The sequence below is a fragment of the Colias philodice genome, chromosome 7 (genome assembly GCF_061535455.1).
Source record: "Colias philodice isolate Cphi_HAF_F1 chromosome 7, ilColPhil1 Martin Lab GWU primary, whole genome shotgun sequence".
Taxonomy (NCBI): domain Eukaryota; kingdom Metazoa; phylum Arthropoda; class Insecta; order Lepidoptera; family Pieridae; genus Colias; species Colias philodice.
This window is the reverse complement of record NC_143092.1, coordinates 10,839,614-10,911,702: the sequence shown is the minus strand read 5'-3', so window position 1 is coordinate 10,911,702 and position 72,089 is coordinate 10,839,614. Positions and strand designations below refer to the sequence as shown.

The 72,089-nt window shown below is 32.5% G+C and overlaps 5 protein-coding genes and 1 long non-coding RNA gene across 6 annotated transcripts; 3 read left to right on the top strand and 3 right to left on the bottom strand.

Moving 5' to 3' along the window:
- Positions 1 to 8,321: 8,321 nt before the first annotated feature.
- On the bottom strand, positions 8,322 to 10,636 carry LOC149487353 (uncharacterized). Its single transcript, XM_089697614.1, has 2 exons — positions 10,542 to 10,636; positions 8,322 to 10,342 (listed from the first exon to the last, which is right to left on the bottom strand). The coding sequence occupies exons 1-2, from the start codon at positions 10,550 to 10,552 to the stop codon at positions 8,587 to 8,589; spliced, it is 1,767 nt and encodes a 588-aa protein (XP_089553740.1). The 5' UTR covers positions 10,553 to 10,636; the 3' UTR covers positions 8,322 to 8,586.
- Positions 10,637 to 11,251: 615 nt separating this feature from the next.
- On the bottom strand, positions 11,252 to 12,749 carry LOC149487352 (uncharacterized). Its single transcript, XM_089697613.1, has 2 exons — positions 11,447 to 12,749; positions 11,252 to 11,370 (listed from the first exon to the last, which is right to left on the bottom strand). The coding sequence occupies exons 1-2, from the start codon at positions 12,747 to 12,749 to the stop codon at positions 11,363 to 11,365; spliced, it is 1,311 nt and encodes a 436-aa protein (XP_089553739.1). The 3' UTR covers positions 11,252 to 11,362.
- A 72-nt stretch (positions 12,750 to 12,821) lies between these two features.
- Positions 12,822 to 13,817, top strand: LOC149487351 (uncharacterized). Its single transcript, XR_016315909.1, has 2 exons — positions 12,822 to 12,959; positions 13,594 to 13,817. It is a non-coding gene; the product is annotated as an uncharacterized LOC149487351 (long non-coding RNA).
- A 5,986-nt stretch (positions 13,818 to 19,803) lies between these two features.
- On the top strand, positions 19,804 to 36,089 carry LOC149487350 (uncharacterized). Its single transcript, XM_089697631.1, has 17 exons — positions 19,804 to 19,952; positions 24,766 to 24,923; positions 25,141 to 25,301; positions 25,579 to 25,961; positions 27,356 to 27,576; positions 30,031 to 30,133; positions 30,302 to 30,429; positions 30,621 to 30,911; positions 31,096 to 31,257; positions 31,505 to 31,633; positions 31,868 to 32,352; positions 32,527 to 32,710; positions 32,812 to 33,007; positions 33,122 to 33,891; positions 34,145 to 34,337; positions 34,722 to 34,835; positions 35,906 to 36,089. The coding sequence occupies exons 1-17, from the start codon at positions 19,910 to 19,912 to the stop codon at positions 35,974 to 35,976; spliced, it is 3,792 nt and encodes a 1,263-aa protein (XP_089553757.1). The 5' UTR covers positions 19,804 to 19,909; the 3' UTR covers positions 35,977 to 36,089.
- Positions 36,090 to 41,452: 5,363 nt separating this feature from the next.
- LOC149487349 (uncharacterized) lies at positions 41,453 to 56,177 on the bottom strand. The gene is made up of 17 exons (XM_089697612.1): positions 56,068 to 56,177; positions 50,513 to 50,670; positions 49,464 to 49,624; positions 48,398 to 48,780; positions 47,728 to 47,948; positions 47,345 to 47,447; positions 46,686 to 46,813; positions 46,038 to 46,328; positions 45,607 to 45,768; positions 44,576 to 44,704; positions 43,796 to 44,280; positions 43,513 to 43,696; positions 43,131 to 43,326; positions 42,294 to 43,060; positions 42,004 to 42,193; positions 41,766 to 41,879; positions 41,453 to 41,566 (listed from the first exon to the last, which is right to left on the bottom strand). Exons 1-17 carry the CDS (start codon positions 56,108 to 56,110, stop codon positions 41,496 to 41,498), a joined length of 3,786 nt encoding a protein of 1,261 aa, XP_089553738.1. The 5' UTR covers positions 56,111 to 56,177; the 3' UTR covers positions 41,453 to 41,495.
- An 8,134-nt stretch (positions 56,178 to 64,311) lies between these two features.
- Positions 64,312 to 71,922, top strand: LOC149487348 (uncharacterized). Its single transcript, XM_089697152.1, has 16 exons — positions 64,312 to 64,452; positions 64,785 to 64,945; positions 65,616 to 65,980; positions 66,098 to 66,318; positions 66,452 to 66,554; positions 66,796 to 66,923; positions 67,136 to 67,423; positions 67,564 to 67,725; positions 67,810 to 67,938; positions 68,052 to 68,527; positions 68,641 to 68,824; positions 69,281 to 69,476; positions 69,565 to 70,331; positions 70,714 to 70,906; positions 71,072 to 71,185; positions 71,430 to 71,922. The coding sequence occupies exons 1-16, from the start codon at positions 64,375 to 64,377 to the stop codon at positions 71,498 to 71,500; spliced, it is 3,636 nt and encodes a 1,211-aa protein (XP_089553278.1). The 5' UTR covers positions 64,312 to 64,374; the 3' UTR covers positions 71,501 to 71,922.
- The last annotated feature ends 167 nt before the right edge of the window (positions 71,923 to 72,089 follow it).

Genomic DNA, 72,089 nt, shown 5'->3' with positions numbered 1-72,089 from the left:
CTATATAATTGCTGCGTTTTATTCGGGAGGTGCGTACATGTAAGAGTACTTTGGGGTTAGGGTTGCCATGTTATGCTATTGGAATTCCCTTTTATTGGGGAAATTGGTGTATTATTGTTTGTGTGGTTTACGTATAAAGTTATTTATAATGATATAATATACTAGCTGCTCCGCGCGGTTTCACCCCCGTGGCTCCACTCCTGTTGCCCGTAGCGTGATGAAATATAGCCTATAACCTTCCTCGATAAATGGGCTATCTAACACTGAAAGAATTTTTCAAATCGGATCAGTAGTTCCCGAGATTAGTGCGTTCAAACAAACAAACAAACAAACAAACAAACAAACTCTTCAGCTTTATAATATTAGTATAGATAACTTAGGAATTGCATCCGAATAGGTAGGTAAGTAGAAACTTTTGGACATCTCAATAAATAACGGGAAACAAATAGAAATAATAAGATGTCTATTCGATTAATTAAGAGTTTTCTTTCATATCCCAATGTAAAACTGAAGCTCTCTAAATATTAAGTAGGGTATTATTTTATCAGCCAATCATAAATAAATAAAAGTTTCTCACGGATTTTCATAGTTGAACGTTTGCCAAGATTTTGAGAAAATTGATTATTCAAAATATTACTTGGCTCCATAAAATCGCAGGGCCACTAAGTGTTACATATAAAACACAGGTATTTTTTGAAGTGAAATTTCTTTATGTTTATTAAAATTCACTCTCAATTTTTTTTTATTTAATGATAAATTATTATAAATGTGTAGTTTTCACTCGTCGAATAGAGTATTGTTTTATTAAGTATCCTACATTGCATTTGAATTAACTGTTGTATCTCCATTTAAGTCAGCAAAAGTTTACTACTAAATCGCACTGTGGTGAAATACGGTCTAGTAATGTTTTAAATAAAATTTAATAACTAATTATTATTTTTAACTCTACAAAAACTGATATTAAAAAAAATCTCATTTTACAAACATAAAGACATGTAATATCCATGCGGAAGGATGCTCTAAAATATAGTGTTGCCAACCCTAACCTATAACCCAGGGTAGACTTTATTGTTCATAAAATTATAACAGAGGCGTGTGACTCAGCGTTTATTATGTGACAGCGGCTTATTTGTCTCCGCTTTATGCCAATTTTCCCGAAGTGCCTACTTGTTATATCTAAATAAGGATATGGGAATGTCCATTACTGCTAAGCTGGTTGCTGAGGACACATTTTATACTATAAATTTGTACATATTAAAGTAAATATGCCTTGTTGGGTTCCGTATATCTTTGCACGAAAGAGAGGCTGTAGTTAAACGATGAATTTAAAATTAAAGAACTTTACACTGAATTGTCAGGGTCACTTATGGCTCCTTATAATATAGAATCTATTTATGTATTAACACTACCGCAGTAGTTGTAATTTTCTGAACAGAGTGTTCCTTCCACGTATTGCAATGATATTGTATACACATATAATGGAGAGTCCATTTATCGAAATAGGATATATGCTATAGTCTAATAGCCTATTGCTATACATATAGGTTATATACTCAAACTCACACTCAAACATTAATTATTTATTAAATAAGACTTGTTCTAGAAGCACTTTTGAATCGTCATTACATTTTTTTACAGTTACCACCGATTCGGAAAGCAGTATCTATGGAGAAGAACCGGGAAGAAACTCCATAGATGCTCTTTTAAAATCATGTCAATATTACAATTTAGTTTTACATAATATGTAACTACATAATATATCATAATATTATATAATATGACAAAGAACTATCCTGTAGTTCTTATGCCCCAGCCACACGACTCGACGAGTGGTATGGGAAGTGACGAGGGAAGTAGGCAGGGACGTAGTGTGGCCACGTTACTCGTCATGCCACTCGTCGTGCTCATCGTCCTGCTCACTGCTGTCGGCTTTTGCGCGCGAGTCAAAGGACCGGCAATACGAGTGCGAATTAGGGATGGGCGTCATGGAATCAACGGACTAGTTAAATTAACCGTCTATATGTACACTCAACGATTCGACTAGTCCATCGCTCACCAATGCACTAGTTGAATTCAACGGCTAAACAGTCTTATTGATAAAAATAAATTCTTTTCTTTGAAGTTTTTTAAAAAAAATATTTTTGGTTTACAAGACCAATGTTTTGAATTTAAACTATAAAAACAAACGATAATAAGTTTTTTAGTAATACTTTTTTTAGGGAGTATAATTTTTGTAAGAAAGCATAAATATTTATTAATTGTTTTATTGAGATTAGAATTTATTGTTTTAAGAATTTATTTAATAATAGTTATTTATTTTACACATGGACTAGTCGAAGATTTTAACTAGTTGAATGACTAGTTGATGAACGACATTTAACTATCTAGTCTCGTTGATGAAAAATACGTCGACGACCCATCCCTAGTGAAGAGCGTCGCGATTAATCGCGCGAGTAGAGCAGTGTGTGGCCAGACGGCAATATCGAGGCGAGCGGCAGCGCGATGAGCAGGACGAGGAGCAGCACGAGTAGCAGGACGAGTAGCATAGTGTGGCTGGGGTATTACGCGACAACCCTCTATGGATTTTCATCTTCCATATAATTTCACGAGAAAAAAGGCATGCATACTAATATCACTACATAGTATAAAACAAAGTCGCTTTCTCTGTCCCTATGTCCCTATGTCCCTTTGTATGCTTAAATCTTTAAAACTACGCAACGGATTTTGATGCGGTTTTTTTTAATAGATAGAGTAATTCAAGAGGAAGGTTTTAGTATATAATTTATTAGGTTTTAGACAAAGCGGGCGAAGCCGCGGGCGGTAAGCTAGTGTATTATAATTCAGAGACATTTTACAAAAATGAGAAAATATTCAGAACATATAAAGTTTTATAAAAATTATCGTAATATTAATAGTGGCTAGCATCAGGTGACGCGGTTTCTTTTCCCTCTTGATCCACTTAAATTTCAGATCGCGTAGGAAATTATTTTCACGAGCAATAGCCGAGTTTGGAAAACATGTTGTATTCATTAATATTTTATTATACGAAACGAAACATCGTTTCGACAAATTCCCCTGCGTGTCTTGCATAAATCATTGCACTTAGATGGAAGAAATGTTCAATGGATACTTGGAAAATATTGAATTGTTTGTGCATTGAGAATTTTAGAGAAATACAGTTCAATTAAGAGATGATTGGTCTTTTATATAATGGTAGAACGTTCTGGAGTTCTTTATTGGTATAATTGAAGATGAAAATGTTAATGTTATTAAGAGAAACAATTTATTTTGTTTGTGATTGAGAATCTTAAAGTCACTATGAATATGTATCGTTGATTTTTGAAAAGCTGCATCTTAATTAAATAATTAATATAAGCTGTATTTGTTTATGTAAGTGAAACCGCGGGATGCAAGTTGTAAAGAATACAAAATATTTTATTAAAACAAATATATTTCAAACCAACTAAATTAACGTGGTCGTGCGACTAATATTATTAACTATTCAACAATATTTTGAAACACTTAAAAGATGCAAAAATAAAAAAGAACATTCTTGCAAGTTCACGTCTTAATGTATGTTAATTTTGTAACTCAATTCAGATATTTCTTTCGTATGAGAGTTTTTTAAAGAGACAAGTTTCCTTCTGTTGGGATTATTTTACTTCAATTTAACTAGTTAAGTGAATAAGGCTTTGCTCTATGCATAAGCGGAGCGATTAGCGAAAACAAATAGAGATCGATTGAGATTGTTGTCAACCCATTTGTTATATTTTTTACATAACTGTGTTCTTATGAATAAAAAAATATTATCTGAAGTCGATGCAGGTACAGATTATCAAGTGAATAAATAAATTAGTAACAATTTCGTAGCCTAGTGGCACAATACAAAATTGAATTTACATAATATTATGGTACGAAGCTACATTAAACATGTTTTTTTATCAATAAATACAGCGTACAAAAAATGCATTTTAACACATCACTTTTGTAGAAGTAAGGATCAAATCCACACACTGAAGGCTAATTTACTTATGAAAAATATTAATCACTCGATAAAGTGATACTGTATAAAAGTATTGCTGTGAAATTAAAAAAAATATACAAGTATTTTATGTAACAGTCAATACACATTTTGATATCGGAGGTTATAACAAATTAAACACGTAGAGAGATCTCGCTTCGCTCATGCATAAATACATCCTTATCAGAGATGTTGAGAGTAAGTTATCTTTGAAATATTGCGGAATCATTTTAATTAACTTAAGCTTGTTTGTAACTAAAATAAATATTTAAACTTTTGAGCTGGTGTAGAAGTTTAATATCTCCTTCGTGATTTAAAGTTTTAGAGTTAATCTGATTCCCTTTGTAAAATAAAGTAAACTTGGATATTATAAACTTGTATTGCTGCATATTCAAGGACTTGAAATGCAACTTTATAATGAGCTTTTCACGAAGTTTAATACATACATATATTTATTAAATTTTAATAAGATACATTGTGCGTGTTATCAATATAATACTTACTTTTTGGAAACGTCATTTCACGGTCGACGGCACGCACTTGGCATGCACGCATCTCATCATGAAAAACTTTTTCTAAATTCCCGAACGGATGGGTTGAACGTAATTTAGATTTAAATATTATTATAGAAAAAGGTCTTAACCAATAAATTTATTTCTGAAACGGCTCTACCTATTTACGTGTGACTTTGAATAGATCTTTTGGTAGTCTGTAGGTACTTATTCAATGATTATTTTATTTTTACTAGTTATGTACTTTAACAAAAAATATTCAGAGTAAATCAAGAAGTGCGCTAAAGCTAGTAAAAAAATAGAGCACTTAAACTATCACTAATAGAGCACTTAAATAGATTAATTACAGATCCTGCAAAAATTAGCATAGCAATTACGCCTCAATGAAATTCTAATAAAGTCGAAGTGGACGGGGCGATAATCAACATTTAACATATATTAAGCTTGAATTCGTAGCCGGTAGAATTAAATTTTCCTTCTGAAATTCGTGAATTTTTCTTTAAAACTTCAACAAATTCCGACAAATTGCACCGGATTTTAAGCAAGAAAAATCTAGCGCCTGTCAAAATTAACCGAGCAATGCGGTTTCAACAACACGGTATTCGGAGTTTCATTTATGTTAAGCAAGCAAGTTTTCGGTATGCCATAATAATATTTAGCATGATGTTATATTGAATTATTACACAAACTCAAACATATTGCAATAATATAAACTAACACGTTATTAAAAAAAAATTTCTTCTAAAAATAAGAAATTTAATGTCCCTTTCTAATAATAGAAACAGTTAAATATTATAATATCGATTTAATTTTTCCGTTTTCCATTTATTTTCATGTGATTTAAAAACTTTATCATCCTTTTATAAAATACGCTAATCTTCTCCTTAATCGTCTTAATAAATCACAAATTTAAAAAATTACTAACTTCCGCGTCATAAAATTCCTTTTTAAAAGAGAGAAACGTTTGATAGCTGCATTCAGACAAACAGACAGGACAATCACGTAGAGAACATCTTGATAAATTGTAAAGGCAAGAGGCGAATATTTTCGGCGTCGGTGCGGACAAGGCGCTAATTTTGCGGTCGGATGCATCCTATGTTATTTATAACTTGGATTCTAGCTATTGTTTGGTCCAAGTTTTAAGAAAAATCTAGACATAATAAATAGGTAATAATATCGCAGGAAAGTCAAAACTGTACATTAAACATTTTTTTAAAGAATACTTGAGGCGTGGTCTGCAGTCGATATCGAAGCCAAAAATATAGTTTTTAGAATTTTGGTCTTTTTGTAACTGTTTGTCATACTGATATTAATATACTGATATGGTATAATATGTATGACCGGGCTCAACCGGTGATTCCCTTTAAAAGGATAATAGATGATGTAATTAATCGGTTATAACAAAATAAGAATATTTATTCACTGTCTCTGGCTATTTTTATATAGCATCAAAATCTTTAAATAGATTACTATCTTTTAATACAACAATACAATGCGACAAACAGGAGAGCCTATAATATCTGTAGGATCTCGTAATATTAATTGAAATAAATAGGTCCTCAGAGATCAGCGCTAAAAGCTCATTTGAAATTTAATGTAAGAATAAGTGTCTTTCTATCTCCCTACCGATTCGGAACATTTTAGATTACAACTTTGTATTCAGTACACATTGTGTTTAATTCCCATGTATATTCAGTAGTTAACAATTTCTTTGGTTCATGGGTTAGCAGTTTAGCACATTATTATAGCAGATAAATTTGAATTTGTTTAATCTTGCTGGACATGAGCAAGCCGATCGATAGGCGCCCCGTCGGCCGACCTCGTCACCGTTGGAGAGACGAAGTCCAAAAAGATCTGGACATCCTTCAAGTAGGAGACCTCAACACCAGGGCGCTAAGGCGCGAAACCTGGAAACTTTTGGTGTCGGAGGCCAAAATCCTCTTTGGGTCGTTGCGCCGTTGAAGTAAGTATTAAGTAAGTAGGTAAGTTAATCTTGCTGAATTTTATAGAATGTATACTATGCATTTGAGTCAGGTATTTGGTAGAACATAATTATAGAGCCACCATCGCTTAGCTTAAAGAAAATCTATGGTTTAAAATATTATGAGAAATCCGTCTACAACCCGCTCCATAGAATGAAAACAAATTAAGGAATTTTCGTTATAAACATTTTAAAATGAAAATCAGTAATTATTTTTCAACAGAAAATACAAAAGTCAGCAAGTACGCATTGTTCGAAGCTAAATTATCTAAACCAATTTTCCTCAGTACGACTAAGGCTTGTAATTTTTGTCTTGACTTCTTTTAATATCCTCTCGGGATTCTTGAAGTGTTATAAAACACTGATATTTATGTATGAATTTCGTAATAAATCTGTTGGAATTTACTGCGGCCAATAAAATAATGTATCAATAATAAGCACTAAGCACTTAGTATTAAGCCCGTGCACCGACATCAAACCTTTTTAATAAAGAGCACATCTAAATAATATATAGTAATTAATAATATCAAATCTTTTTTATTTTTTACTTTTCCGTTTTGAAGTCGGTTGTTTTTAACGTAGTTATTTTTATTAGATAAAGTGAATGAAGAGGAAGATTTGACGGCGGGCGGAAACCACGGGCGGAAAGCTAGTATGTAATAATAAGAAGAAATACTAGATCATTTAGTTATTAGGGTTGTACTTTGTAAAATAAATATGTATAAATATTTTACTTTTGGGGCCGATTTTTCAATCCATGGTTAAAACTTATTCGTCGAATAATGTATAAAACTACCATTTTAAAAACGTATTCTAATTGCCCGTATTTGACAGTTTACGTGACATTTTAATATTATCGAGTAATTAAGTTTTAACCAAGAAGCTTATATCTAATACACGTTTTAACCATGCATTGAAAAATCGGCCCTTAAAATAAATAATTTGTCACATAAGCCGTCATTTAATAACGGACAGAATAACTTTCTCATCTATAGTATTATAAAATTCAACCAATTTACCAGAAATATTTTCTTTTAACATATTCTCCAAAACAGGAGCAATTAAATGACTCTTATCCCTTACACCGCGGACGGTCAGCAAAACAAAATTTACATACTTTGATAGCGCCACTTCATAACCGAGGCTGCTTTTCACAAATTAGTACTCTCATGAATGCTTAAAATATATCTGAAGAGATGAGAGAGCAAGATGTTTCTGTGAAGAATTTTGCAAAATGTATATAAAAATAAAATAAATTGTAGATTTCTTTCAAAAAATTCGAAAAAATACTATAACTCGGTAAAACTTAATTCTTTAACTAAAAATTTAAAAAGAGCAAAATAATAATTTATAATTTTATCAGAATCTTATACGGCATAATCTAAAAAGTCCTTAAGTACTACTGGGACTGAATTAAACGGGAGATTTGGTAATTTTGTATTAATTATCTTTTTGTGTATCCTATAAAAACAATCATTGATTTGCCTTTAAAATCGATAAAAATATGTATAGAATAAAATCGAGTTGTTTCTCTGTGTAACGTGTAAGCTTAAAACATTGCATTGATATATTTCAAACGCTTTTGTATGCAAATTTAAAGGTACAAAGTGGACAAAAATTCAATCGTGATAGATGTAACAAATATGGGCTTTGCCTTTTGCTTTTATTATGTTTGTTTGTTTATTAAAATGTGCCACAACCCACACCCACACATAGTCTTATTTATGATGGTAGAGCGCTTATGTTTTTGATATATTATTAGTTAATTGTTAATATTAAATCAATTATTGAGGGTTGTTGATAAACTTGTGCGTATATAGTTTAATATTTAAAATTACAGAGTGCGTTTGGTAGATTAATTTTATTGAGGGAGTGTCCTGCTCAGCGGTTGCGTGGCGAGTCGAAGTAGTAGAGGACAGTGGGGTCAACCCGCGGCCAATCGCACGGCGCCGCGACGTGACGACGCGATGACGCAGTCGCAACGCTCCGTTCCGCACGATTTTGTTGCGGCAACATGCTCCCGGCCTTGGAACGTGCTGGTTCCAACGAACTGTCGACCACGAAGCGAAGAATCAGCTATCTGGTGAAGGAAGCGGACAAATTTTAGTGAACGCCCGACGCACGATGCCGTCTGCAGTACGAATGTCGGCCACTCGTGCTACTCCATCCTTCCCCGGATATGTCGCGTGGATGCGCCCCAAGCTCCACTTCAACGGCGGCAATCGGTCGTCCTTAATGAGAACGAGCGTGTTCTCCTTGAGCTCCCCCTTGTGCTGGTGCCATCTGGTTCGCGTTTGCATCTCGGAGACATACTCTTTGGACCAACGATTCCAAAAGTGCTGGCGTATTTGTTCCACCCTCTGGAACCTCGGGAGACGAAGCTCAGGCACGTCGTATAGCAGCTCAGCCGTTACAGGTGCAGTCAGCGGACGACCAACCAGGAAATGTGCAGGGCTAAGTGGAAGGAAATCATTGGGATCTGTGGAAAGATGGGTCAAAGGACGGGAGTTCAGGACAGCTTCAACCTGGGTCAATACTGTGCTAAACTCCTCGAACGTTAAATGTGCGTTACCTACTACACGTTTGAGATGGTGCTTGCAGCTTTTTACTCCAGCTTCCCACAATCCCCCGAAATGACTAGCGTAAAAGGGTATCATTTTAAAATTAATATTTTGCGAAGTTGCATATGCTTTAATTTCATCAGAACAGGTAGCTAAAAATTTTTTGAACTCATTCATGAGACCGACAAAATTCTTCCCATTGTCAGAAAAGATAGTCACGGGTTTACCTCGCCGCGATATAAAACGTTTCAAAGCTAATAGATATGATTCCGACGATAGATCGCTAACAAGTTCCAAGTGAACCGCGCGTGTAACAAAACATATAAATAAGCATATGTACGATTTTTGCAACTTAGCACCTCTGCCTTTGCGATTCAACGTGAACACTGGGCCAGCGTAGTCGACACCACAACGTATAAACGGATAACCTGGGTCCAGACGCTCCTGCGGTAGATCCCCCATAATAGGCGCGACGGTAGTCGGTTGCAGTCGTGCGCAGCGCATGCACGAATGTACCACCTTCCTACCGAGGTTTCTGCCGCCGACCGGCCACCACATCTCTCTGAGCGTAAACAGTAGAAGCTGTGGCCCGGCGTGGAGTAAACGTTCATGCTCGAACCGAAAAAGCAAAAGTGAAAAATGATGATTAGCTGCGATTAAAATAGGAAATTTTTTATTAAAACTAAAATTTGGCGAATTTTGAATACGCCCACCTACACGAATTAAATTATTATTTGCGTCAAAGAATGCATTTAATTTAGAAATTTGATTGTAGCCTGATATATTCGTTATATTTTTATTATTTTTAAGCGCATAGTAAATATCGGGAAACGATTCCTGTTGACTCAACTTTGCTAACGTTAATTCAGCACGATTTAATTCCTCGACTGATAATAAACCTGTCCACTTATTAGTTTTATTTCGCGCGTTATTAATAAAACGTAATACATAAGCAGCTGCGCGTTTAAGTCTATTATATTGTGAAAATCGAGAAAAAATAATTAAATTATCGTTTAAATTATTACTTATGTGACAACAAATATTTGTAGATTTAATTTCCGGTAAATCTGTATTAATTAATTTGGAATGTTTTAAATCGGACAATTCAAAATGTACATTATGTAAACATAACGGACCCTCCCACCATAAAGATGAGGAGCTAAGCGCTTCTAGACTTTGCCCGCGTGAGACTAAATCGGCTGGATTATCCTTGCCTGCGACGTGACGCCATGGATGTTCCTTGGTCAGCTCGTGAATCTCTGCCGTCCTATTTTGAACATAAGGTTTTAATAAATTAATAGGCATACCTAACCAACCTAAAACGATAGTTGAATCTGTCCAAAATACAATTTTATTAAAGTTTGAACGTAGTGATCCAATAAGCTTATAATATAATCGTGCACCTAACAGCGCACCACACAACTCTAATCTAGGTATAGTTGTAGGTTTAGTCGGCGCGATCTTACCCTTCGAACATATCAAGCGCACTGTGACATCAGCTGTTGCATTGATCGTACGAGCGTATGCGCAAGCTCCGTACGCGACCTGTGAAGCATCGGTAAATATATATATAGTTCGGTTCGCACTGGATCAATGCACATAACGTGACGCGGTATTCGTAAACTACTAAGAAAAGATAATCCATTTATAAACTTATCCCATATTTGCGAAATTTCGTTAGGAACCGATTCATCCCACGTCAATTTTAATAACCAACATCTTTGTAATAAATGCTTTGCGATAGTAATAAACGGACTTAATAATCCTAGCGGATCGTATATTTGTGAAGCGCACGATAAAATAATACGTTTTGTCACTACTTCACTCTTTTGTATAATTTGTGTGAAATAATAAATATAATCATCGAGACTATTCCATCCGATACCTAAAGTTTTATTGTTACAAGTTTTATTCAGTAAACATAGATCGTGTGTTTGCGATTCATTAACGCTAGGCGTAATTAAATTTAAATTATGACTAAAAATCCACTTTCGTAATTTAATACATGCTGAATCTAAAAGACTACTAGTTTCTTTACAAATATTTTCTAATTCGAATATAGAATTCGATGAAACTATGAGATCGTCAACGTAAAAACAATTATTAATAGTATCGGCTACATACGGAATATTCGAGTGTTTGGCTAATTCCTTTAAACATCTACAACTTAGATACGGTGCGGATGCCGTTCCGTACGTCACGGTGTTGAGTCGGTACACCCTCAGCGGCTCTGAGGGATCATCCCGCCACAAGATCAGCTGCAGGTCACGCTGATCTTCAGCAATATTCAATTGCCTGTAAAATTTTTCAATGTCAGCGCATGCAACATACCTATTCTCGCGAAAACGTAATAAAATAGAAATTAAGTCACCTTGAATAGCAGGTCCAATCATTTGTATGTCGTTTAATGATACGCCGGAACTAGACTTCATACTCGCATCAAAAACTACGCGTAATTTAGTTGTGGTGGCGTGCTCCCTAAACACACCATGATGCGGTAGGAAATAGTGCGGATTCCCATACGTATTGACGAGACTCATATGACCTAAATTAATATACTCCTGTATAAAATCAGAATACATCTTTTTATAATTAGTATTTTGCTGAAGACGTTTCTCTAATGCGTAAAAACGACGTTCAGCTTGTGCGCGTGTATTACCTAATAACTCAGGTGATTGTTTCAACGGAATTGAAACACAGAAACGACCATCGGAAAGTCGACGTGTTGTGCGAATAAAATGTTCCTCACAAGCAATATTATCTTCGCTCGATAATTGCTGTAATTTATTGCTAGGCGCGGATAATTCTTCTAATTCCCAGAAATTCCTAACTAACTTATCGAGTGAATCATCTTCCGTGGATAATGTCGAATAATTACAATTAATATGTGATAATTTTTTATTACTAGTATACGGAAAAGATTTAATTGCACCTGACACTATCCAACCTAATTTGGTGTTTTGAAGGAAAGGACCACTTTTCAGGCGCATTTTTCCTTCGGTTATTAATTCCCAAAATAAATCAGCACCGATCAGTAAATCAATAGGTTGACTTTCGTAAAAATTGGGATCAGCTAACAATAAATTGTGAGGAATATTAAATTGATTTAAATTAACCGTGGTTGTAGGCAATTTTGATGTTATTTGGGGCAAAATCAAACATTGAAAACGGGCAGTGAAGCTCCCGTCGCGCGATTTAATTTCAATGTTACAAGATTGCGAACATTGCGTAATAGAATTACCTACACCGTGAATATGTTGAGTGGACTGTAATATTCGTATATTTAATTTATTTGCAAACGATTGCGTTATAAAGGATCGCTCGCTTCCGCTATCTAGAACTGCGCGTGCGCAATAATACTCACCCGATTCATTATATACTTCAACTATCGCCGTAGACAATATGACAATCTGTTGCGAAGAATTGTCATCCTTTGTATGCATAACGGTTTGTGCGTGATTAATACATTGAAGTTGCATGTGTGCGTTATCTACTGAAACCACTGAAACGGGATGCGTATTAGTAAGCGAGGGGTGCTCGTACGTAGTTAACGTCACTGTATTTTGTTTAATTGGTGATAATTTAATTGCATCACAAAGTAAACTATTGTGCTTTTGTTCACACTTTCTACACGGACCAAAAAGACAAGTACCAACTAAATGACCTGGGCGCATACAATTAATGCATAAGTTTTTATCATTTATGAAATTAACCCTATGTTGCGGAGATAAGTCGAGAAACTTCTGGCATGAATACAGCTGATGCCTTTCGTTACATAGCAAACATGACTTGTAATGGCTGCGCGACTTATTGGATTGCGATTTAGATTGTTTGTTATCCGAAACTATGTTGCAATGAATTTTGGATGATGAATTTTTATTTTGGTAAGTAGAAAATTTATTTGAGTTATTTGAAATACTAGGTTTACTGTGATTTACGGATAGTGTAGTTAATAAATCGGCTTTTTCTTTAATGAATTCTAATAAATCGTTTAGTTTAATAATTTTGTCCTTATGTAATTTATAAAATGTGTTTTTAAATTGTTCCCACTCGCGTTCAGTGGTAGGATCTAACTTTGAAACTACGATATAAATAATCAAAGTGTCCCAGTATTCCGTGGGTTCTCCTAAGATTTTAAGAATACGTAAATTTTTTAAAACTGTATCAATTAAATTGTGTAATTGAATAGCCGATTCTCTTGAGACGTTTTGAAGTGAAAATATTGCCTTAATGTGACTTTGCACTATCAATCGCGTGTTATTAAAACGGTGTAATAAAAGCTCCCATGCAACCAGATAATTTTCGGATGAAAATTCAACGTTTTCTATAACGATTTTGGCATCGCCTTTTAAACTCGCCTTTAAATAATGGAATTTTTGAACCGGTGGTATTGTTTTCGAATTATGAATTAAGGATGAAAACGTATCGCGAAATTCTACCCAGTCTTCATGTGAACCGTCAAAGCTAGGTACAGAAATAGTCGGTAATTTTACTGAATCGTTATTAAAATTGTTACAGGTCGTATGGTCGTGCGCTAAGGAACAGTCAATGGATTTATTAACAGATCTATCCTCGGAATTATCTGGGTTTACCATGCAGTCCAGCATCGCCAGGACAACATAATATTCCCTCTCAAACTCTACGCGTGATTCTATGAGTTTATCCGTTTCTGACTCCGGGACAAGATCTTCGATTTTACTTTGTACTTGGTTGAAATCGTTCATTAAACTTTGTGCACCTGGTATACGTAATTTTAGTTCTGCCCTTTGATGTGTATCAAGATCCACGTTTTCAAAAGACGAAACATATTTCTTAAAATTCGTTAACCTACATTTGATTAATCCCCTTTTTTTCCTCAAATCCTTAAGCTCCTTTTGCTCAGAAAGAGACATAATGACTGAAGTAAAAAGCTACAAGTACTTACGTGCCACGTGAAGCAGATTCTTCGGTTGCGTAAAGGCACGTGAGGAGGCAAGCAACACCGAAAGCTCTGGAATATACAAAGCACAGTATCACTCAGATGAAGCTTTACAGGGTTGGATAAATTAGCTGGCCGTCTTACCAAACTGCACTGTAATTTTGCGACTTCTTCGCCGATTGCGTCTCCAAAATCCAGGATGTGATCCGGTGTCGAAGGTCCAGAAAATGTTGACGACGAAAGAAGAAGACAATAAACTTGTGCGTATATAGTTTAATATTTAAAATTACAGAGTGCGTTTGGTAGATTAATTTTATTGAGGGAGTGTCCTGCTCAGCGGTTGCGTGGCGAGTCGAAGTAGTAGAGGACAGTGGGGTCAACCCGCGGCCAATCGCACGGCGCCGCGACGTGACGACGCGATGACGCAGTCGCAACGCTCCGTTCCGCACGATTTTGTTGCGGCAACAGGGTAGATTCTGTTGTAATTAAGTTAGTCATTTCAGATCTTAGCTCAGGAGCTGTAAAGCAACTATTCGTATATTTCTTTTTAATGAAAACATTTTCATCTGACAATTTAAGTTTATTATTTCGATTCAATTTTAGTTGCGCCGGCAGCGTCATTGTTGATAGACTTCCACGATAATTTTTTACGGTAGAACATTTTTAATACGCGCTGATAATATGTCAAGCTTAGTTATCTATCATGGTAAGATCATGGTCAATGTGAAGGCATATGAAGGGAAAAGCCGCTGAATTAAGTGATATTTAACACACAATCAGAAGTAATTCAAGCCAGCATTAACAATGGAAACTTGAAAACAAATCACCTGTCTCTAAATCGATTCTGTGTTCATAGTGAATAGAAAATCAAGGTGCACGATCTGAGCTCGTCCTGTCATCTCCTGGGAGATTCGAGCTGAAGCTTTCTAGGTCATAGGTATTCAGGTATATTCTGCACCTGTGATTTCTGAACGTTTGTGCCTTTTTAATGTACTAGTGGTTCTTTGGTTCTATTGGATTATGGCAGTTTTTATGGCAATGGATTCGTGAGTTATGGAAATGAGTGCTTATGATAGATTAAGAGAAATATTGAAATGTACGTTTAAATTAAATTACCATATCTGTAGATATCGCTAGTAAATAAACACAAGAAAAATCGTAAGGAATATACATGGTCACTTAAGTTTTTAATATCGTTGAAAACAGCTTATTTTGTTCAAACTCAAACTCAAACTCAAACTCAAACTCATTTATTTGGCACCACATTATACAGAAATAAGGTAATTATATAAAAACAAACAAAAAGAAGAAATACAAAATAAAATTAAAATTAAAAAAATAGATAAAATTAGTGTGATGCCAAAACGGTCCCCACGACCCACGTCAGCAAAAGTTACAGAGTGTTTCTGTAACACTGGTTTTCAGTGAGTACCGGTGATAATGATAACTTGCGGCTCAAATAACAGAGTACGACTGCCAGTCAATATAACCTTAACGAATATAATATTTATATAATATATTGTACAACAAATTATCGCTTATAAGTACATAATACATATACACATACACATATATAATATACATACATGTGTTCTTTAGATTCTATCTTCAACAATATAGTATATCATCATTTAATATCTGTTCTAGAGATAGAGAAAGAATAATCTCTTACCTGCGTTCCACTGCACGTAATACACAACACATTTATCATCGCGATCCTTAATTGAAGGAACAGGATAATATATCTACAAGAAGATAATACACTATGTATTAAAATAGGTAGGTACTTATAAATATATACTTTACACGTTTCTTTTGCTACTTTAGGGAATTGCGAGTTATTTACCCATATTTACCCTTTAGTTGACGCGAAAAAGGCGACAAGAAAAATATTCCAAACTGGAGAATATTTAAAATTCTCAACAAAAACTTATTCGAACTTTAACAAAAGCAAAGGGAGCGCGTTAAAGCGAAAAATAATTTAATTTTACCAACAGAAAAGACACAAATACATATATTATTATATGTAGATATAAAATTTTTGCGCATGATAGGCAAATCTCGAACCATCTCGAAAGATCCATTTAACCATCAATCCTGAAACTCGAAACTAAGCCTATAATTGTGTTAACCTAATAATAAACCAATGAAGAATATTGATGCATGTCAGAAACAGCGGATGCGTGTTCAATCACGCAAAATATTTAATTAATTTTGTAAAGGAAAAACACTTGTTGCAACTTTGTAGGGGGTGTAATCAACACTTGATAGATGTAAATAATTCAGCTAAAGACGTGATAATAAGCCTTTTTTTGCATCACATAGAAACGTAATTGTCATAATGAATACTACTCAAATACCGTTAAATTGTTCTACCTGTATGCGACAAGGTCATTTTGGTAAATGAAAAACAATATTTAGTACTAGCGCACCCCGGATTCGCATGTGGTATCTACATGTTTACGTTTTCTCTCCATAAGAACCATCCTCGTACTTCAAGGAATATTACAAAAAAAAAATAAATAACGAAATCGGTTCAGCCGTTCTCGAGTTATGCGCTTACCAACACATTTTGCGATTCATTATTATATTATTGACTAGCGGTCCGCCCCGGCTTCGCCCGTGGTACATATTTACGTTTTTTCTACATAAAAACCATCCTCTTACTTCAAGGAATATAATAAAAAAAGAATTATCGAAATCGGTTCAGCCGTTCTCGAGTTATGCGCTTACCAACACATTTTGCGATTCATTTTTATATATATACTAGCGGTCCGCCCCGGCTTCGCCCGTGGTACATGTTTACGTTTTCTCTATATAAGAACCATCCTCGTAATTCAAGGAATATAATAAAAAAAGAATTATCGAAATCGGTTCAGCCGTTCTCGAGTTATGTATTGGAACTAATAGGGTATAAATCCATCAGTCCCCGGAATCACAGACACAATAGATAATATAATCTATTGTGTCGCGCCCCGATCGGGGCGCTCGGTGGTCAATGGGTATGCTTCTTCTTCCATTAAACATAACAAGCTAGCCGTCCCTACTAATTTATCCCGGGTTGACTGAAAATAATAAATACCTTATCCACTTAGTAACAATGTATTTTTAAATGTATTTTTAAACTAGTGAATAAAAAAAATCACATTCAAGTACATATTTGTGTTTAAATATCGACAAAAAAATAGTTAAATTGTGTCCTTTTATCCTCGTAAAAATGTACTTTTTATACCTTTTATAATATCATCTAGTTATATTATTTCCTACTATATTTTTACCTTTTTACCGATATATTATAATATTTTAAAATCATCCAAAACTACCACATAAACTGATTGAAAAGAACAACCAGAGCTATCGAGTCAATCTTACCGCATTGAAGCTGTGGTCAATTTGCCGGCGAGTCGGAGATGATATCCAATCTATAGAGATCAGCTTTAGACACTAATGGGAATGGAGTGTATGCTATAGTCTGTAGTAGCGAATATACGATCCCTTAGCAGATTCTTCGTAAGATATTGATATAATTTTGTGTAGTCAGTGATGTTATAAGTGAAAAGGTGTAGTCAGGTTACCAGCACAACATTTGATCTTCAAAAACGGGACACTAACGCACTTATTATTAGACGTCAAAGAAGGATGGCATTATTCAACTATTGTGAGCGAAAATGAGACAAATATATTGTGGCTAATTAGCCATATTTCGACCTTATAACCTATCTACCCCTTTTTGCTTATAGTATCATTGGTAGCGGTGTATGTTTTATATAAATTATTTTTATCGTTACTGACATCAGATATATAGTGTATATAAAATTAATTTCCTTAAGGAATATTTAACTCTACATAATATAATGTTAGTTATTGTGCGTAAATACGTAAAATAAAAATTGAATACGTTCTAATGATAATGAAAATAATAAATGAAAATTTGATTTATAATTAAGTGAAAGAGTTCATAAAGAGAAAATACGTTCGATACGTTATTTTAGCAACGGTAACTTTTAATTAAATACTTATATAGATAGGGATAGAGTAGGGTTGTTTTTTTTTAATTTATGTAAGTTTGTTTGGAATCTAACATATATGTATTTTACGCTTAACAATATAAATAAGTTATGTACCAGCTGTTATTAATAAATAGACAAAGAAACAGTTCCGTTTTGATTTTGTTAGATATAAATATTGTTATATGTCAAACTCGTTCTGTAGCAAGTTCAATACTTGTAATGGGCCGTCTACACAATGGGCAGCGCTGGCCCAACAAATGATCGTCAATGTTTGCCATTACGTCGACTACGAACAATTAACATTCTACAATGACGGCCAATCTACAGTAGACTGTAGAGTAGTGTAGACGCTATCGTGATTGTCTCTATTCGCCCAACGCTGCCGATTGTGAGGATGGCTCATTATGTATTTAACAAAATAACCTGTCATATCAAGCTGTTTATATGACAAGTGGTTTTCGTAGGTCATTGGTACGGCCATTCTAATTTTGTCATTGAACCAATACCAAATACCAAGCAAATACCACTATCATAATAATCATAATAATTATTCTTGAACTAAAATAATTCTTTTTAAGTAACAAAAAACTTAAACGCCTGCAAATCGTCAGAACTGGATAAAGCTTTGATAGGACCAATCGGAAGGCGCTAGATTTCAAATAAAAAAAAATATCATCGAAATCGGTTCACCCAGTCGAAAGCACCAAGGTAACAAACACAAAATACAAAAATACAGTAAAATTGAAAACCTCCTTTTCCAAGTCGGTTGATAAAGATCGAGCAGGAGGAGGTGTCTACAATACTAGTAGTAATATTATATTCTACTAGCTGCGCTTCGCGGTTTCTCCCGCGTGGCTCCGCTCCTGTTGGTCTTAGCGTAATAATATAGCCTATAACCTTCCTCGATAAATGGGCTATCTAACACTGAAAGAATTTTTCAAATCGGACCAGTAGTTCCTGAGATTAGCGCGTTCAAACAAACAAACAAACAAACAAACTCTTCAGCTTTATAATACAGTGAAACCTGGTTAAGTGAGACATCAAGGGACCTGCAATGTCGTTTCACTTATAGAGGTATTCCACTTACCCAGTGTCTCAGATATACAGGTATAAATAAATATCTGTCTCATTTACAGAGGGGTGATAACGATTGTAGCTTTCGTTTTGACATTTTTCAAATAAACATCTGTATGATAGTAAAGCGAAACTAAAACTGAAGGTAATTGAAGCTCAAAATTTGTACTTACGTACTTGGAATTACGTGTGGAATTTGTGGGTTGAATAAGAATGAGTAAACAAACAATGTTATCTCAGTTACAGAGGTTTATGCATATAAAATTTACTCGCTGTCTCAGTTATAGAGGTAACTATGATGATAAATCGAAAGAACAAATCCCAGATATAGAGGTTTACCTCGTCCCACTAACAGAGGTAATTCAGTGCCAAAGTGTTGGGACCTCAGCATGAGTTCCAGTTATGGAGGTTTCTCACTTATCCAGGTCCCACTTAACCAAGTTTCACTGTATTAGTATAGATTATTGCATTTCGGGGCGTTTTGAACCTTGTACCAAACTAGACATTGTGGCAAGTTTAATTCAACCCCATGCCAGTAGGAGACTAAAAAAATCTCAGGAACTACTGGTCCGTTTTGAAAAATTATGTCGGTGTTAGATAGCCCATTTATAGGCTGTAGGCTATAATATAATATCATTACGCTAAGACCAACATGAGCGGAACCACGCGGGTGAAACCGCAAAGCGCAGCTAGTGTAAAATACAGATAAGTGTTAATAGTGTACTATTAAGAACATGATAAATTTAAGCACCAAACGTTTATATAATACATAAGTGGGGATCATTTACTGGTTTAACAGTCACTAAGATTGTTTTATTTCTTATGTGAGGACATGGATCGTGTGTGCTTTAAAGTGAATGGTGTTGAACATACCGGTATGTATATTTAAATGCTTATTTATATTATTAGTATTATATATTAGTATAATATTACATGGTACCTATGTGGTAGCACATGCAAAGTTGGAAAGCAAACTTGTATGTTATGTAACTGTTATTCATATTTAGCTTAAGATCTTATTGAGCAAAGTTTAGTAAGAAATTTTATATTATTTAATAATCTATAACATTTCTCTGTGGGTTTAAAATAATATCGAATTAATATTTTAGTTCTCTATATTTTTATGAGACACCTTTCAAAAGCTATTCAATGAAAGAGAGAAGCATTGCACTTGAATAACATTTGATATTGCACGCCTCATAAGCGAAGCGTTGAGGTGGGTACTACTGTCACTTCGCACAAAACATCTGATTTTTCAAACTTAAAATGTCTTTATGTATCATACATTGCACTTGTAAGATAATACATACACACACATATTAAGAAAAAACACTATTTTTAACGTTCATGATATTTTTGATGTCATTTTTGTTATTTAAACTAGTTAAAAAACAGTTTAAAAAAGTTCTGTCTTGGACGTCCGTGTGTCTGTATGTGCGGATCCTTTTAGCGACCGAAATACTTTACTAATCGAGTCTTTTTTTTTTCTCTTACGCTTGAGTATGCTCAGGAATAGAACCCTTTCATTTTTCAGGGTCTGATTCGATGTGGTTTAATTGTTATTAAATAAACAAAAATAATAATTAATAAATATTTATTAAAAAAAAATTATGAGGCGTGCACTTTTGGAATTTCCAAATTTTTTTAAGTTTATAAATAGGAAAAGGCCCTTTTGGAAAAGTACTAATTATAATTTAATTATATTATAATTATAATTTTGACTGAGTTTTTAAAAAATACGAATAGCCTATTTGAAGGTTTCCTTAGTGGATAAATAATCTTACATTGACATGAGATTATCCGGGGTAGCGAAATTCCGCAAAGTTGTTTCTTTACATTCAATTTAAGAGCATAATATAGAGTTATTTAATAATATAATAATATTTAATAATATACGATGACTTAATATAATAAGTATATGAGGTTTGAACGGTATTGCTAACTACCTAATTTTTAATGTACTCACAATTCTGGAGAGGTGTTTCTTGAATCGTATTACTTAGCATAGACATAGAATATATTTGCATAAGCTTGATTAGGATGATAATTAGGAAAATAATAGGTTTATTATTTCACTCTTTAATTACAAATATATAAGATACAATATACAGAAAAAAATTACAAAGTTTTTTGCAATAAAGCGTCAGGTAATAAATTAGATACGGGTTTTATTCAATGCAACAAAACAATTGAATACTAAGAAGCTTCCAAAAAAATAACCGAACCTTTGTGCGAGGTATTGACCTTATGTAAATGTCGTAGTTATCTGGTGGAATCTGCTATTTGATTGAATGACCTGCGCGTTCATTTAATTATGTCATTCAATTGAATGACTAGGCCGAACGTTTATTTAACAAATGTCACTCAACGTCCAGCTAGTTAGCATTGTAAGTTGTAACACAGCCTTTCAAAAGACAACGCTCGGCATATTGTTGAATGACTTAATTTACTTTCACCAAACGTTCACAAGAAGACGGTTGCGAGCTGACAGAGGGCTGCTTCGCGGGGCTCCTACACTGGGTAGTAAAAAAAAAAACAACGAACCTAACCTAACCCAGTCGGTTATCCACATCAACCACTATGATAAACGTTCAGTCAAGACGTTGTAGTCATTCAATCAAATAGCAGATTCAACCAGATGACTACGACATATACAATTTGGGGTCACTGTGACATTTGCAATTGCAAAGGATTATAATATAAATGTCTGACGAATTACGTGCTGTGGATACGGCGTAATCACTTTTTTGTGCCAAGGCGTATTATTCTCCTAATTACAAAAAATATTCGATAACTTTTTAATAGATAGATCCAATGCCAAAGCCTTATTAAAGAGATTATCATATTACTATTTCAATACCGCTTTTGATCCATTATTCCGCAACGCCGTACAAAAATCCTGGAGACAAGGGGAAAAAATCTCTACCTGTACTTTCGAATTCTCATCTGCACTCAGTTGGACAGCTTACAAGACGTGACGGCATAGTGCTGAATCTTATTATTTTATGCTCTTATATCGTTCTATATAGGTCACCTGGTGGTTCAAATAACCAATAACTTTTTCAACATGGGCCTGTAGTCTATGTGAAAGAGCTTTTATCAACTATGCCTACTAAGTTGTAGGAGCATAGTTAACAGTTTAAAATAATACTTTAATGATAGGTATATTTTTGTGTTCCAATACTGTAAAGTATTTCTTAATCAGAACAATTATTAACAATTAATATCGACTAATTTTGATACCAGCTTCAATTTAATGACATAATTCAATAAATTGCATAGATACATAATAAATTTTTAGGTAATAAACACGCACTACGCACTTTATATTAATATATTTAACAAAAACTTTGCATATTATTTACATATTGCAGCCATTTAATTTATTAGAGAGATAAGACTACATTATTTTTTGAGGAATAGTTCAGGAAAATAATTTAATTTTTGTGTTAAGTACCTACTCTAATTAAATTACTTGAAAAATCAATACTGATAGATTTTTAATGATTAGTCAAAGATTTATCTTCTTATACATATATATAAAAATGAATCGCAAAATGTGTTGGTAAGCGCATAACTCGAGAACGGCTGAACCGATTTCGATAATTCTTTTTTTATAATATTCCTTGAAGTACGAGGATGGTTCTTATGTAGAGAAAACGTAAACATGTACCACGGGCGAAGCCGGGACTGCTAGTTTATTATACATATTACACTTTATTTTCCTATGCTTCCGTATTTTTCTATTTATTTAATTATTTATATGTAGTCCGTCCTAATGAATGAATTTTATTGATCACTTTTTATCCTCCTGCACTTGTTAATACTATCTCAACTATGGATTACAATAAATGTTATATAAAAATCTTATAGATAATCTAATGAACATAATATGTGATTTAAGTATATTATTCCTTTATCCTTTATACTATTTCAAAAGTGTATCGGAGTGTTAAGAGTTGGGCAATATTAGTGTTTAAAGAATCATGTTTTTATATAGGCAATATTGAGAGAAAAAAAAAATAGCACTTCGTGTATGAAATAAGATTACCTACATATTGAGTTAGATACGAATGTTTTTTTAAATAATTTAGTACGGTCTTATAAAAAAGAACTTCGCTGTATTAACACTGATTAATTTTTTCTTTAATTTCCAAGTTTGTCTTTTAAAGAATTGGTATGAAATTATAACAGTCGATTAGAAGCAATTCCATACTTTTGTAGGAAGTCGTGAAAAAAAAAAACGAAAAATTATATTTAAAAAGCCATACTTAAACTTACTTTTGGTTGAAGAAATGGACGGTCAAAAAACATCTTATGCAAAATCATGTTTTTGGGTTGTTCGTGAAAGGAGTACCTACCTATTACGTTTGCATTTTTCTACGTGAGTTATTTAGCAATGCATGGTATTAATAAATCGTATGAGATTGAGGTTATGGGTAAAAACGTTCATTTAAAAATATTACAAAACGAATCACTTACAGATGAATTCATTTAATATTATGTTTGCCTAACCGTTGCAATAGAGATTACTAAATTATACAATGTAATAAATAAATAACAATGCACTTACAGGCACAAAAAGGAGAGAAATTATAGGTATCTGAATATGTTATTGGTAATTATCAATTATTACATATGGATATTTTATACGTTATAAAAGGATTTTAACGAAGCATATTAATTAAGAAACGGAAAAGAATTAGAATAAAATAATTTTATTACGGTGCATTTACATCAAACGAGCGAACGCTCATTCTAACCCAACTTTGTCAAATTATTTTGTGTAAACAGGCGTAGTTGTTCTTCGTGCGTTCGATAAGATTGTATGCAATGTTCTAAATTCTGAACAACGCTGTTTTTTTACACTAAAAGATCACGAAAGAATGGTCTTGCTCCAGTTCTAGCTCTATGTTCGTTTGATGCTAATGCACCGTTAGATTCACCACATTATATAAAAACACTAATAAATACAAAACATAATATAAAAAATACAATGTTAACATTTTGCTAATTTATATGAGAGCCGTAATCATGATATTAAAAACTGGTCAACTAACAAAAACTGTTACTTACGTGTTTTGTATAATGATAAGCAATTTAACTTCGCAAACTTAATATGAATTAAAAATGGCTTAAAAAAAATCGAATCACGTAAATGGCATTCGATAATTACATTTTTATTTAAAAACTAGCGGTCCGCCCGGCTTCGCCCGTGGTACATATTTACGTTTTCTCTACATAAAAACCATCCTCGTACATCAAGGAATATAATAAAAAAATAATTATCGAAATCGGTTCAGCCGTTCTCGAGTTATGCGCTTACCAACACATTTTGCGATTCATTTTTATATATAAGAAAGAAGAAGATAAGCAGGGGTTGTTAACAAATAATACACATAAAAAAAAATCACTAACAAAGAACAATAAAAATACGTGCCTAAAATGTAGCCTTGTCGGACATCCTATCCTTATTTGCATAATTACGCCTGGTGAAATTTGACCTTCCCACGGAAACTATTTAATTCAGCTGTTAGATTAGTAAGGGGCTATCCGATCTTGTGCTTGAGCATTGCTTTTGATTACATAAAAATGAAGATTTCTTATAAATGTTTTGTGTTCGACATGGTCAGACGCTGTTTGTAAGGTTATGTATGCGTTTGCTAATATTATACCAGTAATTTCCAGTTGGATGCGAGATCAGCTCGGACACGTCGCTGCTGCAGTACCTCCGCAGATGGCTGGAGCTGCGCGGCACCAAGTACATGTGCCAGGAGGGCGGCTGCGGCGCTTGCGTCGTCAGCGTGGTCAAGCACCCAGGCGCTCCCACTGAAGCTGTTAATGCTGTAAGTCGGACATTTACGGGTGCATCCTCGCACATTATTGGTTGAAAAACACCCTAATATAATAATTTCGAATAAGGTGCAAAATTATTTCCATAAACATTTGGCAATCATTAATACTCGTGAGTATAGCGTATTTTGGGCTTCGATAAGATGATGTATGATGCACATATAACCTATGTATTATGATATATATTTAATTTAATTTTAATGAATTCAGTGTTTAGTATCAGTGACGTCATGCCATGGCTGGGAGATCACTACCATCGAGAAGGTCGGCAACAGGCTAAAAGGATACCATTCAATACAGAAGTGTCTCTATGAGAACCATGGGTCACAATGCGGATATTGTAGCCCAGGATGGGTGATGGCGATGTACAGGTAATTCTGATGTAACCACAATCCAATTTTTTATCATTACCTTTGATTTGGAAGAAGAAATCTTATTACCTATATGATGTTAAAATTCATTCTGTTTTAATAACACTTAAGCGAAGGCTTCATTTTTTGGAAATTTGTTAAAAAATTGATTGAGCTTTCTAATTTGTGTATATAAATTGTGACATAAATTATAATCCCTGTGTATTTAAAAAAGCCATCTGCATTGATCAAAACATTACTTCGAAGTATTTTTTTAATCCCTTATTAATTATTCTAGCCTTTTAAAGAAGAAGCCAATGACAATGCTCGAAATAGAACAATCGTTGGCCAGTAATACATGCAGATGTACTGGATACCGACCCATATTAGAGGCATTTAAGAAGTTTGCCAAAGATTCCCCTGATCCTTACCCCATACTTGATATAGAAGACTTGAGCATTTGCAAGAAGACTGGTGAAATCTGCTCCAAAACCTGTGATGAGTCAGAATGGTGTGTTGTATCTAAGGATGATGTTAATGTTCAACAATCCAATGTTATTCATATCAAACTGAGTGACAACAGAGACTGGTATAGAGTTGAAGATATTACTGATGTGTTTAGGATTCTACTTGCTCATGGAACAGACTCGTATATGCTGGTAGCTGGGAATACTGCAAAAGGTGGGCAAGATATCAATATTAAATACATATCACTAAATTAAAATTTGCACAAAATTTAATTTATTTCATCTGCCAATATTCCTGTTCAAAATAGATACATTTGAGTATCTGTTCGAATATATTGCACGCCTCATAAGCGAAGCGTTGAGGTGGGTACTACTGTCACTTCGCGCAAAACATCTGATTTTTCAAACTTAAAATGTCTTTATGTATCATACATTGCACTTGTAAGATAATACATACACACACATATTAAGAAAAAACACTATTTTTAACGTTCATGATATTTTTGATGTCATTTTTGTTATTTAAACTAGTTAAAAAACAGTTTAAAAAAGTTCTGTCTTGGACGTCCGTGTGTCTGTATGTGCGGATCCTTTTTCTTGTTAACACGATAGCGACCGAAATACTTTACTAATCGAGTCTTTTTTTTTCTCTTACGCTTGAGTATGCTCAGGAATAGAACCCTTTCATTTTTCAGGGTCTGATTCGATGTGGTTTAATTGTTATTAAATAAACAAAAATAATAATTAATAAATATTTATTAAAAAAAAATTATGAGGCGTGCACTTTTGGATTTTCCAAATTATTATTAAAATATTATTTGTTGATTTTATATGAATTTAATAATGTGATTGAAGAAGTCAGCTGTCGGAATAAAAATATAATCTACTTATTTATATTAATTTCTACCAATTTTACAAACAGTTTAAATATTTGATATGCCAGAGTATAATACGCTCTCTGTAATTTAAATGTTCCGTAGAATTGCAGTTTAAACAACAAATGAAACAAATAGGAATTGAAATTGAATTTAATAAACTCTGTGTTTCAGTACTCTGTGGTTGTCTTATTTGTGATTTCCGTCATAAACTTTTGTGCTTTTATTTTATCAGTTACCTGACGAAAAGTTTCGAAACAAGCCGCAGTACCGAAAATATGAATTATATTATTAAGAATTAGAATTAAATTTGTAAACAAAGACTTAATAACCGAAAACTATCAAAGCGCAGTTATAACAGGAAAAAATTAGGTACATAAAGTGCTTTTAGTCTATTTTCAACAAACACCAAGTGCTAATTTCTTGGCTATTGCATTTTTGCAGCAGAATTAAACCGCAGCCCATAACAGAACACGTAGTGGTAAATGCCAACGAATCTTTGCATGTAATTTTGTATTTCATGATTCTAGTTACAAACTTAATATAGAAGTGTAGGTGTGGCTTAATCCTCTATTTTACAAGAATCCTCTTTTTTAAAAGAACGAGGCGAGTCGGCAGATGATATTCATATAAATTTTTGATTCCAAAATGTTTCATAATGCCATTTATTGTACAGATTAGATTAATTACATCGTGCCAGTATTTTTTTAAAAGATTGTATATTTTGTTCAAGGTGCTTATCCAATCCTAGAATATCCTCGTCTCCTAATAGATATATCAGCAGTGGCGTCTCTAAAAGGTTACTTCTTAGACCAGAACCTAGTTGTGGGAGCTGGTAATACGCTAACTGAAGTCATGGAGATATTCGATAGAATGTGCCAAACGGATTACTTCAAGTATTTGAAGATATTCAATGACCATTTGCATTTGGTCGCGCATATACCGGTTAAGAATGTAAGTGAATTCAGTTTGTATGTTACTATTTTTGAAAGGGATGAGTGAAAAGATTAATGTTTTTGATTGAGATTAATGATTAATAAAATAAGTACAAAAATGTTAAACAACATTTAAAGTAGGTATTTACAACATTTAAAGATACGATTGTGTGTACTTGCACCATTGCGAGCAAGTACACACATCCTATATCAATAAAAATAAAATGACATATAAATGGTAAATTGTAAAATGATAATATTTAACCTTTTGACCGCCAGAGCAAAAACGCATCGCCGTGCCCTCCACGCCAAGCCACAAATTCAATGAGATAACCTAGAAAATAGTAGGGAGTCCAAAATGTTATCGATAAACATAATAATTCACGTCTGAATATTTGAATAAACAGCTTATAACACGAAAATAATATTTATTTAACCTCATCTCCTACTGTAAAAACTTAAGACCACATTTATAGCAATTATCAACAAAAAAAATTCAACCTTTTGAGATACAAAAATACATATAAAATTGCAGCAAGTTACAGCACTATTCTCTATCAGTTACGCCCATAGAAATCTAAATAACAAGACACATAGAAGTGCTTTATTGTCATAATTCGTATGAAAACCGCTGTCGCCAAAATCAACACATTCAAACCGAAAGCTAAACAGTACACACAAGTAAACTATGCCTTTTATTGGATAGCTTGATTTTAGTGCAAACTAACTTAACTATTAAATTAAGCTTTTGAATATGTATCCTAACGCACGAATTTACGGTTTATTTTAGAATAACATCCCTAAGTATATGAGACTTTTTGCTCCAATACGAACAAACGTTATAATAAGAATGGTCGACTATGTCATTCATTGTTATTTCGATTACTATGGTGACACTCGTAATACTTGTAAATATTCTATAATTTTAAGGAAAAACGGCATTATTTCTAAAAAAAAATATTTTCCGATGAAATATTATTCCTTTATAAGTATAATTACAACTTGTGGAAGAATTTCCGCAATGGGAATTGCTGAAACACACCATGTATACACTCATGCGTCTCCAGAGCAACTGAACAGTGACGAATGCACTGGTGATGTGCAAATCACCTGAGTGGCGACAAGGTCACGCACGCTTACGACTTCTAGTGTCTTGTTATTTAGATTTCTATGGTTACGCCCCATTGGCATGTATGCATGCCAATGGCGCGGGCAACCATCCTTTTTTTTATAATCTCTCGCTTCTGATTAGGGATGTGTAGCTGTATATTATTATAACTTATCGAGTTTATTTATTAAGTTTATATGAACTATAGGTATTATTGTGGAGTGTTTATTTGTAAATATCAAAACAACTATTACCTTTAAATAAAGGGAATTGCATTAAAACTACAAATTTATTTTCCAATCATTTAGTTTAATACTTGAGTTATTACAAATACTAATTATATGTAGGTACCTATTTAGGTCAATTACCATATTTTGATATGACATAGCGACAATTTGTATCATAAGAATATTCTAATAAAGGCACTGATTAGACTTATTAGGTAATAAATTTTGAAAACTTCTAAAATGCGCAATAGTTCTTCTGTACTATAAAACTCTTCACTTGCCATTTTTGCGATTATAATATTGGTAGATACCTACTCGATAAAATATTTTTACAACTTTCCGCACTTAACAACACGGCACGCGCTTACGACGTCACCAGTCCGACATCTATTCATGTCAATGGCGCAGAAGGGATTGCATATCGATACTGTGCTAGGGATGCGCATGATTGGCGAAAAGGAAAATATTCAAATCAACAATATCCACAATATAGATAATATGGTATTATACCAAAGAATGTAGTATTTACCTTTTTTCTCAGTGACTAAGCTTATATATTTTTTTTGTAGTTATTACAAAAATTAAGCAAATTAGAGTAATTTCGCTGAAATTTTAATGAAGTTACTTGAATATTACACTACATCACTAGTAGGCACGTATACATGTCATTGGCGCGAGAGAACATGCTTTTTTAGCCATTAATTAAGTTATTTTTTGTCATCAAATATTTGAATAACTACTTGGCAATTTTGTTTACTGTGTACAATAATTATGTAATAACTGGGGATTCAGTTCATAAACTGTATAAATAAAACACGTAAAAGTAAAGGTTTAATATGTTTATTTTGTATTTATCTATGATCTGTTTCTTGGCATGTATAGGTGTCGTTGGCGCACAGGGCACGATTGCGCATGACATCTATAGATGTCATTGGCGTTCAAAAGGTTAAATAATTAATGTAATGTACTAACATAGTAATTAAGAAATTACTAACAAGTGGACCTATGATGTTTTATTAATAAATAAATAATTATAATTATTATTACTTTAACACAAATTTTTACCTGCAAGATGACCGTTTACATTTTTTAAAGTTTATAAACAAAAAACCAATAAATTATGTTTATGTTTTTATAGATTGGTACAATAGCTGGGAACTTAATGATAAAAAACAGACACAACGAGTTTAATTCTGATGTTTTCTTACTTTTTAATGCTGTTGGAGCTGAGTTAAGTATATGTGAGTATTTGTAAAATATAAAAAAAAATTACCAAAAATAAGACAAAGCTATCGATGTGATGTATGTTAGTTTATTATAATATTGGCTTATAAATAACATTATGGTTAAGTTTATAATATCAATATTTTATATTTTTAATGAAAACACATGAAATGTACATTTTTCAGTAAATGATCACGGCATTGTAAATAGAATTAGTATGCAGAATTTTCTAAAAGAAAACATGCATGGAAAAGTTATTTTGAATGTCTTGTTACCACCTTTGAACGATGAATATAAAATAGTTACTTATAAGGTAAGTTCTTTCTACACAATGTATATTTCTCGTATATGCTAATAAAATAAATCTATTGTAATTTCTATTCAATCAGAGTAAATACTTACTGGCCCCTAGAGTAAAAAAAATATACCAAAATCCAAATGGATACAGAGCTCAAGATTAATTAATAAATTAATTGAAAAATAACTACTTATATTTTATTTCAGATAATGCCTCGATCCCAAAACGCTCATGCCATCGTTCATTCAGGATTCGTATACAAAATTGATCCCTATGACAAAAAAGTATTAGATTGTCGCATAGTCTATGGTGGTCTTTCACCTGCCTTCATCAGAGCGAATCGAACTGAAAGATATCTTATTGGTAGAAGATTATTTACAAATGAAACCCTTCAAGGAGCAATTAATGTGTTGGACAATGAAATGGTAGTGACTGAAGAACCTGCTGAACCGTCCGTAGAATATCGCAGAAAATTGGCTTTGAGTTTATTTTATAAGGTAAGATTTTCAAATTCAATTGTATCAATTTTACCACTGAAACAATAAGATCTCTAGAGACTTAAGCAGTGTCATAATTACCTGAAACACATTTCTTCATATTTCTTCCTTTGACAATTAATTATGTCTAGTGTAATTGTATTTATTTGCAACTAGATTTTAAACAAAATTAACAATGTTTCAGGGCTTAATGTCGCTGTGTCCACCAGAAATTTTAGGAGCCCATTACAAATCTGGACCCGTTCGACTTCGAGAATCACGGTCTCTATCAGATGGCAAGCAGATATTTGAGACTAACCCATCGCTGTGGCCTCTCAACCAGCCTTTGCCGAAAGTGGATGGACTAGTAAGTATTGCACTTTACCTGTGTTACGTAGTCAATGTGTACGTGTCAAGACATGTCGTCAAACATAAATACATTTAGTAGTTAGTTGATTATGTAAATAAGATTAATTTTTTATAAAATTTCTGTAATAAGTGTGCAGAAGTGGTATTTCAAACGCATCATCTTAATATTTTAATATCTTCATCGTCGTACCTTTTAGACTTTGTTTGCACGTTTGAATGATCTATATTATTGTTTTAATTTTTAGTTGCAATGCGCTGGAGAAGCAAAGTATTCAGATGACATTCCTTCTTTTCCCAAAGAAGTGTTTGCTGCTTTCGTTCTATCAACTGTTGCACTGGGAACTATTCAAAAGATTGACGCCAGTAAGGCTCTTGTGAGTGAAATTCTTTATTATAATACTTAGTTTTTCGCTAGTATTATAAGATATTAAAGTGTATTTAGTTTCAAACTATGTTTATGTTACATTTATACAACGTATGGGAAATATATCGACTTGCATTATTGAGATTATAATATTTTAGATATTATCTTTATGATTATAATTATGAAAAATATTCAATAAGTTTTAATATTTTAAGTATTTTAATTTATATATAAACGTTTTCAGCTGGAACCAGGAGTAATAGCATTCTATTCAGCTTCAGATATACCAGGTCGAAACAGTTTTACGCCTGGACCAAATATTGTATTCATGAGCGACGAAGAGCTCTTATGTGAAAAGGAGGTTAAATATTATAACCAACCTCTCGGAATTATTGTCGCCGAAACACAAGATATAGCCAATAAAGCTGTTCATTTCGTCAAAGTTACATACACTAATGTGAGAAAACCCGTTCTAGATATCAAAGTTGCGAAAAAAGATCCAAAGAGAAATAAAATATTTTTTTCTGCTACCGCTACGAAACCTGGCGCTGATATATCCAAAGTGTTCAAAGGAGAGAATACTATATATGGACAGTACCACTTTTGTATGGAGACTCTGGTTTGTGTTACACATCCAATAGAAGAAGGGCTAAAAGTGTATGCTACCACACAGTGGATAGACTCAGTGCATAAAATAGTCTCAAGAGTACTTAAAATTCAACAGAATAAGTAAGTTTGTTAAAAACTATAATGCTAACAATGTCTATGTTCACGTAAAAATTGTTTTTAAACAAAAAATGTAATGCTAAAATTATGGAATGGATTTCAATAAGACTCTTAAAGCAATAACAAATATATTTAGATGAAGTATAATAGCGATGATATTATGTGTATCCATTACAGGATTGATGTAACAGTTCGTCGGCTTGGCGGTGCTTATGGGTTGAAGATATCTCGACCAAATCAAGTGGCAGGAGCTTGCAGTTTAGTCTCATATAAATTAAACAGACCTTGTCGATTCATACAATCTCTTAGAACAAACATGCGTGCAGTTGGCAAAAGGCTGCCTTGTTCGAATGATTACGAGGTAAGTAATTTTTGTTGAAAATAATAATTAGTACAATAGATACTCAAGTTATAAAGATGGCGGTCTTGAAATATATTAAAAGACCAACTGAACAATTTTAGGTTGCTGTTAATTCACAAGGAGTTATACAATACAATAATATTGAACTCTATGAAGATAATGGATATGTAGTTAATGAACCTCTTACTCTATTTGGAGTTGATATTTATTTCAATTGCTACGATAAATCTCCTTGGAATTTTAAAGTATATGATACAGTCACGGACACAACCTCTAACACATGGTGTAGATCACCTGGTAAGTAAACATATTTATTTTTAATATCCAACAAAGATGACGAAAAGACAATGCTTAATTTGCATCACATATTTTTATTCAACGATATTTAATTTATTTATTAAATGGTAACAGGTACATTAGAAAATGTAGCCAATGCTGAATGGTTGATGGAAAGAATAGCATACGAAATGAACTTAGATCCAATCAATGTTCGTATGGCAAATCTAGATACAGTAAACTATGCTAAAGATATCACGGAACTATTAAATACACTTAAAACGAACTCTCAATATGACGAAAGAAGAGTTGCTGTTGACAAATTTAATTCAGAAAACAGGTGGAAGAAAAGAGGATTACGACATTCGTTTTTAAGATGGTCACCATTCCTATCTCCATTTTTGGAAGTTAATTTATCCGTGTATGTTGACGATGGTACAATTGTTATAACACATAGTGGCATTGAGATGGGTCAAGGTATAGATACCAAGGCTGTTCAAATGTGTGCATATTATTTGAAAGTGCCAATAGAAAAAGTACAAATTAAAGCAAACGATAGCATTATTTCCCCGAACGCTTTTGTATCGGGTGCTAGTGTCACAACACAAAATGTGGGAATTGGTATTAAAAAGTGTTGTGAGGAATTACAAACAAGATTAGAACCTATCAAAGCTAAAATGGACAATCCAACGTGGAATGAATTAATAAAAAAAGCTTCTGAAAGCGAAGTGGATTTACAAGTGCATGCTACAACAGGCATAGCTGATACTCAAAGGTATGATATATATGGAATATCGTTAGCTGAAGTAGAGATCGACGTTTTAACAGGAGAATGGAATATAATAAGAGTAGATTTGATTGAAGACGTGGGGCGGAGTGTGAATCCTGAGATTGATGTTGGACAGGTATGTTTCTCAACATTTTTGATTTCACAAAATCTTCGACTGAACAGTTTCTCTTTCTATGCAATTTAAATTAATGAATGGATGTATTGACTGACGAGAAAGTTAATTTTAATTTCATAAAACAATACTATTAAAACACTAAATATACTCTAATATACTCTAATATTTTGTAACTGAATTTTTGATAAGTACTTTATGATGTATTTACTTGTAATACATAAACACAATTTGACAAAAAAAAATTCATTAACAGGTTGAAGGATCATTTATTATGGGTCTGGGATATTGGACAACAGAAGAGTTAAAATACGATCAAGACACTGGAGAACTGTTGACCGATAGAACTTGGAATTACAAAGTTCCGCTAGCGAGGGACATACCTCAGGACTTCAGGATCTACTTTAGAAAGAAATCCTATAGTAATGAAGTTATACTTGGTGCAAAAGGTATGTCTTTTTGAATTAAAATATAGTAACGTCTGATTTATTTATCTCATAATTACTTGTGTTAAGAGATTTGATGCGATTTTAAATTTAATTTAACTCAGCATTGCATTTAAAAGCTGCTTACAAAAAGTTTTTTGCCATAAAAATCTGACTTACCTTTTCATTAAGATCCTTGTACACTAACAATTACTTGTCCTAAATGGATAATCGATAGGACTTGTTAGATTGATACATTCCAAGCATTCCAATATAATAAATTGTTATAGTCAGGTAAATGTTGTTTTCTCCGGTCTCCCAGTTCAACTTCTACTAATAATAATCTTCTGACCTTTTAGAATTAATACAATCATTTTGTATGCTTTAAATTTATCCTATTTTTTATAGCTACTGGTGAACCAGCGACCTGCATGTCTGTAGTAGTGCCTATAGCAATGAGGGAGGCCATTGTTGCCGCCAGGCAAGAAATCGGGTTGCCTAGCAACCAGTGGTTTAATATAGGTAATCTTTGCTTTTTTTATTTCGTCTATAAATGTGTATGATCTGTGGGAATTGAATAATATTAATCAATAGTATCTACTTTTGCTGCATGGATTAAAATTTTCAGAAAATCGAATGACATTAAAATATGTTACGCAGTTTTGTCCTTGTTTTGTATAATAACAACGTACATATTAAGTTTAGAACAGACTATGTTGATGTTATATTTACATATTATACGTTATTTTGAATCCAAAACTAAGCTTACTCAGAATTAATGTAATAATAAAACCCTTTGCTGTAATTACATGCGAATATAATGTGTCATACGTGCAATTGAGTTATTTGTATCAAATTAAATATCGCATCGTCGTACCAATTTAATTAATGCATGCAAATCCTAGTTTGTATGATAATCACATGATATATCACGGCTTTACTTTGATAATAAAATAGTAATTTAGTGTAAATATTAATTTACATTTCATTAACATTCAGTTAAAGATTATATGAACTTATTTAGTAAGGACGTAATTGAAAATGTGTATCTATTTTTTCCAGCGTTGTTTTAGTTTTAATTATTCGGTAGACTTTTTTTTAATGCAAAAGCTTTGGGATCAGTTTTTTAATGAAATGAAGAATTTTTATTGAATAATAATCTCATTCAAAAATAACGTAATGTAAATTTTATATTGAAACTAGATTTCCGCCTGCGGCTTCGCCCGCGCTTTCAAAGGAAAACCCGCATAGTTCCCATTCCCGTGGGTTTTCCGGGATAAAACCTATCCTATGTGTTAATCCAAGTTACCCTCTATATGTGTGCTAAATTTCATTGTAATCGGTTCAGTAGTTTATGCGTGAAAACCATACGTATACATACATACATAATTACAAACCTTTCCTCTTTATAATATTAGTATAGAAGTATAGATAGTATAGATGTATTGAATACAATCAGCTGTCCCGCGATTTAGTTTTTCTCTAACTACAAATACTTTCATCAAAATGCCAGTTTTGTCGCAATTTAGTAACAAACATACAAACTTTCGCATTAATTATGTTTTTAGTATTGATAATGAATTTGTTTTCAGATGGACCATACACTTTAGAGAAGATTTGCCTGTCATGTGCCACCAGAAAAGAAGATTTTAAGTTCTATTAATTTTAGTTAAGGTTAAGTTTGTTAATTAAATGTTGTTAAGATATGATATCATGTGTCTAAAATTATACGACACTGTAAAGTTTATGAAAATAAAATAAATTTGTTTTTCAAGTTGTTTGTATTTTATTGAATTTATTCCCACATTTATCCAGAACCTATTTGTTATTATTAACCTATTGGTAAAAAAAAAAACATCAATAATGTGAATATCTCTTTGTTGGAACGCGCTAGTCTCGGGAACTTTGGTTCGAATTTATTTATTTATTTTATTTATTTATATATGGATTACCTACATAATATCTACTATATATCAAAAGTTTAAGAGTCTTGACTTAAAAAAATGTTAAGTGCAAAAAAATATAAAAGGTTTAAAGTCACTCTTTATAAAACAGGTATGTGCAAGTGAAAGTATCACCTTTAAAAGCGACCAACTCGCAATGATAATAATTATAATTGGTTACCTATATATACTTTCATATGCCTTTTAAAAGAACAATATCAACAGTACCACTTGTAATAACTTAGGTATATAAAGAAATACGTTTTAATTTATTAACAGGGACTGAAAAATTTATTTATTTGTATGGATTTAAACAATCCCTAAAAATCCTAGCAATATAAATAACTAGCTTCGCTCCGCGGTTTTACCCGCACTGCTCAAACTTACAACTTTACTTATAACTTACATTGGAGTTAGTCTATTACTAGTTTATAATTTGAATTTCCACATGGGATGTTATTTATCCCATTTAACAAAGGTAAAACCGGGGTTAGTAATATAATTAATATTATAGACTGGATTAATTTCAACATAACGAGCTTCTATTTCCGGTTTTGGCGATTTGCATTATTTCCGGTCTCTCCTTTGAGGGATGAAATAAAATATGATTTACGACTGATCCTTGGTTTATGTATAGAAGGATGATAATAGAATCGAGGGTCGTATTAGTAATATCAAATATACCTACATATCTGGTTATATAGAACGGCTGAGCAGAGATTCATGAGTTTGATTTGTCACCGCTCGCTCGGATAAAATAAAGTATGTTAAAATAACATATAGCGCCAGTAGTACAGTATATTTTATGTGCCAGTGACTAGTATAGTTGATTATCTTACAAAAAACAGTTTATATATAATCTGAAACTTATTCTCATTAGGTATTACTTAGATAAAAATTGCGTTATATTATGTCTTTGTAAAACACATTTATTTTCTCCTTAACGTAGATACTAATTTTATTATCCGCCTATAAAAGTTCAGTTATGTATTACGCCGATGATTTTATAGTCGAATGGGCTTTACTATTTGTCCTGTTTTTGAAAGACCTAACAACAATACAGGTGGAGTGCATTCCTTTACAAATTTTCACGTTTTTAATATTAGTTGGCAGGGAAAAGATAGGGTTAAGTACACTTTAACTGCAAGATATTACAGAGTTAAAATTAGCAAAGAATATTTAATCTTAACGCTCGTTACGGAATATTAAAGTGCCGTTTATTCTGTAGGTGAAGGCAAAATGAAACTGATTTTTCGCTTTAACGCGCTCGCTTCGCTTCGTCTTTGTTGCGTTTTATTTAAAGTTCGAATAAGTTTTTGTTGAGAATTTTTAAATATTCCCCAGTTTGAAATATTGTTCCTGTCGCCTTCATGGCGTCGATTGAGAGTGTAAGCCTTGTGGAAAATAATAAGGAACTTAAGAACATATTTAAAAGTCAGTCTTTTATGGGCTTGCTACAAAGCTTCTCTCTCTCTCTCTTGTCGGTCCCTCATGTCTGAGGATCGTGGTCAGCATCAGGGTTGCATCTGGAGCGGATGATTTGCCTCCACCGGTCTCTGTCCATGGCGTCTCTTACGACCGTGTAAAAAGTAGTGGCAGATGAGCTTTTGACTTGGTCTGTCCATCGTGTTGGTGAACGGTGCTACAAAGCTTAAGATTTGCTAAATAAAAGAAAATAGTATGTTATCAGTTTGAAGACTACCGTGACCTTTATTTTTTTAAGATTAATATTCTGTTAAGCTATAGTTAAAACGAATATTATAACGAGTGGGAATCGATTCTGCTTCTTTCGATTATAGCGTTGCTTTAGAGCTAGAAAATTATTACTATCATTGATACTAAGGCAGATAAATTATCTGATAGCTAAACATTAATACCAATTTATACTATACATAGAAAATAATAACACCTACAATAAAACACACATACTTTTTCAGCACAAGTTGAGCAAAAATATGAAAGCGTGGAAACAATAAGCAACCGGATTTCTTGTGATTGAATCTTGTTACAAGGGTTGTTTCTATTTCCTTTATAAAAGATTGTTCTGCTCCCACTGAGCCCGGTTGATACAATAAGGATTTATCCATTTCAATCATTAGTTTTGATTAACGCCGTCTTATGTACCTACATAGTAACTCAATGGTCTTATAATAATAAATAATAAATAAATATTATAGGACATTATTACACAAATCGACCTAGTCCCACAGTAAGCTCAATTAAGGCTTGTGTTGTGGGTACTAGGCGACGATAAATATAATAATATTCAACCGGGGCAAATGCAACTATGGGGCTATGGCAACTAGTTATCATAACTAATTTATTAGAGTTGTTGTAATATATCGCCACCTATGATTCAATAACTCAACGACTAATAAATCTTACAAGTAATAGATGGTGCCACTACGATGAAAACTATTTGATTTATAGGCCATTTTGTCAAACCGCTATTTTGAAGTTGGTGTGCGTAAAAACAGGTGTCGAGTTTTACAGACAAAAAAATTGTTTAGGAGTGATTTTTTGCAGGTGTTTTTGATTGGACACGATTATCACAAGCCGTTAAGCATATTTCATTTATATTTTTAATGCGTTAGTTGACTCTATTTTGTGTTATTGATGCAGTTACAATTGCCTCATGAAAATTTTACTGTGGGGTTATTGCAACTGTGAGGTTAGTTACAATAGCCCCTTATATTTTTGTATGAAACTGAAAACACTAGTGATGTGACAGTGTCGATATTTTTATTATGTATCCTTCTTGGTAGTCAAAATATACTTTCTTTATGATTAATTAAAGAAGAACCATCGATTATTTCTTCGATATTATACCCAGAGACGGGTAATTAAAATTAGATAAAGCGTGGTTAAAGACTATAAGTAACTAAAAACGATAGGTAGGATAGTTCTGTGATTGTTCAAGTAATTTTTAGTTAACGGTTGATTAACTAATAAACGTATTTTGTTTGGTTTACGTTTTTAACAATATTTAACACAAAGAATATTATTTGTTCTGACCAAAAACTAAAATTGATTTAGTAGGTAGTACACTGTAATTTTTTTTTGTTGCGATTTAAAGTGGTAAATCAAAGTAGGTACATGAGATTTTCCTCTAAATAATGCGGCGCCATCTACGATCGCAACGTTATTGTATAGATAACGTTATTGTATATATATATAGAATAATAAAAATATATCGATGAATAAGTTTTTTGCATTCCCCACACTAATTCTCTAACAAATAGTTGCATTTGCCCCACATTTAGAAAAATAAGATTTTTCCTGAAAACTCGTCCTTGCTACACGGTAATCCAGTTCAAAATCCTATGAATAACATGAAATCTCATAAATATATTCTATATTCGTTGTTTTATATGAAATAGAAGAAGAGCTATGGCAGTTAGTTGCATTTACCCCCGACTAGGGGTAAATGTAACTTTTTCTACCAATTTTAGGAAATATTCTCACTACCAGTTATTTATAAGACTACTGTATTGCTTGATTGGTTTAAAATAATCTTGAATAAATACAAAAAACAATAAATGGGTCAAATAAATGACCAAATATAAAAGGAGATAACTGCAACCGATCAAACTTGAGACTTGTTATTTTTTAGTTGCAATTGCCCCGGTTGACTATATAGATAATAACACCCAGACCCAAGAACAAATAATTGAGTTCATCACAAATATTTGCCCTGACCGGGGATCGAACCCGGGACCGTCGGCTCAGTAGGCAGTTACTTTACCACAGCGCCAACCGCGTCGTCAAAGGAAATAGTTTGCCCGTTTCGTTCGCGAGAAGTAGGTATAAGTTTTTGTTAGTCAAAAATAATGGTACCTACTATACATACTAATGGTTCTAGACTAGTATACTAAACTTACCTACCAGTTACATCCTCTTCTTTTTGTCGTCTTAATTAGCGAATTTCCAAAATAATTTATTTATTGCTCACCTAGTTACTGTCTCAGTTTTACTAACATTGGAATAAGTACTAGGTACTAACAATAAATGGGCAATACTGCCCGGCAATAAATAAATACAAATAAATAAAAATAAAATTAATAATCATGGTAAATGACAAGTTGCATCCAATTAAAATATGTATAGCATATTAATTTTTGACTGTAATAACACAGTACATAATATGTATTTGTGCTCTTCTATGAATGCGTCTTGTTGTTAACGTTGTCGACACAATTGCCAGGAACACGAAGAATAATATTATATTGAACTTTAAATTTTTTGTAAGATTTAATCAAGATACTTGGCAGTTGGCAGCAACACAACTTTGGAAGCCAAGTACCTATGTGTTTGTTGTATTTTTACTTGATTCGAAAGTGTATTGAACTATGCATATTATTGTTATTTGATTGTTTAATGTTTATCTTTCCAAATAAAGAAAAATCGATCAGCGTCGTATTTTTACAAAATTATTATTCTTTAGACTTACGGCTGGGTTTGCTTTCTCATAGCTTACATTGTTATTTGTATTGAAATAAAGAGTAGAGTATATTATACAGATAAAAGTTTTAAAATGAAAACTAAAATGACGAATGAATTCTGAAATGTTTAAAAATATATCAAAGGCTCTATATCTTAAGAATGTAATTTTTATAGAATTGATCCTTGTACACAATTAAGTATTGTCAACTAAATAACATAGACAACAAGATAATATTGTTTTGATTATGATAGAGTACATGAAATTATTATAACCCCAAAACGAAATCCATTGCGCCCTTTACTAGCTTATATTCCAAACATTACCGTTTCAAAGCTTCAATGTATTACGAACAAAGTTTTCTATCGAATATAATATTTTGTTCAAACATCAAAGGAAGAGGGGACCGGATATGAACGTAAATTGCTACCGAAAACCGGAAATAGTACCGGCTTTGTTGAAATAGAGCCATTCCGTTGGATTTTATTGTTTTCTAACTCATATTTTAATGAAAAAACGTATGTGTAGTTGTGTAGATTCTACGTACGAAAGTAAAATTGAAAAGTTTATCTTTTGGAAAATTGTGAACATTTTTAATGAATAAAGATATTTTGTATAAATATAAATTCGTTAGAAGATAACGTTATCTTGGCATAACGTGTGTCGTATCCAGTTGATCTGACAAACGAAGATCTTAGAATAATCAAGACGTATTTGTAACAAATAAAAAATAGAGATCAATAAAAATGTACCAACAACAACAAAAAATTTATTATATTTTACCATAAAACCAATCCATTAATAAAATTTAAAATCTTCTTTTCTGGTAGCACACGATAGACATATTTTCTCCACAGTATATGGGCCATCTGAAAGTTAATATCTCAATTATTGCATCGTAATTATTATTATTGGTCGATAAAGACTTAGGTAAAATTCAATTTGAAAAGAAAATTTAAATCATCAGTTCATCAATGAACTTTCAAAATAATATTTTCTATATTAAATTAAAAAAAACATCACAATAACATCGATGTTAAAATAGAAATTTATAGAAGAAGAAATTACCTATATCAAACCACTGGTTGCTAGGCAACCCAGAGTCCAGCCTGGCCGCCACGATGGCTTCCCTCATAGTGATAGGCAAAACTACCCCCATACATGTAGCTGGCTCTCCAGTAGCTATAAAAAATACATTTTTATTAACGGAAGTGTTAGCATGTTCGAAAGAAGTTTTATTCTAAATAGACTCTGACTATTAAAACAAACAAATCTTAACGCCAATCAAATTCACTATATTAGTTACCTTTAGCTCCAAGAATAACGTCATTACTAAAGGATTTCTTTCTAAAATATATCCGGAAGTCCTGTGGTATATCCCTCGCTTGTGGTACCCAGTAGGTCCAGGTTCGATCTGTGAGCAGTTCTCCAGTGTCATCATATACTAATTCTTCTGTAGTCCACATCCCTAAACCCATTACAAATGCACCTTCAACCTGTTTTGAAACATTTCAAATTATAGCTTCAATGAAATCAATAATTTAGTAAGGTAAATAACTGACACAAAATGTTTAAATAGATAAAAATATGTTTTACCTGACCAACATCAAGTTCAGGATTCACACTACGACCAACATCCTCAATCAAGTCTACTCGTATTATATTCCACTCTCCGGTTAACACGTCAATCTCCACTTCTGCAAGAGTTATGCCATATATATTGTAATTTTGTACATCAGCCATACCCGTCATAGCGTGACATTGCAAATCCACTTCATTATCATACGCCTTTCTTATCAATTCCGCCCACGTTGGATTATCCATTTGCGCTCTAATAGGTGCTAGTCTATTCAGCAATTGCTCACAACATCTTTGAATACCAATTCCCACATTTTGAGAAGTTATACTTCCACCCGTTGCAAAGGCATTGGGTGATATAACATTATCGTTAGGTTTAATTTGTACTTTTTCTACAGGAATATTGAGGTAGTATGCACACACTTGAGCAGCCTTGGTATTCACTCCTTGACCCATCTCGATTCCGCTATGTGTAACAACAACCGTACCGTCATCAAAATAAGCTGATAAATTCACTTCAAAATATTGCGATCCGGCTGGAGTCCATCTTAAGAAAGCATGTCTTAATCCTCTCTTCTTCCATCTATTCTCAGAATTAAATTTATCAACGGCAACTTTTCTGTCCTCGTATTGGGAATTATTTTTCAGTGTGGTTAGCAGTTCGTTGATATCATTATGCTTTTCTGTGTCCAAATTGGCGAGACGAACGTTTAGTGGATCAAGATTCATTTCATATGCTATTCTTTCCATCAACAATTCAGCCATTGCAATATTTTCTAAGGAACCTGTGTAAATAAAACGAGTAATTATTTTGCTCAACCAAAAATACATTATTTCCAATGCAAGAATTCTTACCTGGTGATCTACACCATGTATGAGAAGTTGAATCTGTGATGGTATCGTAGGATTTGTAATTCCAGGCAGCTTTATTGTAACAATTATAGAAAACGTCAACACCAAGCATCGTTAATGGTTCGTCTACAATGTACCCGTTATCCTCATATAAGTTATAATTATTGTACTGTATTGCTCCTTGTGCATTTACACCGACCTAAAGATTATTAAGGAATTATTCGTTTTTAATAATAGGAACAATTTAAACAATTATCGCTCTTTATGTCTTGATTAATTTAATGTGAATGTTAGAAGAATTTATCCATTTTTATAAAGGAAACATACTATTGATTACAGAAATAAGTATCACTGAAAATGTTAATATAATTTGATAAGAAAATACCTCAAAGGATGTAGAACATGGAAATCTTTTGCCAACAGCTCTCATATTAGTCCTTAGCGATTGAATGAACCGACATGGCCTGTTTAATTTATGTGACACCAAACTGCAAGCCGCTGCTACTTGATTAGATCGTGATATTTTTAATCCGTAAGCACCACCCAATCTACTTACGGCAACATCTATCCTGAAATAAAATATTTAAAGATTTAGTCCAGAAAACAGTACAGTTTCAAGCACTGATGAATTCGCTTATTTTTCATCGAATTTTTTATGAAGTACTTACTTATTTTGTTGAATATTCAACACTCTCGATACCACTCTGTGAACTGCATCTATCCATTGCGTTGCTGGATACACTCTCAGCCCATCTTCAGTAGGATGTGCTACACAAACAAGAGTCTCCATACAAAAATGATACTGTCCTCGAGACGTGTTTTCTCCTTTTATTACTTTCACTACATCGTTCCCTGTTTTAGTTGCGTTTGAAGATGAGAATAGTGTGTTCCGATCTGTATCGTTTTTAGCTACTTTAACATCTTGAACTGGTTTCCTAACATTAGTGTATGTGATTTTGACGAGAGTCGCGGCTCTATCAGCTATTTGTTGTGTGTCAGCAACGATGATTCCGACAGGTTGGTTGTAATATTTTACGTCTCTTTCACATAGAAATTCTTCGTTAGCCGTGTAGAACGTGCTCGGCGCTGGTGTGAAACTGTTTTGGCCAGGTATGTCTGAAGCACTATAGAATGCTATGACACCTGCTTCTGCCTGAAAAAAAACATTAGGTATTAATAATATTGTTTTAAAAGTAAACTTTGTTAAAACGAAACATTAACATCATATTAATTTCTATACACAAAAAATTTAAAATTAATTTTATATTTTAGTATTATTTTTTTATTATTCAGCCATGGCTGTCCCACTGCTGGGCAAAGGCCTCTCTTCCCTTCGTCCATGTCTTCCTATTGTGAGCAATTTTAGCCCATTCCTTACAATGAGAGTCCAGTTCGTCGCGATTAGTATTAAGGCTTAAATATTTGAGTAAGGTAAGTATTTCACTCACTAATGCTTTACTGGCGTCGATCTTTTCAATTGTTCCCAAACCCACAGTACTTAGAACAAAAGTAGCGAATACTTCTTTCGGAAGAGCTGGAATGTCTTCCGTATATTTTGCCTCACCCGCGCATTGTACCTGAAATTACATTTAATTTTATGCAAATAAATATGTTCGATATTCCAATTAAAGACATTTCCTGTGAAGCAATTGGCAAGAAGCTCGAGCAGTATTTAATATTTGTCATAATTAGTTATAATCAAAAACCTTATAAATTAAAACGTCTGCAATAATTCCAATAAAAATTGGTAGTGTTAAAAAATTAGCTATAATTTCCTGTACACGACCTCAATTATCTATAATTGATGTTATAAAACACCGGATCTATTGGAAAGCAGTTAAACAAAAAATAATTAATCTATAACGTTCATTAAATTCTATCAATACCTAGATACCTACATAAATGATTAAAATATAAAAATTCTTTCTTCGTTTGAGTATTGTGCATATCATACTAGCCATTAAAATATAATCTATCTGTAAATATGCAATAACGTATACAAAACAATGAATAATGGATAGAATAATGGATATTTGACTATACCGTATTGATACTATACTATCTAAAATGCGTACTTAAAACAGTGACTACGTCAAACCCACATGTGTTTACATCACGTGAGGCACATTAAGGCTTTTGTTATTTTTTTTACGCACAATTATTAAAACAATACATTCATCATTACAAACACAGAAAGAGAGAGATCGTTGAACATATTATCTCTCTTTCTATCTTTAACAGACCGTCCAAATAAATGTCCAAATATTGTTTTATTGTGTTACTACGTTTGTTTACATTTCAGAAAATAACACAATTGATTAAAATAATATATCGTAAATGTAATACACACTTATAGAAAAATATAGCATGCAACATTAAACAATCATTAAAACAATCTCTCCCTGTTTGTAAATATGACCAGACTATCAAAACATATCTATCTGTCCTACCAGACCATCAAAACATTTTTGTATCTTACCAGACCATCAAATTTCGGAGAAGGTTGGTTCAGTGGCCATAGCGATGGGTTCGTATCAAATATTTGCCTTCCATCAGATAATCCTCTTGATTCCCGAACTCTTACAGATCCTGATCTGTATTTAGGAGCCAATGTATCCGGTGGACAGAGTGACAGTAAGCCCTGAAATAAAAAAAATGTGTAAGCCCTGAAGAAAAATTTGTCTTTCCTAAAGTTTCATTTAAACAGAATGTTCATAAGAAACAATTTTGCAACAAAACTAAATTTTTGTAGATCAAAATATGGCAAGATAAAAGGAAATTGAGTTTTTCAAATGACGATTTTCATTCATCAATTCTTAGTAATTTATTTTAAAAGTAGTATTAATATTCTTTTAGAGCGTGATTACTGGTGGCAAGCTCAATAAGAGGCATAAAAAAATATTACCGTACCTTATAAAACAGACCTAAACCCAACTTCCTGCGATATTCCACAGACGGTTCAGGAGGATTCTCAGTCACAACCATTTCTTTATCTAGCACACTAATTGCACCTCGTAGCGTCTCATTTGTGAACAGTTTCTTACCAATGAGATATCTTTCAGTTAGATTTGCTCTGATAAAGGCTGTAGATAGACCGCCATATACAATACGACAATCTGATACTTTATTGTCATAGGTATTTATTTTGTATAAGAACCCAGCATGTACGATAGCGTGAGCGTTTTGGGATCGAGGCATTATCTGAAATTTTTTTCTTTTTATAATATTATATTGAAAGAAGAGGTAATTTATCAAGTTTGGGCTATATCTTTGGTTAAAATAAATAGATTATGTTTATGATATTATCTTCACCCGCGACTTCAGCCGCGAATAATCGAATAAATGAATATTCACACAGTTCCCGTTCCCGTGGGATTTGATACATAATAACTATTCTATTTCCTTTCACGTCTCTAAACTATCTTTGTACCAAATTTCACACAAATTGGTTCAGTGTTTTCAATATCTATGTCTAAGTTTAATTACTATTGTTTTAACATTTCTGATGTTGTGTATTTGATGTAGAAGGATAAATACATTTTTGAAAACATTGTTTACCTTATATGTTACAATTTTGTTTTGATCGTTCAATGGAGGTAACAGAACATTGAGGATAACCTTTCCTTTCATGTCTTCTTTTAAAAACCGCTGCATACTTATCTTATTGACTTTGCCACGGTCATTTACTAAAAAATCGAAAAAATAGATTAAAACCATTATTTTGTGTAAATTGTTTTAACAAAAAAGTGCTATATAGGTACTTAATCAATATGTTTGTTGTAAGTTGTTTTTTTAATAAGAGTAATTAAAAATAGAAGAACATTTTAGCAATATTTGAACACATTGTCAGATTTCTCGTATAATTATTATTATTGTACAGTACAATAATACTCTTATTTGTACTTACAAAGAATATTTTTCAAAAGATGACCCTGAACTTTTATTTATTATTGATACAGTTGTTATGCCATGTAAGTAAATAAATGAAAAAGTGATTACAACAAAACAAAAGCGGTGGCTTAGTAATTCAGGCCTCCATTTTCAATCGAATCAATCAGACGAAGTTTGGAAAAAAATAAACATTTTCATTCGTTTGCATAAAATGAATAATGAGGTAGATCCCCAAATCATAGTTGAACTGTGTTCCTGTAGTGGGAACAAAAACACTGTAGATGATACAATTTATCCCATTTGAAGAAAGTTTAAGAAATACTTACATATGCTTAATTCAGCTCCTACTGTATTGAATAGCAAGAAAACATCAGACGTGAACTCATTGTGTCTGTTCTTTATCATTAGATTTCCTGCTACCGTTCCAATCTATAATCAAATTTAATAGTTTAAAATAATGACCATATTTTCTAATTCTACGTATTAAACTACGAAAAATGGACAAATGAAAGATAATATTATTGAATAAGCCATGAAAGAAGAAAGAGAAAAACGCATTTGCATATTTACTTTGCCAAATTTTGTTTTTTTTTTCAAAAACAAAACAAAATAATAACGATAATATTAATAAGTTGTTCTGTTAACAAATAAGTCAGTAGTAATAGTTCATAAACACTTCGTCGTCTTTAATAACTTAAACGATACTTACATTTTTTACCGGTATATGCGCAACCAATTTCAGATGATCATTGAATGTCGTTAAATATTTGAAGTAATCAGTTTTAGCTACATCGTCAAATATGTCCATAACATCAGTTAGCGTATTTCCAGCACCGAGCACAAGATTCTGATCCATGTAGTAACCTTTCAGAGATGCTACAGCAGAGATATCTATTAGAAGACGAGGATATTCTAGTATGGGATATACACCTAGAAAACAAATAACATGTAATTAATAGTGTGCTACAATCGACAACAAAATATCTATACTAATATTATAACGCTGAAGAGTTTTTTGTTTGAACGCGCTAATCTGCGGGACTACTGGCCTGATTTTAAAAATTCTTTCAGTGTTAGATAGCCCATTTATCGAGGAAGGCTATAGGTTATATATCATCACGCTAAGACCAACAGGAGCGGAGCAATACGGGTGAAACCGCGGGGAAAACAGCTAGTAAAGATATAAAGTGCTCTTTGAATCTATGAAATTACACTTAAGCATTGTCTTCTACTTTCGAGCTGTTTCAAACTATTATATAATGTTTTACCATAATGATTCAAAACGTGTAATAACAGAATATCAAATAAAAACAAAACAAAAGTCAAATCAAACTAAGGAACATTTAACATTATCACTTATAGAAGAATAGCTTTATTACCTTTAGCAGTATTCCCAGCTACCAGCATATACGAGTCTGTTCCTTGAGCATCAAGAATTCTAAACGCATCAGTAATATCTTCAACTCTATACCAGTCTCTGTTATCACTCAATTTGATATGAATAACATTGGATTGTTTAACATTAACATCATCTTTAGATACAACACACCATTCTGACTCATCACAGGTTTTGGAGCAGATTTCACCAGTCTTCTTGCAAATGCTCAACTCTTCTATATCAAGTATGGGGTAAGGATCAGGGGAATCTTTGGCAAACTTCTTGAAAGTTTCTATTATAGGTCTGTATCCAGTACATCTGCAGACATTGCTTGCTAGCGATTGTTCTATTTCCAGCATGGTCATACTCTTTTTATTTAGGAGGCTTGAATTATGCAAAATGTATCAGATGTAAAAAGGTATTAAGGTAGATAGAATAAAATTATTTACCAATGAGTATTAATACTAATGAACCCTAGTAAACAATTTTGAAGAGGTATATATAATAACTTGTATAACTTGCCTTTTGTGCATTTCATTACCTTTATATGTCAGATGCCATGACTCAGACTGCAATTAACATGCAGACATCAAAAAAGTATCTACTAAATACTTTAGGAAAAAACATCAATAACGCAGATTATGTCTGTACTGATAATACTCACACTCATAATAATATTATAAAGAGCAACGTTTACAATTTTAAATTTTGTATCGACTTAACTTATAAACTTACTGAACCGGTTTAAAAAAAAACTTTGTTTTAACTTCACAATTTCTGAGTGAAAAAAAAGGCGTTTAACAACGATCACACATTATAAGCATAGATGATCTAACATTAAATTTATAAAACTAAATTACCTGTAAGTGAAATTCCATGTGCCCAAGTGGGGTAAGGGGCAGATGCATTATACATCCGTTTCACTCATCGATTTTCTTTATGGACAAGTAGGAAATCAGCCTTCTGTGTCTTACTAGACCAAGACATTTTTTTTCTTCGTCTCCACCGGGAATCGAACCCAGGACCCCTCGGTGCTACGCTCTATTAAACTACCTCTACTAAATTACCTATACAAAGCCATAACCCATCCAGGGCTGCAATATCCACACTGCGATCCATTGTTCTCGTAGAGAGCCTTCTGTAGGGGGTGGTACCCCACCAGCTTGTTGCCGATCTTCTCGATGGTAGTGATCTCCCAGCCATGGCATGATGTCACTGATACTAAACACTGAAAAGATACGATACTTTTGTCATTTTGGATATTCAAATTATTTGTAACGGTGTTCATTCCAGTAGGTCCATTCATTTTTGAAATGGAACTTCTTTAGACGCGTTGAGAGTAAAAATTTCTAGGTAGCGTCATGGCAATGCCGTCACGTCATGGAGTAAGGCGACGATTTTGGTATCTTTGAATTTTGCCAAAAAAGTTTCACTTCTTACACGTGTGCTCCGGCAACCACGCTCCTGTTTTATACAGATGGAGAAAAAAAAATGATACGAAGAAATGTTTGATGAATTGTTACGTAATTAATGTTAGTAAAAAATGTCATGTGATAAATAAAACCGGTCTAAATTGTTATATTTGTAATTAATTATTTACACATAACTCGTTATCTGTCATTAAAAAGAAAATTACATTGATGCTTTGTTTTTATTATGGTTAAGGTTACAGCCCGTTTTTTCGCGATTTCACTAGTTAGAGCTAGTTGCAACTAGGTAAATGATTATTTAACAACTAGTTTAAAAGCCGCTGTCGCACCTACTATAATATTATTTTTCGAGACCAAGCGAGCGTGCAGAAAATAGATTGATTTTGCAATTTGTCTGCTGTTGTGACATCACCACTGCTTGTAACGAAGGAAAAAATCAAGAGAAAAACGACAAGTCGAAGAATCAAAAAGTTCGACGACATGTGATATCTGCAAACCTGCATATGACCATCGTGGTGGATTATTGGCTTATACCCATATACAAGGGTTGGCCTATACCCATATACATACATGGTTCGTGGCTCAGCAGTAGAAACATAGCTGATGATGATCATGATGAAGTTAAAGGCTTGCAAAAAGGCGAGATTATGTCGCATCCAACTACAAGTATGTACTAATATCCTTACAGCATTAACAGCCTCAGTGGGAGCGCCAGGGTACTTGGCCACGCTGACGACGCAGGCGCCGCAGCCGCCCTCCTGGCACATGTACTTGGTGCCGCGCAGCTCCAGCCATCTGCGGAGGTACTCCAGCAGCGATACGTCTGAGCTGATCTCGCACCCGACTGGGAAATTTTTAGTTCCATTATTATTTTTCTTATAAGAGAGGAGTTTGTTGTTCGTCTGTCTGTCTGTCTATCTATCTGTCAAGACAACAAGGGAATCAGAACCTGCATGGTACCTACTCCCCGTGAACAAAAATACTTGAAATTTGGTACGAAGCTTATCTTATATCACAGACACATAAAAAATATGAAAAAGGATACAACATTTTTAATACGGATAAAAGAAAAACATCGTGGTAAAATGAACTTGACCCTAGGCCCCGAGCAATTCAAACATAATATGACATGATTTCTGACATTCAAGACGTGCTTTCAGGTATTTAACGAGATTGCCTCGTAACTTCACGACCTAAACGTGTTTTTGTTTGGCAGAAATCGAATAATTTGGGTTCTAGACATTTATTTCGCAATAAATATGACAGACATACCTGAGGATTGACCCTAAATCATAAAAATATATATTAATATTTTACATCAGGTTAAGTTATTCCGATTCAAATAATATTACTATGTAAAACTACATTTATTGACATAATATTGGTTGTAAGATAGATGACCAATTTTTATATAATTATGATACAAAACTATACGCCTTCAAATGGTCTGAATCGGACAAAATTTAAATGGAACTCTGTTCACCCAGTAGAAAGTAGTTCTGGGGCAAAAATCCTACAAAATAGTCCTCCTTTTCGGAAGTCTGTTGAAAAGATTAAAAGAGTTGCTATGTCAGTTTCATAATATTTAATAAGTGAAATATTTATTTACAGTTATACGAGAGTCATGTTATTAGACCGGTTGTAAATCAAGATCACGGCACCGAAAATTAAACTGGTTTAATGCACTTTTTTGTATTACTTACGTATGTATTATTATAGAAGACGAGATTCTAAAGATTATGTTATTAGATTTGAGTAAGTATAAAGTTAATAAAAGTTCTGCTATGTAATGCAAAAAACTAAGGCATGATGCTTTTAGCGAATAATGAAATAATAAACTAAAAATATTATAATTACTTCTGTATTATCTATTACTGAATTATAACGGAAGATCGTATACTGCACTTATTATTCATTTAATATTTTATATTTTAAACAGTGTCCTTATTCTAATGCTATATTTACAATAACGTTAAAATTAAACGCTACAAATTAAAAGCCTTAGAACAAGCCTTACAAATTGAACCACACAAGTCAGAAAATCGTGTAAAACATGTGTAAAACATTTCATAAAACTGTAGTTCCTCTATTAGGTACCTTCACACAACACAAGCAAAGTCACAGTCAGACACCTAGCTAGTACATTACAAAATGTCTATGCAATGTAGAGACAAGATTTATTAAATAATTAGTTAATAACATTTCGTGTACAAAAAGTAAATTATAGGTACATGCGTGCATTCGCGTGAAGTGCTAACAAATCATTTGGTAAATTAAAACATCAATAATTATTATAAAGAAAAATAGCAGTAGTGGCAGTGGACTACAATAAAAAGTAGATGATTCAAGAGGGATGCGCAGAATTTTAATGAATACCTATAGCACAAACTTTTTTAAGACATGACATTTGTTTGTTATTCTATTACATTACAATATAATGCTGAAGAGTTTGTTTGTTTGTTTGAACACGCTAATCTCAGCAAATATATATATTCTTCTATAACTATTTACTCTTCTTCTCCATAGATACTGCTTTACCAATTCGGTGGTAAATGTTAACAATATGTAATGACGATTTGAAAGTGCTTCTAAAACAAGTCTAATTGAATGAATAAATGTTTGAGTTTGAGTTTATAACTGGTTCGATTTGAAAAATTATTTCCGTGTTAGACAGCCCAATTATAGAGGAAGGCTATAGGCTATCATCACGGTAAGAACAACAGGAGCGGAGCACTGCAGGTAAAACCGCGGGGCACAGCTAGCTATTAATATGTAGGTTTTGATAACAATGTATGTAATTGAATGCCAATTTGCTAGGTATAGGTAAACCAGAATCTGATGGCAATTAGGGAAATCAAAATTTTGAGTGTGCAACCCTAGGGAAAATGGACTGAACGATCTTGATACTGCTTATTTTTTATTTTGTCCTCAATATCATTAGTCACATTACATAAGTGGACAATACTGTACTTAATAATGAGATATCCACTTAATATTATGTAGGTACATACTTATATGTATAATATACAATTATACATATTACTTTTATACAGGTAATACATATTATTATTTACACATACCTATATTTGTATATTCATTACCAGTATGCCATGTGAAAATATCGATAAGTACTATAATGATAATGTAGATCAAAACTGCTTATAATTTTTTATAAAATGAAATAAAAATAAAATAAAATTATGTTTATTTTCGTAAGTATTAACAGATACACACATTATAAAACTGACTTGGACAGCTTGGACTTGACGAATAGCCGTATTGGAAACTCCTGTAATAAGTTTTCATAAAATTATATTCTAATCAACAAACAATATTATACCTAGTTACCTACATATAATATTTTTTAATTTAAAGTATCAAAACGGGTAAGTCCAATTTAACAATAAAATCTTCATAATTGAAAATTGTGATGTGTTTGACCCTTCTTCATCGAATGTTTTTCTATACACATTATAAACAACACCTCTTGCTTGTGATCGCAACGGCTTTTTCGACATTTTCGAAGATTTTATAGGACAAAATCCTAAAATTATTCATCAACTGCAAAAAAGACAAATAATTTGACAACCAATTTGATAGTTGTCAAATAAGTTGCCACATAAAAATCTTTTTTTTCTTAAATATAAATATGCCATCAGATTCTGGTAGGTAAAAGTATAGGTATACTTTTCAATATTTACATTTTTATTGTTTCTTATCCATTGATTACTTTACACTATTATATTATTACAGGTATAAAGGAGGTACTTTTTAGCAAATTACCAATATCTGTAATTATTGTATAGCTATACATAAGGTAGAAGTATATAGGGTAGGTAGGTAAATTTAATTTATTCAATGATATGAATATAATAATAAAAATAAGTAATATAATAAAATACATTTAGTTGGACTTTAAAATAACAGTAAGTAATTATTTATTAGTGCATGGAATATTATATTATCAAGATAGATTTATTTGTTTATGCTTATTAAATGGCAAATATTATATTATATTTTAAATAATATTTACAAGTAATATTTTTATTCATTTGCGAGCGAGCTTTTAAAATACATATAACAATAAATAAATCATGTAATTGATGTAATAGTCTAATGAAAGTAAGCTCTTTTAATCTTATTCCGACTAGACTGACATTATTGTCCTGTAAATGGGTTTATACTTTTACTAGCTTTCCGCTCGCGGCTTCGCCTGCTTTGTCTAAGAAATAATAAATTATATACTAAATCCTTCCTCTTGAATCACTCTATGTATTTCAAAAAACCGCAGCAAAATCCGTTGCGTAGTTTTAAAGATTTAAGCATACATAGGGACATATGGACAGAAAAAGCGACTTTGTTTTATACTATGTAGTGAAGTACTTTTATATTATGGCCTTTCTAGTTTCTTCTTATTATGGCGTTTTCCTTCAATCATATACTGCTTGTAAGTCTTGCTTTGTTATGCTTAATCAACTTCAAAATAAGTTTTATTTTCCCCCTTTATTTTCCTATATTTTGGAGACAGAACGTAACTTTTTTTAGAGCTATCTTAGTTTTGGATATTCATTCATGGAATACAAAGATTGTCTCTACTGATAAGAATTTGAAAGTAAGTAGGTATGTTTTTTTTTATTATCAAAACCAATGGCTGAATAATAATTGATTTGAAAGATTTTTTTTATTTGCTCGGTCATTATTTGAGAGCTAACTACCAATTTTATTTGTAGATAAGATCGTTCTAATACTAATACATACATGCATAACAGAATTCATCCATATTAGTACCTATACCTCGTGTAACACCTACACTATAGAAACAATTAAATACGTAATAATTAAAACTGCCATTAAGTTATCAAATGAGGATAATTATAATATATTTTGTGACATCAATACGAAAAAATATACCTACTTAGGTAAGTCCGTAAGTACCATGTTTGCAAAGACATTCATTATTGAAAACACACACTAAAATGTTGTTGCTAAATTTTTCTGTAGAGAGGAGAATTTTTGTATACAGCGAATAAACTTGAAACTACTGGATCGATATAAATAATCCTTTCACCAGGAGAAAGCTACATTATCCCTGAATGCAACAGGCTATATTATAATTTCTAAATTGCAATAATTAATTAATTTAAGTACTAGCTGTGCCCCGCATTGCTCTGCTCTCTCTGCTCCTGTTCAAATCGGACCAGTTGTTCCTGAGATTAGCGCGTTCAAACAAAAAACAAACTCTTCACAGTTATAAACTTATAATGTTAAGAAATAGATTAAAGTATCTAATAACTATAATATTATATGTAGTATCAGATGCCTCCTCAGACTTTCAATGTTTCTATATAGGTATTAAACAAACAGATAGCGAAAATATTTTATAATTTATATTAGAGGTGTTTTGCATTTCTAACATTTTTAATTCAAAAAAGTAATATCGTTACTTGTATTGATAAATATCTATAAAAGTGTTTTAAATTATTGATTTTTTATAGAGGTGTTGTATGTTTTTTTGATATCAATTTTAATTATTGTAAGTACATGTAGATAGTAATAATAACTAATAATCTATTGACTTTTTTTTGAAATTCGCAACAAATTCGAAACCGAATCGATTCAAAATCGAATTGCTCTTTCTATCCTACAATGAGATTTCGAGCGAGGCTGCGGGCAAAAGCTGGTTACATATTTAAATCAGTAAAAATTGGCAGATATTTTATAGTCTTTATTCAAATTTTGGCAGTTGAATAATAAAAATCCGGGTATCTTTGAAGTTAATAATAATAAAAATCCTTAAATGGACAGTATTAATTTAATCGACGACACAAATCAACAGACCCACTTTTTTATAGATTATTATAGATATTACCTGACCTGACCGCCTGGTATAGTGGTTGACGCATGAGCGTAGAACCGAGGGGTCCTGGGTTCGATTCGATACGAAGAAAAAAAAATGTCTCGGTCTGGCAGGACACAGAAGGTTGATCACCTACTTGTCCCTAAAAGAGAATCGATCAGTGAAACAGATGTATGAATAATGCATCTGCCCCTTACCCCACTAGGGACACGGGACTTCACTTTTCATAAATATTACCTATATTACATGTTACATGAAATTATTACTCTACTTTTTGATATTCCGTTAAAAATTAGAAGAGACATCGTAAAATATAATCTCTAACCGTGCTACTTTCTTTCGTAATTTAAAGTAAATATAACTTATAAGTAAAACTTAACATACCGGTATGCTCTATATCATTAACTTTAAACTTAACACGGTCCATGTCTTCACAACACAGTAAGCACTTACTTAGTGAGCGTAACTTAATGTTAACCCCACTTCTTAGGTGATAATATTATTATGTTTATTGTTTTTATAGCAGTTTTATGGTGTAAGGTGATATTCTTGTAAATTTCAAGAAAGTGTGGAAGAAAAATGATATAATTGGTAAGAATTGGATTCGTAGAAGTAGCTTGAATGGGATCTAAAAAGTGACAATAATATTGAATTAATGATTATTTTTTTTAATATAATTTAACCCTTGGAGTTTGGGTTCTCCGATAGCATTGTATTTATTTTAAACTATGTTTTGTTTGTTTCTTTGTCGACTATTACATTATAGTAGTTTCGTCGACTATTACATTATACTTACTAAGTTAGTTAGTAAAATAATTACGTAGTTAGGTTCATTTTAAAATACGTATATGGGTAGTTCTACAAAGTAAGGAATTTTTAGCGGCTCAGCCAAATTATACTAAAAAGAACGTTTCAAAGTAATTAATTTGTACGGAATACTGTTATTTAAAGCTGCTTCTTGTTGGTCACTGAAAATAATTAATAAAAACATTTATTTATGCCACTAAATCTTTGTTCAAAGTGTCAAATTCTCAGGATCCTGAACTGTCCCTCGGACAAATTCTGGTTTAAAGTTCGTCGTGATTTATTTACTTTTCTGTATCAAGGTAATTTGAAAGCCAAATCGGTGAGTTTACTGTGTTTTCTTGCTAGTTAGAATAATTATTATCTTATTTTCCCAAAAAAACATTAAAAAAATATTGTCAACATTTTGTCCCCACGCTTTCATATCAGGATCCTGGTCGCTGTAAAATAAGCAAATAACAGCTAGGTTTTTTGTCGTGCGATGTTGCCGTTCAGCTGAGTCAATCAGACGTACGAAAGAGACAAAGAATATCATCTAGCTATTCACACCTAGCGCGTAGTACAGTCAGCCCGGCGCGGTAAGTAAGGGAAGTGGTCTCGTAATCAGTGAAGTTCCCAGAATCCTGGTAAGATATTTTTTACGTAATTAATAAATAATATTAGGAAATATAGCGTTTTGATACGTAAGATGCTGACGCAAAGGCCTAGTTTTGCTTAATTCTGGTTAAATGTTGTAAATTGATATGTTTTTTTAAATATTAGACAGATATTCTCAGGATCCTGGTCTCAGGTTCCTGTCAAATTGAAAGCCAGGATACTGAGGACCATCCAGGATCCTGATAAGTTCACACTAAAAAATTGTTTTTGCGTAAGATAATTTAAAACTTTCTACCTATAAACATTAAACTACGTATGAATTAATGAAATAAATCATTTGAGTAGCTGTAGTAATTAAATATCTACAGATAATTAGTATTGGTAATGGTCATCTTTAAGCATGCACGTAATCTTTTAGAAACTTCGGAAAAAAGCATAAAACATTACTTTTACCGATCTTGGCAGTTCCTAGTACTATTTTGACTGTAGGTGTTTACACTACAACTTAACTTATGTCATGACTTAGTAGAAAAATAAATATTTAATAGTCTAATAACAATGATTATACACATGTAAGTGTAAAATAAAGTTGGTTGCATTGCACTGTATTTACACTAAATATTATATTATGTTGTACAGAAAAAATTGCGAAACCAAAGAAAAGCTAGATATTGAGGTAAGAAAAATTAAAATAGATCCCCTGAGATTGGCAGCTGAAAAAGAAAAAAGACAGACTACGATAAAAAACAGACTCAAAACAGAAGCGAAAATTGAATTCCAAGAAATGTAGAGGCAAAGAAAAAAAATGGAAAGGAAAATAAATACACTGACTGTGAGTGCCTTATCTGTGGTGGTCTCACAGCGAAGATACTACAGGAAATGACTGGTTCCAGTGTCTAGTATGCAATAATTGGGCACATGATGGATGCATTAAAGGCGATTCTATATTGTTTACATGCCCTGACTGCTCAGCTGACTGTGATTTTAAAATTTAGCATAAAAATAATATAGTATTGAAACCGCCACAGTTTAAATTTATAAAGAATAGAAAAAATTAGATCACTAGGTGGGACTCGAACCCGCATCCTTTCACGCCATTCCGGGGCGGATGCCTGACCAATTCAGCCACTCGTGACCCACCAGAGCAATCGAATTTATTCTATTCTTTCAGTTTTATGTGTCTAAGGGACACACCGCGCGCCTAACAACCATCTCAACCAATATGAAACACTTTTCAGTGAATACAATATTGTAACGATGGAACACGACCTTTATTTTTTGAAATTGATATTTTTTGTTTTATGGCATTCAAATGCTTTATAAATATAAATTTATAAAGCATAGAAATATAAATTTATATTTATAAAGCATTTGAATGCCATAAAACAAAAAATATCAATTTCAACCGCCAAAGTTATTAATACCTACCTTTTTTATTATTTATTTTTACTAGATTTAAGTACAATGCTAGTATGAAGTGTCATCATGTCTCAGACTTCATTATTTTCATGTTGTTAACTATCTTTAAGAAGATTTTACTGAATTAAACTTAGAATTAGATTTTACTTAATTCTTAATGCTCAATGATCATTTGATGAATAGAGTTCCTGTTCAAGTATAGAATTAGTATGTAAGCCAAGCATAGAGCTATTTTTCGTTATTATTAAAGGTACTAGTACCATTAAAAATTTATTGAATAATACAAATTCATGTAAAACATGATAAATAAACGTTGATCTCGTTGATCTCTACCGATTTTTGTTGTTTTTCTCAGTTTCCTGGTGACCTGCTCAGTTTCCTGTGGCTTGATTTCCTTAAAATGGTCATAAATCGAAAACCATTACATATTCTGACTGTTCCGCTCTATATACTTTTAGAGACGTTGTACTCTTGTCATTAGACTGAATTCCGCAAACAGAACGTTTAAAAAAATGTGGGCCGAAATGAGACTCATTTTCTTCCATACTTTGTAGAACTACCCATATGTATTTAAAAAATGAATGTTTACTTGAAACCTAATAATGGATATAAGAAAAACAAGAAGTAGAATATTAAAAGCGAATAAGACAATTATTACGATTAAATACTGTTATTTAAATTGATTGTAATAACATTATTTATAGCTGGCGCTATATATACAATTTTAAATAAAATTAAGATCAGCGCCATCTAGCGCAATATTACCTATATTTAATATTTATATATAAACATATGATCGGCCTATTGATTCTTGATAGTAGTTCTGATGTTCGTCCACAGATGCCGCTATACATATGTATATGTCATAAAAATTATTATTTCTGCACTATGAAACTAGCTGCTCGTCCCGGCTACGCCCATGCAATGTAAACATGGTTTTTGGATTTTTTGACGTGACAACGTCTTATAATTCGATAGCCGGCTGCAAGCAATGGTGCAATGCAATGGTTTACTGCACGCCAAACAGTATGGTTTCACAAAGGGGCGCTCTACCACTGATGCCGGAGTAGCTCTTTTGTCACATATATACAAAGCATGGGAAAATTCAAAGAATGCTTTGGGGATATTCTGCGACCTTTCTAAGGCTTTCGACTGTGTAGAACATTCCACTCTATTACGGAAACTAAATTTTTATGGTATCAAAGGTTTAGCTCAGGATCTCATAGCTTCATATCTTCAGAACAGGGTACAAACCGTTGTCGTTAATGGAGAGAAATCTCGCGGTGCGCCGATTAACATAGGTGTTCCGCAGGGATCTATCTTAGGGCCGTTTTTGTTCTTAGTGTATATTAATGACCTACCTTATTATTTGCAGGATATGTGTGAAATAGTACTGTTTGCAGATGACACCTCATTAATTTTTAATGTGGATAGACATGACACAAATGTTGACGAAGTAAACTCTGCTCTTTTACGCATATCCAATTGGTTTAATGCTAATAATTTACTATTAAATACAAAAAAAAAACAAATTGTGTAGAATTTATCCTCCCAAATGTAAAAAAGGTGAAAAGGAATATTATTTTAAACGGGGAGGTATTATACCCTGTGGAATCGACTGTTTTTCTTGGTTTGACATTAGATGAGAAGCTTCAATGGGGGGCCCATGTTACCACCACCGCTGCTAAGCTCAGCTCAGCTGCATATGCAGTTAGAAGAATAAGGCATCTCACCGATGAAGAAACGGCTAGATTGGTTTACTTTAGCTACTTTCATAGCATAATGTCCTATGGAATTCTGCTATGGGGCAGGGCTGCAGATATAGAAACTATATTTATATTACAGAAAAGAGCCATACGCTCTGTATATAATTTGCGTGCTCGAGACTCACTAAGAGATCTCTTTAAGAATACTGGTATCCTTACTGTACCGTCGCAGTATATATTTAATAATATTTTATATGTACATAATAACGCTTACTTACACACAAAAGTAGGAGATAGACATTGTTATGACACAAGAAACAGAAATAAAATTGAAATGCCATTTTTCCGGCTAGCTAAAGTTAAAAATTCATTTATGGGCCAAGGTATACGCTTTTACAACAGAATTCCTCATAATATTAAAGAGTTTAGTAGTTCTAAATTTAAATCTTATATAAAAAATGTACTTGTCAAGAGAGCCTATTACAGTATTAAGGAATATATGGAAGATAAAAACCCATGGAGGGTTGTCGCGTGAAAACCACAGGACAGTTCTTTGGCATATTATGATAATATATTATGATATTACTTAGGTAATTTGTAAAATTGTAAATCTGACATGATTAAAAAGAGCAACTATGGAGTTTCTTGCCGATTCTTCTCCGTAGATACTGCTTTCCGAATCGGTGGTAAATGTTAAAAATATGTACTTAATGACGTTTCAAAAGTGCTTCTAGAAGAAGTCTAATTGAATAAATAAATGTTTGAGTTTGAGTTTGAGTTCAAGCACGAAAAAACATGACTCATGCGGCGTTACCTCGCTCGGAGGCGTTCCATGTAAGGCTTGATGTGCAAGCGAGAGCGCGGAACGAGCGACAAAGAAGCACAATCGGCCGTTGTCACGTTCAACTATCGTCAGTAAACCGACTTTACAGACAATCAAATTTTTGAAGTGAAAACTTCTTTAGCGGCGTGGAGCACTTTTTCTGTAATGGGTATAAAATCTTAAACTCGCGTCAGGACACGTGACCTGATCGAAAAAGCGTAAGACGGATACCATTCCAAAATATCAAACATGCTCAACTTTAATAATCAAGTTTTCACTTCTGCCGGCACTCCCGGAGTGCAACCCGTCTTTTTTGAAGTGAAAACTTCTTTAGCGGCGTTGGGTATAAAATCTTAAACTCGCGTCAGGACACGTGGCCTGATCGAAAAAGCGTAAGACGGATGTTTTTTTTTTAGCCCTTATATTCCATGCGTAAGACGGATACCATTCCAAAATATCAAACATGCTGAACGTTAATAATCAAGTTTCCACTTCTGCCGGCACTCCCCCAGTGCAACCCGTCTTTTTTTTTTTAATTATTTTATCTATCACACCAAAAATTCTAGTTCGTACGGTAATACATAATATAATATTATGGGGTAACCATAACTAACACGACTATTTTTACAAAAACCTACAGAATATAATTAAAAATATTTCAACAATCGGCACAGAAAAAATATTTATAATCATAAAAATATATCATCAGTAGGTAGGTAATCGTTAATTGTATAATTTTAATATTTAGTTTAAAATAATTATACTATAGGTAAGTATAAGTATTAATATGCATACTGAATATATTTTAATTTTTAAGATTACAATTCATTTTTAACCGTTTTACATTATTCAGCAGGTTTATTATCACAAAAATTTGGATAGACACACTAAAGCCTACGAATTTATCTAACTTAAATATTTTTTTTTTCAGGAATACATATATGTATATCTGCCAGTATAAGTCTCGTTATAATCTATTTTACAGATCTAATTTAAGATATTATGAATAAAACTTAGTTATTTTAAAAACCATAGCATGGCCCGTAACCCCATGCATTTCATATCAATTCAATATCGACATTATGCTGTACACCATAGAGTACAATGTAATAGGAAGGTAATAGCCACATAACAATTACTACTCTTATAATTCTCTCACACGGCCATCTGTGATCGAATTTCTAGGCAGTTCATTTATTTAGCTAATGACTAGGTATACCTACCTAGAACTAGATCTATTAATAATTATTATGCGTTTATTTTATTCCATTAAATTCTTATCGTAGTTAATTTAATAAAAATTATGACTCGCGATACTGAATACAAAAATAATTGGATAAGTCAATAATGAAAGTGTTTGTCTGTATATAATAGTTGTAAATTGAAAAAAATGCAGTGTGAAATTTAATATTTTGGAGTGCAGACATGGATACAATACATTTTACCGTTAATGGTGTGGAGTGTTCCGGTAGGTTGATATTTTAATTTTATGCAATAAATTTGTGTTTAATTAATAGGTGCTTATTTTAACCCTTAAATTGATTTCGTCCGTTTTAAAGGACATAGTATTTACACACATGCAGGCGCTGTTTTAGCAGACCTAAGCTTTGCTAATCGGTATATTGGGAAGGTACTAGCTATGTCCTTCACGTACATGCAGGTTTTTTTACCAAAGCGAAGTACAGTCGCGAATGGTGACCATTTGAAAATTGCAAAAAACGGATCTCTTGACTCTCCTGATAAAATTGATAATAACTGTAAGTATTTTGGCTATTTTGCTTATAATGTTATATTATTAGTTAGAATACGATTGTAAGTATAGTATTTTGACATAATTTTTACATATTTTACAATATTTGGAATACAAATCTTAGTTTATATACGATGTCCCATAAAACGGACGTTGACAACTTGGAGTATATACTAAGGTATTCTTCACATGTCCTATGTAACGGACGTTGCCAATAAGGCCCTCCATTTTTAACGTCATTTTTTTTATATATTTTTCTCTATTTTTAATATGTTTTAGAGGAGCATGACTTGGCAATCAATAAAAAATTCCCTCACTACCTCTGGCGGAAGCTGAAGAGTCTGGCGTTGAGTTGAGATGACGATTTTGAAGGAAATGTAGGCCTACGGGAGTGATTTCACTATGATAACAGTGTCAATAATTTATCCCCAGCACCATACCTTCGGAATTATACGATATATTGATTTGAGACACAATGAAGACCCAAAAAGTCAGAATTTTTACCATCAACAAAATATTATTGCTGCAGAATTACAGCCACTACATGCGGTGTGAGATGAATCTTCCCTACTTCTCATTAGTTCTTCAGCCACAGCATCATGTTACTTACCAGAAATACCACCCAATGTTTGAAAATTTAAATAATAATACCTTACAAATTAAAAAACTGGCAGAAAATGGATATAATATATGCCAAAGAATCAAAAAAAAAGCGATTTAAATTTCCTGTTTGTTTTGGTACTTCAGGCATGGTATACGACTTCTTTGCATACGATGAAGCAAACACATTTCAATCTGTACAATATAAGGAAGGGGAAGAGGACTTTCTTGGTGTATTAGATAAGTTCTCAGGCTATGTAATACTATTTCTATTCCAATTCTTAGCATATTCTTAGGCTGTGATTTTCGGTAGTGTCGTTTTTTAAAATCCATTATTTTTAACGATATCGTTAAAGTTTTAACCAAAATTTTAAGACAGATGTTCGAAAAGCTTATTCTAGATCGTCCATAATTATAATTTGATAATAAATTTAAATTACAGAGTTGAAAATGTGCATTGTATTCATGTACCACGGTTGCAGGAATAATGTGCAATGTCCGTTATATGTGACGGTTCGAACATGTACATATAATTGGCAGTGTCCGTTTTATGTGACATAGTGAAAACAATAGAAAAAATTAAAATTTTCAATTTTTTTTTTCATTTTCCTCTTTTCTATCCTAAATCCAACACATCCTCCAAATTTGGACATTATAAACACAAGTTATCTAGGGGTGACAATTTAAGGGTTAATATCCTAATAAAATAAAATAAATGACAAAATTATAGGTAATAATTTATAATAGTTCACAGTTTCGGGAGATAGATTTAATTGAACCTAATGATACAATTAATAGAAACGGGGAATTAATGAAAAAATATAGGTAACAATAAATAGAAATTTCTTCAAATAACACAAAGTTCCTTAAATCAGCTGGATAAAAAAGTTTTTAATAAATAAATGATTCGAACAGTTGGTGGCGAAGTGAGTTCCAACACGACGCTTTTAGACTACATTCGGAACACGTTGGAACTGCGTGGAACGAAGTATATGTGTCTGGAAGGAGGGTGTGGCGCCTGCATCGTCAGTAGTATACGCCCTGGAGGTGCCGAGGAATCTGTTAATTCTGTAAGTTTTTACACGCTTTAAATAGCTTCACCTGTATGTTTTAACCGATTTAAAAAAAAGGAGGAGGTTCTTAACCTTTTTTTAATGTATCCCATTTATTTAGACTTGAGTTTTATCCAAATAAACGGACAGATATAATCAAACCTTGTACACTTATCAGGATCAGTGACTATCGAAATTGCTATCTTGTCAAATAAATGTTTTTTTCTTTCTTTCTAATTACAGCATGTTTTTGTGTATTTAAACGTATAGTAAAAATACGTGTTAAATTTTGAACATCTAAAAAAATTTTTTGATATTTAAACCGTTAATAAATATTGTTACATTTTCAGTGCCTAGTTCCCATAGCATCATGTCATAATTGGAAAATAACAACAATAGAGAATATCGGTAACCGAGTTAGGGGTTACCACATTTTGCAAAAGACACTGGCCGAAAACAATGGCACTCAGTGTGGGTACTGTAGCCCTGGATGGATTATGGCTATGTATAGGTAGGTCATCTTGATCCTTGGGAATATTTTTTGGCAATCGTTGTAGTATTAAACGTATATTTCGTAGATTTAACTTAAGATAATATCACACCCCGGATACTCCGTACAAAATTATCGTTTTGACAGTCACACTGTAGAGACTGCAAATGTGTGTGTTAACGCTTTATGGTTGGCACATTTGTGACTAGCGTAAAAAAAAATTCGCGTTTTTCTGATGAAATACATCCGTAAACAGCACAATATCTAACCATTTTCTACGAAAAACGATAGTCACAAATCCAAAATAATAAAATTACTTTAAGTCAATTTGATTAATGTTGTCAATCTTCGTTGCGTATCGTCCTTGTAGAAAAATGTGGACCATTTTTAGACTGATCGTGCGGGTTGAGGTAAGTGTTTAAGTGGCGGGGGGCGGAGAGTGTCCGTTCTGTAGCGTTTAGCTACTATTATGTATTCTGTGATAATATGCTAGTTTTTTCTTTATTGTAACAGCAACTTGTATCCATACATACAAATATTATATAGAAATTCTCGGATTCCAGTATTTTTATCCTTAAACGCGTTTAACTTAATTAACCTTAAGAAAAGTAGATTAATCATACGTTACTGTGTAATTAAAGCTATGACTATTTATCTTTACATCTTTGTTAAATTAGATGCAATCTTACAGTCTTCTTAAATCTAAACCACTTACAATGTTGGAAATAGAAGAGTCTCTAGCAAGCAACATGTGCCGGTGTACGGGATACAGACCAATAATGGACGCATTTAAAAAATTCGCTTCTGATGCTCCTAGTGTTGAAAAAATAGGAATCGACATTGAAGATTTACACTTATGCAAAGATAAATGCTCAAATACTTGTGAAGATTATGACTGGTGTTATATATCTAAATCTAATTTGGAAAATATTATTCATATTAAACTTAAGGATGATAAAGAATGGTTTAAAGTTAATACTACGGCTGATGTTTTTAGTATTTTGAATGATAAAGGTGACGATTCGTATATGCTTGTTGCTGGTAATACTGGAAAAGGTAAGGAAATAAATGTTTCTTTTGATATAATTATGAACAATAAAGCTAATTTATTTGCTCCTTGTCCTTAAATTAATTAATATCGATATAATTATCTATGCACATTGTTTATTGTAGGTGTAATTCCAATATCTGAATACCCAAGAATATTAATAGATATTAGTGGTATAACTGAATTAAAAGGGTATTATTTTGATCAAAACTTAATAATTGGAGCTGGAAATACGCTGACAGAATTGATGGGCATATTTGATACAGTTTCAAAGAACGAATACTTTGGTTATCTTAAAGTGTTAAACGATCACTTGAAATTGGTTGCCCATATACCAGTCAGAAATGTAAGTAACAGAAATTTTAAAATAGTTTTGATAACTGTGGCAGTATTATGAATAACTCATAGTTATTATATATATAGATAAATTTATTTATAAGAAAAATAAAGACAACTGGATATTTTCAATTTCGTTTCAGACAGGAACTATCGCTGGTAATATAATGGTCAAACACAAAGATCCAGAATTTACTTCCGATGTATTTCTTATTTTGCAAACAGTTGGAGCCGAGATAACAATATGTCAGTGAGCCCTTTTTCTACTTGTCGTTAGTCTTAAAGTTATATTAAAAGCGATTTGTTTTTTATTGTATGTATTTATTTGGAGGTCATTAAAATCCATTTTATAATTAATAAAACCTCAGTTGAAATATCACAATAAAAATTAGATATATCTATAATACAAGAGTGAAAGGGACTTTATCTCAACATGTGTGCATTTTAAATCTTAAAGAAACCCAAATACATTTTCAAATTATTTCAGTGCAATCCGCTGGTGTTAAAAATATAATTTCACTTGATGACTTCTTAAAAACAAATATGAGGAGCAAAATAATATACAATGTTCTCCTTCCCCCTCTTAATACGGAGAATCACGTTGTCACATACAAGGTAAATTCATTGAAAATTAGAAAACCACCTCATAATATTCATAGCTGATATGCTTTTAAAGAAAGAAATCAGAGTGATGAAATAAAAGTGACACAAATTATGTGATGAACAAATTATTTATCGAAAAAAATATATTGCTTTAAATAATTATTTTAATAGAAATAGCAAAATAAACAGCAATACCATTATTTGACTGCTTTCATGATTTCTAGATTAGGCGCAGAGCTCAAAACGCACATGCCATGGTCAACGCGGGTTTTCTTTACACTTTAAATAATTTGAACCAAGTGAAAAGTAGCAGAATTGTTTTCACTGGTCTGACTCCTGGATATTCAAGAGCCACTAAAACTGAAGCATTTTTGGTTGGAAAGAATTTGTTTACCAATGAAACTTTGCAAGGAGCAATTAAAGTGTTGTCTAACGAAATTGTCGTCGCAAAATCACTTCTGGAAGGTTCTGCGGAGTATAGAAAAAGAGTTGCCATTGGAGTTTTCTACAAAGTACGTACATACATTTACACCTACAAGTGTAGTGAAGATAATTGCTAGAAACGTAATGTAAATTAATTCTGTGATAAAGTTAAATAAACTTAAATTTGAACATTAAGTTACTTTATTTCTATAAGCTTGTTATTTTCCAGAGTCTATTGCATCTGTGTCCAACAACTATATTAGATAAGAAATACCATTCTGGTGCTTTAAATTTGTATGATACACGTCCTGTTTCAAATGGTCAACAATTTTTTAATACGGACCCTTCTGTATGGCCTATCAATCAGCCTATACAAAAAGTCGAAGGGTTGGTAAGTACGTTATATTGGACAATGTATGTATAAATTTGCTGTACAAACGATAATTGTTATAATACTATTGGTCTTCTTATTTAGATACAATGTGCAGGAGAAGCTAAATACACTGAAGATATACCAACGATTCCAGGGGAAATTTATGCAGCTTTTATATTAAGTACTATAGGACTTGGTAAAATTAATAAAATTGATGCATCGGAAGCTTTGGTAGTTATGATTATATTTTACTAGAACCTGTTAGGAAATGATAATTTTAATTTAACTTCTATATCATATAACATAATATGTCAGTCTGCTGTTTAAAGAGACTTAAATTTCAGGCTCTTAAAGGTGTTATAGCATTTTACACAGCAGATGATATACCAGGAATGAATTTATTTTATGTTAATGAGGGTTCAGATCCAGAAGTACTCCTTAGCAACGGTGATATACAATTTTATAATCAACCGGTTGGTATTGTTGTTGCCGAAACTAAGTATATCGCACAAAGAGCTGCAGAATTAGTTGCCATTACTTATAGTTATAGCAAGATACCTATAATCGATATTAAAATAACTAAAAATGATGAAACTAAAACTACTCTTGCTAATAATATTCCCGCTACTAGAGAAGGACGTGATGTTGCAAGAGTTATTAAAGATATAAACACATTATATGGACAATACCACTTTTGTTATGAAAATATAGTTTGTGTCTCGTGGCCTACTGAAGAAGGTCTTGCCGTTCGAACTGCTACTCAATGTACAGCTTATGACCAAATTATGACAGCAAAGGTTTTGAATATTGATCAAAACAGGTATAATTTTTTTAATACTTAATAATATAATAATTTAATTTAACTTAAGATTATAAGAACATTACATTCCCTTTACATGTGATTATATATATTTATCGGACTGTTTTAATTAGAATCGATGTAGCTGTTAAACGAGTTGGAGGTGCATTTGGTTTGAAGGCAACAAGACAATTGCAAGTGACAGCTGCTTGTAACCTAGTTGCCTTCTTGTTGAATCGTCCCTGTCGATTTGTTCTACCTTTACGGACAAGTATGAGAACTGTGGGAAAACGGTTCTCATCTTCCATTGATTATGAGGTAATGTATAGTTAAATCTACAATTATTTACAAGTTTATACGAATTATTAACAAACATTGGAACATTGCAATGTTTTTGAAGTGAAACTTCTTTATCGGGGTTGGAAAAAAAAAGTAACATTTTTTCGTTATGCGTGACATTTTTCCGTTACGCGCCATCTTTTTCTTATCCCTACCACGCGTGATTCGACGTATTTCTGTAAAGTTACATATAGTAAATGATTTTTTGAAAAATAAGGTCATAAAGAAGTTTCACTTCGTACGTGTGTACACTAGTACACGCACACATTTTTTTTTAAATTTTTAAGGTGTTTGCCAGCTTTACTTGCTCTATTTGTCTGGTGAAGGCTTTTATTTACACTTTCAACATAAGTCAATATCTTGCAATTTACGATGCATCGAACACTTACCATTTTAATCATAGATTCTAATGTATATGTGAAAATATTTCATCAGGTGGGCGTTAGCAAAACAGGGATTATACAATACGTAAACTTTGATGTTTATGAAGACAACGGGTATATAGTTAGCGAGCCATTAATATTAACCACATATGAATGCTATAGTAACTGTTACCCCATGGATAAATGGAATTTCAGAGCCTTTAATTCCGTAACTGATAAAGCATCGAATACTTACTGTAGATCTCCAGGTAAGTACATATTTATTTGATCAGTGTTCATGAACCACTAATAAGCTTTATTCTATAAAATATTTTAATATATCTTTGTTTATATCAGGAGCTCTGGAATGCATTGCTGCAAATGAAATCATTTTGGAAAGAATTTCTTATGAAATGAACTTAGACCCGGTGGAGATACGATTAGCAAATTTAGACAAAAAACACAAACCCATTTTAACTGAAATGGTTGAAAAATTGAAAACTGAAGCAAATTATCAAAAAAGGAAAATAATAGTTGATACCTATAACAAGGAAAACAGATGGAAAAAGCGCGGTTTAAGAATTGTGTTGATGAAATGGAATTCAGTGAATCCATTTTACGCAGATGTTAACATATCGGTATATCAAAGTGACGGAACAGTCGCTATAGCTCATGGTGGAATTGAAATTGGCCAAGGGATCAACACAAAGATAATTCAGGTGTGCGCATATTTCTTGAATATACCGATAGACAAAATTATAGTTAAAGCCAGCGATACCGTAATTGCTCCCAATTCCTCGCCTACAGTTGGTAGTGCAACATCTCAAATGATAGCATTAAGCGTTCAAAGAGCTTGCAAAGAATTACTTAATAGATTACAACCATTAAGAGAAGAATTGAATAACCCTTCATGGGAAGAACTTGTTAAAAAAGCATTCGATAGAGGTATAGACTTACAAGCACATGGGTTTGTTAATACGTCTGATGTTCAAAATTTGGATATTTATGGAGTGACTCTGGCAGAAGTTGAAATAGATGTGTTGACAGGTGAATGGACAATAATCAGAGTAGATCTAATGCAAGACGTTGGGAGGAGCGTTAGTCCTTATATAGATATTGGACAGGTGAGTTAATACATTATAACAACGGTATTATTAATCAATAAAATTGATGAGGTTGGCAGCATTTCTAAAATTTAAATTACTTATAATTGAAGTGAAACTTCTTTATCGGGGTTGGAAAAAAATTTAGTGTAACATTTTTCCGTTACGCGCCATCTTGTTTTTATCCCCACCACGCGTAATTGATGTATTTCTGTAAAGTTGCATAATATAGTAAATTATTTTTTGAAAAATAAGGTCATAAAGAAGTTTCACTTCTTACGTGTGTACACTAGTACACGCACACATTTTTTCTTTTTATTATTAATTGATATGATTGATATTATTTATATATTTAAAGAACTGGTATATAGACTCTAAATTAATTATTCATATAACTCAACAGTTAGAGGGTGCATTTATAATGGGTGTAGGATATTACACAACAGAAGAGTTAATTTATGACCCAAAAACTGGGGAGCTTTTATCGGATCGCACTTGGAACTACAAAATTCTTCAAGCTCGAGATATACCAGTCGATTTCCGAGTTTACTTCAGGCCGAAATCATACAGCAATGATATAGTTCTTGGATCTAAAGGTACCTCATAAAATATAGTGATACTTTTATAAAAGATAACACTCTTTTATAATATGATCCAGATAATTATATACCATAATTAGAACTTAACTCTTCTTTAAAGCACAGTTTTGCTTATCCTTTTTGTCATATAGCTTGTTGGTTACACAAGACTTTGTTTTATAGCGACTGGTGAACCATCCACAGTTATGTCAGTGGTAATTCCCATTGCTATGCGTGAAGCAATCGTCTCAGCCAGGAGTGACTCTGGCTTACCATCAAATCACTGGTTTCAAATAGGTGAGAAACCTTCGAATATTATAATGTGAAATTATGGATGTATGTTTAGGAACGATTTAGAAACATAAGCATCATATTTGGCGCTGTCGGGTAATTTAAGAGAAACTCACGCTCATAATATATTATGCAGTTTTCTTGTTTTTAATACAAATTTTTATACTTTTATGAATTTTACCTACTTATTTATTAATTCGCATACGCGAACGTTATTATGATGTTTAAAACATTTTCTTTGTGTTCACAGATGGTCCATTCACTGTTGAGAAAATATGTTTGGCGACTTGTACCAAAATGGAAGATCTTAAATATTATTAGTTCTGTATTATGCTATGTACAGTCAACAGTGTACACTGAGTAAATGGTGTGAGCAGTTTATTTCAAAAATACAATTCTGGCTTCTTGTGAAAGCAGCAGACTTTTTTCTATGACTTATTAACTTATAAGCTGTAAATAAAATCTTAAAATCCTTATTTCTTTGTACGTAAAACAAATGATGAATTAATACTTACCCCTAAACAGTAAAGTACTTTACCGACACAGGAGAGCAAAATCCAAAACCGTTTAAATAACTTTACTAAATAAATAACTATTAAACTTTGTACATCTAATTCACAATTACTTATTCCTGTATAATTATCTAAGAAAATCTGATTACATAATTCCACTCTTTGTAACTATTCAAATTTATATTAATCTCTTTCAAAATCTGAATACGCTCGGTCTAATATTTTATTCTTTTTCATTAAGTTCTCAGAGTCTGTATCTTTAAACATATGTTTCATTTCGGTTTTATCGTTATAATTTTCATCTGAATTCTTTTTGTTTTGATAATATTGTCTGCTATTATGAATAATATTATTTTTTTGTTTTTCCTGTGCTTTCGATCTTCGCTTGATAAATTTTC

Bases quoted from the DNA above. Each gene is read 5' to 3' on its own strand.
- LOC149487352 (XM_089697613.1), bottom strand. From the start codon at position 12,749: ATGCGCCCAGGTCATTTAGTTGGTACTTGTCTTTTTGGTCCGTGTAGA.
- LOC149487350 (XM_089697631.1), top strand. From the start codon at position 19,910: ATGGATCGTGTGTGCTTTAAAGTGAATGGTGTTGAACATACCG. The intron at 32,711-32,811 runs GTAAGTAATTTT...GAACAATTTTAG, and splicing joins CTTGTTCGAATGATTACGAG to GTTGCTGTTAATTCACAAGG. The intron at 33,008-33,121 runs GTAAGTAAACAT...AAATGGTAACAG, and splicing joins CACATGGTGTAGATCACCTG to GTACATTAGAAAATGTAGCC.
- LOC149487349 (XM_089697612.1), bottom strand. From the start codon at position 56,110: ATGGACCGTGTTAAGTTTAAAGTTAATGATATAGAGCATACCG. The intron at 46,814-47,344 runs GTAAGTATTTCT...TCGATTTTTTAG, and splicing joins AGGAGCTGAATTAAGCATAT to TAAATGACCGTGGCAAAGTC. The intron at 41,880-42,003 runs GTAACTAATATA...TATTTTTTATAG, and splicing joins CGTTATTCTTGGAGCTAAAG to CTACTGGAGAGCCAGCTACA.
- LOC149487348 (XM_089697152.1), top strand. From the start codon at position 64,375: ATGTGTCTGGAAGGAGGGTGTGGCGCCTGCATCGTCAGTAGTATACGC. The intron at 67,726-67,809 runs GTAAGTACGTTA...CTTCTTATTTAG, and splicing joins TACAAAAAGTCGAAGGGTTG to ATACAATGTGCAGGAGAAGC. The intron at 67,939-68,051 runs GTAGTTATGATT...CTTAAATTTCAG, and splicing joins TTGATGCATCGGAAGCTTTG to GCTCTTAAAGGTGTTATAGC.